We start from the raw sequence: 72,089 nt of genomic DNA on the forward strand, positions 1-72,089 counted from the left end.
TAATCTTTCTATGATTCCATGTTACTTGGTGCATTATCATGCTCTATAATGTCCTTGCACAGTGACCCCAGATGTTATGTTAAAGGAACTGTGGAAATACAAGTTGCTATTGATGAACATGTCTTCCGTTTACTATGGTAATGATTCACCATCTGTGATTAACTTTGAAAGCCTGAAGCAGAGATCTGCTTCATTCACAATGGCACAAAGCCACACACAATGAAAATCCTTCAAATGAAAGGCATGCCACTTTCTGCATGACATCACTGATCTACCAATAAACTCTACTGAAAGTAGGAAATACTCAATGTCATTTAAGAGACACCCATTCCTGTCAGTCCATTGTGAGGTCACAAGCATAGAGAGTTATTTTCATTATTAATTTCACTTTGTGTGGAATTGATATTTCATTTTGGGATTGCTTGCAGACCTTTTCTAAACAAGTTGAGTTGCTGAACAAACAATCAGCCAGGTTTTGCTGTTCAGATAATTAGCCATTCCTGCTCACAAGTAATACAAAGAGATATTGAAAACTGCTGATGCTGGAATGCTAGATAACACAGTGTGGAGCTGGAGGAACACAGCAGGCCAGGCAGCATCAGAGGAGCAGGAAAGCTGACTTTTCGGGTCTGGACCCTTCTTCAGAAATGGCTTCTGAGGAAGGGTCCAGACCCGAAACATCAGCTTTCCTGCTCCTCTGATGTTGCCTGGCCTGTCGTGCTCATTCAGCTCTGCACCTTATGGAACAGAAATGTTCTAATCTTCAGCACTGACATTCTTGACTGGAATCAACTTAAGATATGTACCTCTTGTAGATGAGCCTAATAGGAATGGTTGGGAACCCAGGAAGAATACTTGTACATGATTGCATTTCAATCCAAACGTCCCCCTTTTACTCTGCAGAAAACTTAAGGAGGTATATATTATCATGTACATTTTGAGTTGCCCAAGTTACCAAACATATGTATATGACTGCCTTCATTCATCAGCAACTGTTTGTTATTCCACTGGAACCACTTTTTCCATTTATTTCCATGCATAAAATACATGAGCTTTCAAGTGTTTGTACCTGGTGATGGTTCACAATCTGAATGTCAACTTTTTCTCCGATGTCTGGAGGTTGGAGTGATGCTTTCTTTGGTTTGCTTTCAAAAACTTCTTACCTGACTCTAGCGATTTACACTGTTGTCTTAAGTTCTTTTTACCTCTGATTGCAAAGCTGTGCTTGATCATGTTTTTTTTCAGTCCATGACGTCAGCAAGTAGACTCCTTTGTGTTCCTGCAGTTGGATTCCTTCTGCCGTGGACTGTTTGTTTGTCTGCTGACATTGTCAGCCAATGTGGCTTGTGAAGTATTGCCTGCTTCCTAGCTAATCACTTGCATGTACAAACTTTTAACTCCTTGTAGTTACAAGCATGTATTTTTCCAAATTGATTATATGGTTCTTACTTATATCTTTCTTCCACTTTGCTGCCCTTGAAAGGTGTAGGCTGTTTTTCATGCAGTGCGCAGGTCTAAGCTACTTTTCTACATTATGAACAAACTTGCCTATTCTTCCAAGTATGTGCTACAGCTGTTGATTTACAAACTCAATGCTTTTACGCATTCATCTCTTTTTCAAGAGTCAGATTCTTATCTTAGGAGTTATACTGATATGGTAGGATCTCTTATACCCGAGATGATTCTACTTTTAATGAGGTCATCTTTTAGTTGCATAATTTCACAGGTTTCTACAAACTGAGTTAATGTCATTACATTTGAACAACAGGCTCTTTTTCACTTGTTCCCTGATATCCAAGATGTACTGGCGTGGCATGGTGGCTCTGTGGTTAGCACTACTGCCTCACAGTGCCAGGAACTTAGAGTTCGATTCCACCCTTGGGTGACTATATGGAGTTTGCATGCTCTGTGTGAGTTTGCTCTGGCTCCCTTCTACAGTCCAAAGATGAGCAGACTAGGTGGATTAGCAATGTTAAATTCCCTGGAGTGTTCAGGGATAGGTGGGTTATAGGGTAATGGATGTGGGTGGGATGATGTAAGGGTCAGTGTGGACTTGTTGGGCCAAAGGACCTGTTTCCACACTGTAGGGATTCTATGAGGATAATTAACATTCACTTAAGGTTCAAAGTGTTTAAAATCTCTACCATACCTTTTTATGTCTGTTAAAAGAGATTTAGATTTAAATATGCTTTGAAATGGTCTCTTCCAAACAATTGTAAAAGTTTAGCAACTTGTAACAGTTCTGGCTTACTCAACAAGCCTGTTGCTATTTCATAATTCTGCCATTACAGAAGGAAGACATTCCAGTTTAGATTCAAATTCCCTGTCATTTGAACAAAAAGGTTTGTGGGGGAGGGGGGAATGCAGCCATTTTCTCTTGGCCAATGCTTTAAATGTTGTTGGGTTCTTTGGGTTTTTTTTTGTGGAAGTCATAGCTCTGCAGTCAGTAGCTATACTTTCTTAGAGCTCTGCAATAATCACCTCAATCTTATTTCTGACAGCAGATTTCATGTACAACATAGCAGAATGATCAATAGGACTGAACTTAAGATGGCTGCCTACAGTGTAAGCATCTCATAGTTGAGGTCACGTGACTACAACACTGTCTGTTTGAATTAAAGTGAAATAACGTGTAAGATCTAGAATGTGTTGCCTGAGAGTGTGGTAAAGGCAGTTCGAATCATGACTTTCAAAAGAGAATTGAATAAATAACTGAAGAGAAAGACACAGGGCTGTCGGAAAAGGGCAATGGAGTTCAATAGCTTGCCAAGAGAACTAGCACAGACATGATGAACCAATTGGCTTCTTTCTATGCTGAAATCGTTTTAAGAATAAAAGTTCCTGGATATTAGCAAAATACAGCAACATGTTGAGCGGTCACTTTAACAAACTTTCAACTTTTTCTTATATAAGTTTTTTTTTATAAGACGTCTGTAGCCATTCAACTCTGACTTTTCTTATCAGTTTAATATCCTTGGAATATTTTTAATTCCTAACTCCAAAAAAATGACTAACATTTTCTATTTTAAAAATATCAAAAAATATTTTTAAAAATATTTCAACGTTAAGTTTTCATAAAAGTTCATGCCTCAAAATTATTTTTTCTCTTTACAGTTGCTGATTGATCTCTGAGTATTTTGCATAGGCTGTGTCTTTAAATCAAATCATTCATCCTATTATATGTCTGATTCATGAGGGTCATGGTCCAAGAAAGTAGTTACTCTCGTAAATATGTTATAAACTGTGTAATGTTTTCAATGCTCTTATTGTAGTAGCAGATGTGCTGTGTATTTGTCAAAAGATGCCTTATGACTTTGTTGACTGGAACCCATGTAGTTCCTGCACAAAATGCTTGCAATGTATCCATAGACATTGTCCCTCATGTTTTTGCTTTCATTCCCTTTTTATTTTTAGCAGTTTTGGTACATTAATGAAAGCAAGATAAGAGGCTGACTTCACAAGGTGTAGCAATAAGTTCTGAGCACTTTAGGATATTTTTAAAATAGAAAATGTTAGTGCATCTGGAAGCTGACAGAATCTCACACACTTGGAGGCAATGCTGTCAGGACCTTTCAACTTGCCATTCTAAAGTTTACACATGCAACATTTGCGGAGTAGTGGGGGTAACTGAGGGGGAAATGGGGTAACTGAGGGGTTGTGGGTGTAACTGAGGAGGAATGGGGTAACTGAGGGAGAATGGGGTAACTGCGGGAGAATGGGGTAACTGAGGGGTTGTGGGGGTAACTGAGGAGGAATGGGGTAACTGAGGGGGAAATGGGGTAACTGAGGGGTTGTAGCGGGTAACTGAGGGGGAATGAGGTAACTGAGGGAGAATGGGGGTAACTGAGGGGTTGTGGGGGTAACTGAGGAGGAATGGGGTAACTGAGGGGTTGTGGGGGTAACTGAGGAGGAATGGGGTAACTGAGGGGGAAGTGGGGTAACTGAGGGGTTGTAGGGGGGAACTGAGGGGGAATGAGGTAACAGGGGTTATGGGGGTAACTGAGGAGGAATGGGGTAACTGAGGGGGAAATGGGGGTAACTGAGGGGCTGTGGGGGTAACTGAGGGGGAATGGGGGTAACTGAGGGGTTGTAGGGGGTAACTGAGGGGGAATGAGGTAACTGAGGGAGAATGGGGGTAACTGAGGGGTTGTGGGGTAACTGAGGGGGAATGGGGTAACTGAGGGGCTGTTTGGGTAACTGAGGGGGAGTGGGGTAACTGAGGGGGAATGGGGTAACTGAGGGGGAATGGGGTAACTGGAGGTGGAATTGGGGCAACAGATGATGCCCCATCCTCCCATCCGCTTTCCTGATTCCCCACTTGATGTTGAAGGCCAATGGATTTCAGGCAATTTCTCGATCTCACGTCCATGAAGACAACAGCAGAAGGTAGGACCCATCGGAGAATCGAACCCACGATGTAAGGGTGCGGGGGTCACTGCGCGTCTCATTATATCTGACCTCAGATATGAGAGGCATAGATAGAGTTGATAGTCAGAGACTATTTCCCAGGACAGAAATGGCTAGCACGAGGGGTCATAGTTTTAAGCTGGTTGGAGGAAAGTATAGAGGGGATGTCAGAGGCGAGTTCTTTACACAGAGAGTTGTGAGAGCATGGAATGCGTTGCCAGCAGCAGTTGTGGAAGCAAGGTCATTGGGGTCATTTAAGAGACTGCTGGACATGCATATAGTCACAGAAATTTGAGGGTGCATACATGAGGATCAATGGTCGGCACAACATTGTGGGCTGAAGGGCCTGTTCTGTGCTGTACAGTTCTATGTTCTATGTTCTATAACATCTTGGTTAATATGGTGAATAACAAGGGAGCAACAGACATAGAAGCTCAGTTCCATTCAAAAACTTCTCAGTGAATATTCCCTTCATAATAGTCTGAATTGTTCATTCCACTGTTTCAGTTTTTCAGTCACAACTGCATTTTCATCATGCCTTTAAAGTAGTATGAGGCCTAGGCAATTTCACAGAAAATGTCAGTGGGCAAAATTTATCATTCAATACATGTAATGTCTTGGTCTGTAAGTTGAGCCCTATCTTGTGAAATAACACATTACATAAGCATTTATAAAACCTCAAGTGGAAATTGGGGGAGGCAATAAATGCTTGCCTGGCCAGGACACCCATGTTCTGTGACTGAATATCAATAAGGAATTACAATCTAATCTGAAAATTTCCAGTAAAGGGTGCCAAATATGATTAGCTGAGTCATAGTTGACTTTCCAAGCATTATAATACATTCAGTCGGACAGCTGGCCATACTTTGATGATTGTTGGTGCAATTTTGAAAGGAAGATTTGCTTCATCTTTATACACATAATGATTCTATCCACTTTGGAGAAAATTATGATATTACAAAGAATTTCCATTGTGAGAATAGTGCAATATCAATTGAACTAACATTTCAATACTGAGAAACGTAATTAGATTTGATAAGAAAAGCATCAATGGTATACGGATCACATTTCAAGATTTGAAGGTTGACTAAATTCATCCCTGGGATTGTGGCAGGAGAGGGATTCTCCTCTGATGAAAGACTGAGTAATTTGAATTTCTGTTCTTTGCAGTTTAGAAGGAGGAGAGACGATCGCAGTGAAACATAAGATTCTGAAGGGGCTGATATGATAGATCAGCTGGTAGGGGTGTCTAAAACATGGAGGCAGTTTCAAAGTAACAGATTGATCATTTAGGATGGGCTAGGTGAGGGAAGTTACCTCACTAAAACGGCTGGGATTTTCTGAATCCTCCACCCCAGAGGGGTGAAGACAACTGAATACACTGAATACAATAAAGATTCAGTTTTCAGATTTTTGATTTCTCACAGAATTGAGAGATATGGGGAGCAGGCAGGAAAGAAGGGTCAAAGTCCAGGATCACCCATGATCACATTGAATGGCAGAGCAGTCCTTATTATCTACTTCTGTTTATTTTCTTGTGCTCTTGTTAAGGGAACAAGTGTAATGTATTATTAACAAGTTTGGTTACAAAATTAAGTGTGAGGAGAATGCAAGGGAGTTGCAGTGGAATATGAACAGGTTAAGTGTGTAGGCTTGGACAAATAGGAGAGCAGAATATATTTCAAATGATCAGAAACTACAAAATGATGGCATTCAGAGGCTCTAACCCTGTATATCAGTTACAGGAAGCTAACATGTCGTAAGCAATTTGTGGAAAGCAAATATGCTATGTTGATCTTTATTACAAAAGGTTTGAAATAAAAGACTGAAAAATCAAGCTACATAAAACCTTGATGAGACAACACTTGTAGTACTGTGAAATTTTGGTCACCTTATCTGAGGAAGGAAATACTTGCCTGAGAGGGAGTGCAATTGTTAGATAAAGCATGATTGAATTGATTAGACTGATATTCCCTTGGATTGAGAAGAATGAGAATTGACCTATAAGATTCTTAAGGTAGAATTTAAAGTATTAAAGGTACCTGCTTGAAAGAATTTGCCTCTAAGTTAAGAGCATAGATCTAGGGATAACGACCTCAGAGTGAGAACTTGACTATTTAAAACTGAGCTAAGATGAAATTTCTGAATTCAAAACAATGTGGATCTTTAGAATTCTTTACCCCAGAGAGCTGAGGATACTTGATTTCCGGAAATATTTGAAAGAGAGTATTCAAAAGTTTCTCTCTCTCCAAGGAAATATGTGACAATGTGGGAAGTATGGTGATCACCCTGATTGGATTAAATGGCAAGTCAGGACTACAACTGCTCCTTTTAGGTGCATTCTTCAGCAGGGGCTCAAAGAAGCAAGTAGTACTGAGCTGGAAGGGTTTGGGGAAACAATTTTAGAATTGAGGGCCAGAATAGCTGGAGGCACTACCTGTTCTATGACACAGCTAGATGCTCTGATGCTGACTGTTGATTGGGCTCAGTAACTTTAAGATAGCAACTGTAAATCCTTAAATAGTCATTAACCCATACATACCAATGTGAAACACATACAAATAAATCACCTTTATCCAGTAGTTAGCATTTAGATCCTTTGCTAAGACACATAATTTGACTGTAATTGGAATTTAGTCAAATTGAGTTAATGAAATAGATCAATCAATTTAAACTTAGAAAATAAGTTATAGTTCATTCCTTACAGGTTTAAACAGACAATTCTGGGCACCAGCTTTTGAACAATTTATTATCCATTGTATCTATTTTAATGGGCAGTCACTAAGCGTTGTTTCAAAATTCTTCTTAATAAAATGTTGAAAACAGAGGGAATTAAGATAATCAACATTCTTCATTTTTCTGCCTTTATATTCTATGTTTTGGTTTATTTTTCTGTGTTTCAAGATGGCGCCAGAGAGTGGAGACATTATACAACAATTTCACTGTGTTGTGTAACAAGGTACATGTGACAATAAATAATCAAATCAACATGTTTAGTAACAGAATAAACAGCAAATAACATACTGCCTTGCTGACCTAGTGTGCTGCATTTTCAACCAGTCGGACTGAAATCAAATACAAACTTTGATAAATATTTATTACCTGGCAACTCCTACCAGACAAGCTTTGTTTTCCATCTGGAAAACTACTCAGATTAAAGGTGAGAGAAATAATTGTCAAGACTATTTTAAAACTAGACAGGTACATCTCTACTATAATAAAGTGTGAAGCTGGATGAACACAGCAGGCCAAGCAGCATCTCAGGAGCACAAAAGCTGACGTTTCAGGCCTAGACCCTTCATCAGAGGCCCGAAACGTCAGCTTTTGTGCTCCTGAGATGCTGCTTGGCCTGCTGTGTTCATCCAGGTTCACACTTTATTATCTTGGATTCTCCAGCATCTGCAGTTCCCATTATCACAGGTACATCTCTACTGATAGGTGGAGGGACTGAGATTGCAGCATCAAAATTCTGATGATTATCCCAGCCCACTCTGAAGGCTGGACTATCAAAGATTAGTGACAATTCAGACAAAAAGATAGAGCATATTAGTGTTAAAAAGTAGCACTTTACATCAATAAAGGCTTCCTTTTCAACTACAAACTCATTTTGTCTATTGCTATCCACTCACGTGAAGCTAAATATTGCAAGCAACGAGTTTTCAAATTATGTTGCAGTAGTTTTAAATATAGTCTTTGTAACAATCAAACAGCGACGTATTGTTTGTGTCACATTTCATATTTCTGAAGATGATGTGGATCAAAGACTACTCTTTCTGTAAAGTGTATGATGTAAACCTTATAGTGTTATAGTGGTTAGCACTACTGCCTGATACTGCCAGGAATCTAGATTCAATCCCATTCCAGGGCAGCTCTATGTGTGGAGTTAACACATTCTCCCCATGTCTGCGTGGGTTCTCAGGGTGCTCCAGTTTCTTCCCATAGTCCAAAGATGTGCAGGTTAGGCAGATTTCCCATGCTAAATTGCCCAGGAATGTTTAGGTTAGGTGGATTAGACATGAGAAAATGCAGAGGTAGGGGAATGTGTCTGGGTGGTTATTCTTTGGAGGGGTGGTGTGGACTTGTTGGGCTGAATGGCCTGTTTCCACAGTGTAGGGATTCTCTGAATAATTGGCATTTGCTTTATAATTTTACCACACTCCATCGAAATCTATCATTGAATCTTTGAGATTAACAAATTCTGTGTAAATTGAAAGACTCGAGACCAATGTTAATAAATAACTGATTTATTTTAAATACTCTACCTTGACAAATTTTGAGCAAAACATCATTTTTGTTGGAGCTCAACATTGATTTTGACTATATATGTATGTATAATATACACACAGATATATGTTGTAGGAATACATAAAAGTGGACCACGTTGCTTTTTATCATATTGCAAATTGCACATCAGAAATTTTGATCAAACACATGATCTCAGTGATAGTATCAGGAAAACATTTACGATTAAATTAACAAAGGCCTATATTGAATCAAATTTGTGATACAGATAGAATTGTTTTTCCTCCGAAGGTGTTTATAATAAGCATGATGTTAACTATTTTACAACAGAGCAGCCATGTCTACGCGATTTATACAAATGCTTTAAGCAAGCCAAAACGAGAAATGTTCCAAGTTTGCAAAGGGTCATAGCAGCCCATTTCGTCTAGTGTGAAAATGATATGCTGTCTGGAAGAAGGCTGACACAATTGGAACAACTTAATATTCAACCAGTAATACATCTTGTGTGGGCCATTTTCAGCTCACAGAGCTCCCAAATAAAAATGCACATGATAATATACAAATAAAAATGACAAATTGGAGAAACTCAGCAGGTCTGGCATCATCTTTGGAGACAGAAACAGAGTTAGCGTTCGAACTGACTCTTCCTTTTTTCTGGTTGCAGTCTTCTTCAGTGGAGGGTTCCGGCCCAGTTTTTCCCAGTGGCCCAGCATGGTGTCCTTGTCATAGATTGATTGGCTTCCTCCAGAAACAGGAACCGTTAACTAGACTGTGATGAACTTGTGTCTTAAATTTACTTTTCATTGTTACTTATAAATTTACGTATGACTTGAGTCATTAATACAAGCACCATGGTAACGCCACTTATAACACTTTTCATTGTATTTTTCTTGTAAGAGTACATATGACAATAAATTCTAAACTCAAATTCAAATTCAGAACTCTGTTTTTCTCTCTCCACAGATTGTCACGCCTGCTGAATTTCTCCAGCACTTTCTATTTTTAATAGAGATTCCCAGTATCTGCGGAGCTTTGCTTTTATATGATGTTTACCTTAGCAATTAGTCAACCAATACTGTTACTGTTGTACAGTGCAGACAAGTTACAAATTTCACTCTGCATAGTGGATCTCATGAAACACTTGAGATGCAGCAGTATTTCCACATGTTCATTTTAAAATGTAGCGCTATCATTTTTGTCAGAATTTGAGAGTCTGAATATTTGTTTTCATCAAAGTAAAGGTGCAATCATTTGAACAGAGTGCAATTTGTTTGCATGAACTTATCTTAAATTAACTCTATTAGAAGTTTTGCATCAAAACAAAAATGATATTTTGATTTGTTTCAACTTAAGTAGAGAATATGGACAAAGAAATACTTCATACACCAGAACATTTTTCTTTAATTCTATTTAATGTTAATCTATATTTTAAAAAAAATTACTTGGTAGATTTTAACTAATAAAAAGTGCCTCTATAATTCAAACACAAAAGAATATTGATCACAAATATGTTCTTATTAATACAAGTTCTATCTAAATCCAATAATCTAGTTAACAAAGCCAACTAGAGCTGTTTGGAGCCTGGATTTACAGAAGGGTCTTGCACGCTGGTAACAGACATCAGTCAAAACCCATGCCTCCTTGTATAATCCTCCTCTTAATCTTGTTCAGCTAAAAAACATTTCTCACTAGCATTTCTGCAAATAATTGTTAGTAATTTGTTTATGAAGCCACTTTAAGTTGTTAAATGTATTCTATGTCAAGCGTAGCAGAAACTAATCCCTGTCAGTTTGGGTAAAAATGTGGTGGTTATATCATATACTATAACTGATACTATATGCTAACAGAATTTTCCTGACTAGAGATAGATCGTCCAGGAAAAGAACAAAACTATTTTCTTATAATGACTAATCTTAGTATAGATCAAGTGATGACCATAACATCCACTGTTTTACTGACAGTGATGGGTTACAAAATCAATCCCTTATCACCACATAAAAATAATTTCTGTTTGATTGTATCTTATAAAACATTCTCAGAAACAGTGGGGATTGAGGAGGGGGTAATGTATGCTGGCAGTTAAAAGAAAGGTGCAAATGAATCTATCCATTCCTCACCTGACAAACACTAAATCAAAAAAGTGCTTACACTTCCAATCTCAAAATGCCCACTGCTTGAAGATATAATAATACTGTGCTTTGAAGGACATCAGTAGAGTTCGGCTTACTATTAAAATCTGATCAGCAACTGGCGTACCTAAAATGATAAATGTAAATGGTATTTTCTGATGGGCTTACAGATTTAATTTGTTGCTTTCCAATTTTTTGTCCCACTTGGAATGTTGAGCTTGGTATGTCAAATTCTCCGATGCTGCTGCTAGATGACGCCTTGTTTGATGAATTTGAGCAGTTCCTTGCGGTTGTTCAAGATGGTGTCATAACTCTCCTGCAGCCGGCTTTGGTGGTCCATTACTTTCTGCTGAAGATTGCGGATCCAACGCAGCAAGGCCAACCGCCGATACATGATCACTTGGGTTTGATGCTTTTCTTTCTCTTGCTCTTTGAATCTTTGCTTCTCTTGAAGACTCTGAACCGCCTCAAGTATTGAGGGCAGTAGCGAATCTGTGGCTGAAGTTCCTGACACATTTTCGATCTTGGTCGATGCGGCTCGCTGACATAGATCGAGATTATCACTGCTCACCATTCCACTGGCCTCCCAGATGCTTCCTTCGATGCTGTCTGGACTTTCAATACTCAGGCAGCTGCTGGAGTAGCCATTGTCATCTGAAGGAGAAACAGCAAACTCTTCACAATCCTTAACTGTGCCAGATTTGGTGGCGTGGCCCATCTCAGCTCCTTCTGGTGGAACTCGGACATTCTCTACACTGATTGGTCTTCTTCCCAATTCTAAACTTGGAGATCCTTTCACAGGGAAACAACTATTCATCTCTTTCTCCACTTGTAAAATGGGTTCGCCTTTTAGGCCGAATGTGGTCCCATCAGAGTGAAGCTGGCCAAGGTTTTCATTTTTGTCATACACCTCTTCCATAATGTTACAATTCTTGTCTGGTTTGATGTCCGTAGCACCAATGGCTTGATTTCTGATTTGATCATCCAGTGTCCCATTGCAAAACAGAGAGTTTGAAGAAATTTCAAGGGCCTTCAACTGCTCGACTGCAAACATTCTGATTTATTTACAAAAGATGAAAAATAATAGCTACAGAAAAAAAGCGATAGAAACATTACATAACAAACTTATTTCAGTCTTGGCTAATACTTTGTAACATAGCAAACTATTGAAGTAAGACCATAATTCCATAAGAAATATGGACAAATGTAGGTCATTCAGACCCTCGAGCCCGCTCTGCCATTCAGTAGGATCATGGCTGATCTGGTATTCCTTACGTTCACTTACCTGTCCTTTTCCCATAACCCTTAATTCCCCTACTGATTGAGAATTGATCTCAGCCTTAAATATATACAAGGACTCTTTCCCACAGCTATGTACAGCAAGGTGTTTCAAAGACTCATATCCCACAGAGAAGAAATTCCTCCTAATCTCAGTCTTAAATTAGTGTCCCTTTTGTCTAAGTCTATACCCTCGGACCCTAGACTCTCCCATGTGAGGAAATATCCTCTCAGTGTTTATGCTGTCAAGCCCCTCAAGAATTCTCTATGTTTCAATGAGATCACCTGTCATTCTTCAAAATTCCAATAAGTAGAGTCCCAACCTGTTTAGCCTTTGCTGGTGAGATAATCCCTCCATACTGGGAATTATCCAAGCGAACCTTCACTGGGCTGCTTCTGATGAAATGATATCTTTCCTTTAAATAAGGAGACCAAAACTGCTCACAGCATTCCTGATGTGGTCCCCTTGTACAGTTGCAGTAAAACTTCCCTACACTTATACTCCAACCTACTTGAGATAAAAGTCAACGTTCCATTAGCATCTGATTATCTGCTGCACCCATGTATGCTAGCTTTCAGTGTTTCATGCACAAGTACCCTCTGTGCTTCAGCTTTCTGCAGATTTTCTTCATTTAACTATTACTCTATTCTTTTATTCTCCCTTCCAAAATGAATAACTTCACATTTGCCTACATTATACTCCACTTGCCAACTTGTTGCCCACTTACTTAACCTATCAATACCTCTCTGAATGCTGTTTGCATTCTTCTCACAACCTGCCTTTCCACCTATTTTTGCATCATCATTTTGGCTAGATTATACTCACTTCCTTCCTCCAAGTCAGTAATAGATATTGTAAACAGATGTAGTTCCAGCACTGATCTCTGTGGAATCCCTGTGGTCATGGGTAGCCAAACTGAAAAAGAACCCCCTATCCCTTCTCACTGTTTCTTGCCCATAAACTAATTCTCTATCCACACTAACGTACTACCTCTAACACTGTGGGCTCTTGGCTTATGACAACTTTTGTGAGGTACTTTGACAAATGCCTTCTGGAAGTCCAAATATAACACATCTACCAGTTACCCTCTATCCACTCTGGTTCAGAATTCCTCAAAAAACTGTAATAAACTAGTCAGAAATGACTTCCCTTTCATGAAGCCATTCTTACTCTGTTTGATTAAATTATGATTTTCCAAATGTTCTGCCACTGCCATCTTAATAATTGATTCCAATGCTTTTCCAACAATAGATGTTAGACTAATCAGCCTGCACTTATCCACTTTTTACCTCCCTCCCTTTTTGAAATTGGGGTGTCACATTAGTAGTTTGCCAATTCTCTGGTACTTCCCCAGAATTTAAGAAACTTTGGAAAATTATAACCAATTCATGCATTATCTCTGTAGCTCCCTATCTTATGATACTAGGATGCAAACCATCAGGGTTAGGGATCTTATCTGACTTCAGCCCCATTACTTGGTCCAATATGACTTCTCTAGTGAGGTACTTAATTTCTCCCTCATATTCTTTAGTGTTAATAGAATGTTCAAGATTGTAACGACTGATGCAAAATATCTACGTGACTCCTCCACCATTACCTTGCTCCCCAAAACCAGACTGATTTTCTATGTGGCCTTACGTTCACTGTGATCGCTCGCTTCCTTTCTGTATATTTAAAACAAAACTGTTACTGTCAGTTTTTATATTCTTCCCGAGTTTGCCTCATTGTTTATTTTCTCTATTTTTTGTTATCTTTTTAATCCTCCTTTGCCGGATTCTGAGTCTATCCTGGTCTTCAGGGCTATTGCTGACTTTAGCCTCCTTACATGCTTTCTCTTTCAACTTAATACTCTCCTTAACTTCCTTAGTTAGCCATAATTGGTTTATCCCTCTCTTAGAATCTTTCCTTCTAACTGGGATGTTAAAAGATTGTTGATTTAACAAAGCAGAACTAAAAGAGTAACATTTGAATGGCATATAGCGTGACCATAAAATGTTCCAAAGCACTTTGCAACCAATGAAATATCTGTATTTTGTTTACTATTACAATATAGATGACCATGATGTTCGAGTTTTATATTTTCACTTGAGAGTTGGGTCACCTTAATGGTTACCAGAAACTCATTGCTACCCATGACGCTTTCTATTTAAACCACATAGTTGTGAAGAAATAAATGTTTCAAAAGCGCAGCGGCAAAATGAACTATCCAGTTTCCAATGTAATTGAGTGTGGTATACTGAAGCAAATAATCTTTACTTTGTAATTTTGTTTAGAGAGGAACCAATGTCCAAATGATAACAACAATCTTTGGCAGACCTGGATGACCCTGTCATGATTTCTTGATCCACATACTACACCAACTGGATAAAGTAATTAAATTTTAGATGAAGATTAGCCAAGGGATAAGAAAAAGGATAGGATGCAGCAGGTAAACATTAGAGGAGGGTTGGGGAGGGGTGGTTAAGGGAGTGCAGAGTGGGATGCACCGATATTCAATGCTAAGTCCCTCAGTAGACAGACTGTGACATGGCCAAAAGTGCTATTCAGCTTAGGCCTGACTTTCTTTGACTATTTTGGCTGCTTTCACAATTTGGATTCAGATCGAAGCACAATTGGACAAATTTACAGCCAGTTTAAACTAAGAAGTGCAGCTAACCTGAGAAAGTAGCTCAGGAATTACAAAATTAAATCACACCAATGCCAATCACAATTTAAAATGAAGCATTTTAAAGTACTACATAACAGAGAAACGGGCAATTAAAAAAAAAACTTCATATAAAATGTTGAAATTGTAAAGAGGAGTTGCAGAAAGTTCTAGGCTAGACAATTAAACATTCAATCTGTCAAGCATTGTGAATCAATGAGCAACAGTGCAAAAAGAATGATAGATGAATAAAAAATGATCAAGGTAGAAAAGCCAAAAATCAGAAGAAAATCATACTGAAATTGCATAATGCTCTGATCAAATCCAATTATGGTAATTCAAACTTATTCCCTCGAGGATAGTCAGAAATGAAATATCAGGGAGTCAGGTTTTTAAGAAAAATGGCAAAATTTAGATTGTTCGGCCATTAATAATGGTAACTAAGAAGTTCTCTTACACCGCTATGAAGTGGTAAATATACTTAAAAAGAGCAATTGCAGAAGACAACGTGAAAACAAAGTCCAACAGTAAGACACAAGTTCAAACTGGTACTGTGCAAATTAAAGACTGATGTCAGAAGATTTGTTATTTACATAAATAATAGTTGACAACATGCTACAGACTTCCAGGTAGATATTTGGGTTTACCCAAGTAACCAATGCTGAGTGGGCTGTGGGAGTGAGGGGTGGGGAAGGGAAGAGGGGAGGTGTGAGAATAGAAAGAAGTACTGAAAGGTCATTTTGGACAGGTTAAACCAACAAAGCCTGGATGTTTGTGTATCCTCACTTGAAGTGCGATCACAGCACCTTTAAAATACATAAAAATCGTCTCAAGTTATAACCAACATTGAAAACACATCCTTTAAAAATGACTCTTTCTTTGCAATTTTCTTTGCTCAATGCCCTTCTGAACCAAAAAGAACTGCAGATGATGGAAATGAGAAACAAAAACAGAAATTGCTGGAAGAACTCAGCAGATTTGGCAGCATCTGTGAAGAGAAAGCAGATTTAACATTTTGGGTCCACTGGCCCTTCTTCAGAACGGACCTGCTGAGTTTTTCCAACAATTTTCTGTTTTTCTTTCAAATGTCCTTGTGAAGGTTGGCTGTCAGAAATTCACACAATATTCCAAATATGATCTTGAATTATTGTAAATTAAAACACACTTCTATTGGCCTTTTAGCATGTGTTCAAAACTCATCTCAGCTCATGATTAATCTCAACTGTGTCACAAAGACGAGTCATTTTTACTATAAATGGTCATTGATTACATTCAAATGCTCCTATATTGTTAACAACGTCCATTTACTCTGTAGATTTCAAACTTGCTGCGATCGATTTTATATACAATAAATTCCATTTAGAATTCTAAACCTGCGTATTCAATTTGTCTCAATCTCGTTGAATTCCAATCATTTTGCCAGTGATGGTCACCTGATTGCAGTTCAATGTCATCAGCAAATTTGTGTGTTATTGGAAGTGCCCTCCAACATATTATTAGCTGGGTAATCTGAAAGGAAGTGATAGCAGACTGTTCTAGCACTCCTAGATAAGTACTCCAAGTCCTTCTGCCTATCGTAAGGGCAATCATCAATTCAGCCAATTCATTTCTAATTTATTCCATGCGCATTGATAAAAATCTTCAAATTAACCTTAGAAAATCCATGTACACTCTCTTAACGGCCTCATCTTTTAATTTAATTATATCAGAGAAAGGAAGAGTCAAGCTTCAAACATTGTGTTTTAAATGAATTCTGATCCCATCCTCTTAATGTATTGGAGGTTTTCCATATTACTCCTTTTGACTAACTGGATTTTAACTTCTTGATTTTCATGGCTATCCTTTTAGAATGAGTTTGCTAGCCCCATCTGTGCCCCAGTCATGATATATCTGGACAAGATTACAAATTTCTAACTTTTATTTTATCCTGTTCTAAATAGATAGAGTCTAAAATGGAATTATTGTTAAATACAAAAAAGGAAGACAGTTATGAGAAATAGAAACATTTTTAAACAATGATACTTTAGTTCTGGGCAGTACACTTAAAACATTAGTGGGCGTGGGATTTTGTCAAGTGGATATGCAATTTCTGTAAAAGTGTCATAATAAGCAGCAAGTTCTTTTCATAATATAACGCTACCAACCATTACTTCATTGGGTAAATCTAACAGTCCACGTTTGCTTGCTATGCTATTTCAAAACGAATTGCAATACATAAATGAAGTTCCCCAAGATAAACATTCAGTTGTTTCAGTCTTCAGATTTGGTCAAGCTCCATGCCACATCTGATTCACATTTCTAGATGAAAACTCTTCTTTTGAAAGATTGTGTACCAACATCAAAAGATGTGTTTGATTTGTCCAGAAGGACCTGCTACCTTATGGGCAGCTGTAAAAGAGAAATTTTCGGAATAGGAGTATACTTAGTTCGTTGTGAGATGGTCTAATTTTCTCAGAAGAGAGAACTCAGCAAACTACTGTTGTATTGGTCACTTATTTGTAAGTATATTTAGATTTCATTTAGAATGTGTCAGTATATAGATATTCTGTTTAATGTCTCAGATGAGCACAACATCCCAAAACAAGAGACTAGGGAAAATAGATCAGTTTCTTGGTATACGGATCAACATTTAATATTAACAACTGCACAATAAACAAATTCCTAGGTCATTCATCTTGTATATTGCTTTGGGACCATGCTACGTAAAAAAGTGGATGCTGTGTTTCCTTAGATTATAAAAGATACTACATTTATTTTGTTTTATTGAAGCAGCTCAAGATATCCTGAGTTTGTGAAAGGCAGTGCATCAATACAAGCTCTTTCTTTAGGTTTTATTACTGCTTAGCCTCTGTGCAATGTAACGATGCAACCCATTCTCCCAAAGTGGTAGGTGCCAATTTGTGGTTCTCATGATTACCATTTTCAGGGTCTTTTTTTTGTTGAACTTCACTGCTTTGAATCAAAATCTGAAGGAGAACAAAGTTCAGAGTTCAGCTCCTAATGAATTCTACCCATAAAAGTAAAAACAAGTGAGTTATACAAGTCAAGGCATTGGAAAAGATTGCAGGTAATAAGACTTTCAAAAATAATAAACAGTTCATTCAGTTAGAGAATTTATTATGAAATAGAACTCCCATTATTTTTAAGTGTCATGAAATATTTTAATTGGTGTCATTTAATTCCTTGTACAAGCATTGCCAGCACACACCTGCACACAATGATGACCAAATTATTGCCTGAAGATATGACCTGTCTTTCAGGTAATTCAACCCACTGGTTTCAGCTCTCAGGGTAGTATAGAATGAGCTTTCACTCATCCATCAACTGATGTATTTTCTGCTTCTAACAGACAAAAGAAAATACAGTTAAAAAATGTTAAATAGGATCCATTGAGTACAACATGACATTAGGCTCCTTGTGGCCTGCTGGACCATGTAAGGGTGCTTGTTTTACTTAAGGCCCAGTGAGACCCCATAGTAATAGAATGTGTCTGACAACTTCAGCAGGCATCAGCACACACTGCTTTTTGGAAGCCAACTCAACCTTTAAGATAAAATTGATATATCACTTGCAGAAACCAGCAACAGTTGTGACAAGATGGCCAAGACTAAATGAAATACCACACATTTTTGAGATACTGAACAAACATCTTTTGTTGTTCACAGGATATGTGACCAGTTCAATTGTCAATTTTTTTTTCTGGCTAGGTGAGCATCTATTTGGAAGACAAGAAAATAGAAGATACAAAATAGTGGTGTCTGAATACAAAGCACAAGGCAATTACAATTCTCATGCTGATAGTTGAATATTTCCAGGACACGGACAGAATTGGGACATTTAACTTGGGGTATGTCTGTGGTTTAAAAAGAAGCAGTTTTACATAAAAGAAGAACAGATTAGGAGACAGATTTTGGAAAGGTGTAGATGTAATAGGGTCATTGTTATGGCTGACTTCAACTTCCCTAATATCGACTGGAACCTCGTAAGTGCAAATAGTTTGGAAGGAGCAGATTTTGTCAGGTACGTCCAGGAAGGATTTCTGACTCAATATGTAGATAGGCCGACTAGAGGGGTGGCCATATGGGATTTGGTGCTTGGCAACGAACCAGGCCAGGTGTCAGATCTCTCAGTGGGAGAGCATTTCGGTGATAGTGATCACAACTCCCTGACCTTTAATATAGTCATGGAGAGGGATAGGAGCAGACAGTACGGGAAAGTATTTAATTGGGGCAGGAGGAATTACGATGCTATTAGGCAGAGACTGCAGAGCGTAAATTGGGAACAGATGTTCTCAGGGAAATGCACAACAGAAATGTGAACGTTGTCTAGGGAACACTTGCTGTGAGTGCTGGATAGGTCTGTCCCACTGAGGCAAGGAAGGGATGGTAAGGTGAAGGAACGTTGGATTACAAAGACCTGTAGGACATCTAGTCAAGAGGATGTTATTCCCTTGTTCAAAAAAGGGAATAGGGATAATCCTGAGAATTACAGACAAGTCAGTTTTACTTCTGTGGTGGGCAAATTATTGGAGAGAATTCTGAGATAGTATTTATGATTATTTGGAAAAGCAGTTTGATTAGAAATAGTCAGCATAGCTTTGTGAGGAGCAGATCATGCCTCACAAGCCTTAGTGAATTCTTTGAAGATGTGACAAAACACATCGATGAAGGTAGAGCAGTGGATGTGGTATATAGGGATTTTAGCAAGGCATTTATTAAGGTTCCCCACGGTAGGCTCATTCAGAAAGTAAGGAGGCATGGGATTCAGGGAAATTTGGCTGTCTTGATACAAAATTGGTTGTCCCATAGAAGACAGAGGGTGGTAGTAAATGGAAAGTATTCAGCCTGAAGCTCGGTGACCAGTGGTGTTCCACAGGGATCTATTCTGGGACCTCTGCTCTTTGGGATCTTTATATATGACTTGGATGAGGAAGTGGAAGGGTGGGTTAGTAAGTTTGCCGATGATACGGAGGTTGGTGGAGCTGTGGACAGTGTTCAGGGCTGTTGTATGGGACATTGACAGGATGCAGAGCTGGGCAAAGAAGTGGCAGATGGAATTCAACCCAGAAAAGTATGAAGTGATTCATTTTGGAAGGTTGAATTTGAATGCAGAATACAAGGTTAATGGCAGGATTCTTGGCAATGTGCAGAAACACAGGGATCTCAGTTTCCATGTCCATAGATCCCTCAAAATTGCTACTCAAGTTGATAGGTTTGTTAAGGTGCATGGTGTGTTGGCTTTCGTTCGCAGGGGAATTGGGTTTAAGAGCTGCGAGATTATGCTGCAGCTCTATAAAACCCTGGTTAGACCATACTTGGAATACTGTGTTCAGTTCTGGTCTTATAGGAAGGATGTGGAAGCTTTAGAGAGGGTGCAGAGAAGATTTGCCAGGATGCTGCCTGGACTGGAGGGTAGGTCTTATGAGGAAAGGTTGAAGGAGCTAGGGCTTTTCTCATTTGAACAAAGATGGGTGAGAGGTGACTTGATAGAGGTGTACAAGATGATGAGAGGCATAGATAGAGTGGATAGCCAGAGACATTTTCCCAGGGCAGAAATGACTGTTATGAGGGGGCATAATTTTAAGGTGACTGGAGTAAGGCACAGGGGAGATGTCAGAGTTAGGTTCTTTACACAGAGCGGTGGGTGCATAAAATGTGCTGCCAGTGGTAGTAGTGGAGTCAGATACATTTGGGACATTTAAGCAACTCTTGAATCGGCACATGGTTGATAGTATAATGTAGGGCATGCAGGGTAGTTTGATCTTAGAGTAGGATAATAGGTCGGCACAACATCGTGGGCCGAAGGGCCTGTACTGTACCTTTCTGTTCGATGTTCTATGGTCTGAGTTAACGCAAATATCAGCTTTTTAAATCAATACACTTTATATTTTTAATAACTCTCTGAAACAGCCATTCACAGTGAAGCAGCATTACTAAATTACTTATTTCTGTGCTGTTAATCTTTAAGTAGGTCAGAACCATTCAATATTTTATTTGTCTTCACTTTTATTAATCTGTTTAATCAACGACCTACTGTAGTTTAGATTAAAACGGCTGGCAATCACTTTGAGATGACTTTTTGTCACATTTTCCTCTATACAAAAAAAAGGTTAAATGTGCATAATTCATCGATGTTTATAACCAGTAAATAACTTGGTTGATGTTTGAAAGTTTACAATGGACAATGTCATGTAAAGTTGCTTTCAATGCAGGTTGTAACAGATCTTATCACGAAGAGGTACGCTGTGATACCTTTGACCCAGAGGAAAGGTCCATAAATATGCTCAAGAGACAGCTTGTTTGGCAATATAGCACAGACAATGTGGCCTCTGTCTTAGCTACTGTGAAATCTTGGAAGGAAGTTCCTTAGTTCATGAAAGAGCAACAAGGTAAGGCAACAACATTGTAAAGCAACACTACAGGATTGATATGGAAATTAAAGAAAGTTGGAGTTGCCAAGGCAGCTGATTTTCTTGCAATTCATCACTGCCTAGGGTAGTTTGTGTTATGAATGGTGCACTCCCCATGACCCCCGAGTCCCTGCCAACCTCTATAACCCGCATTATAAGATATGGTCACTGCACCCAGGCTCTGTGCCAGAAACTCCACGCAGCTGACTAATACAAGAAATGATTTGGAGTTGAATACTGAAACTTTTCATTTCTTTTAACAGATTTAAATTGGGCAGATTTAATTTCTCTCAATGACATTTGAGAAAGCTTTACAGAGATATTAAAAAAAAGCTTCCTTTTTTGTCCCACTTGCTATTTTCAGAAATACTCCAAACTGTTTTCATAAATATTAATGCATAAACTAAACTATTGCCCCAGGACTTTTCAACTATGCCTTCGGAATTGTGACATTTTGTGCAATTCAGAGCTGAACACTATCCTTCCAGAGAAAAATACAGAGGATCACAGCATTAAAATGATTGATAGGAAATAAATTTCTCTGGTTTGATTAACCACATTTTCATTTACTATCCTTTGGCATCAAATAAGCTGTTGTAAAATGAGGAAATACTGAGATAAATGTGATTGGATGACATCACCACAAAACATCATTAAAACTACTTTTATTGTGAACATTTTATGAAATGCCTAAGCAGAGAAATGACTAACTGCTCAATAAGTTGACTGTAGTAATAACTGCCTGAAAAATCTTCCCAAATTTTTTCACCTGTGGCTCATTTGTAGTGCGCAGAACTGGAAAGGCAGACAATACAATGGGAAATAGAAACATGTCATGCTATGTACCAGCATGGTGCAGTGCATACTGCTCTGCATCCTTATCCAACTCGAGTAACATGAACATTGAGGTTTTCTAGTGTCTTTTTGTTCAGTCAAGCATTTGTTTTTAATAACTTAAGTGAGGGAATCCTTCACAGCTTTAACATAAGGTCTTTCCATGCCTGGGATCCTTTCATTCCAATGGAATAGCTGTAACTAGAAAATGGTTGGATAATTTATTTAACTGTTGAAATGCAAACATGGAACTGTATAACCATTTCAATTACTTCACATTCCATTTAAAGTTCAGGAAGAATAGAATGGCATTTCTTGAGAGCACGTTCATTTCTTCTGACACTTTGTTTCAAGAATGTAAAGGAGAGTTTAAATATTGGGTTTGGCATTGAAATCTTTGGAATGTGAAGGCAAAATGCCTCGCCATATTTGGCATTATGAATACCTCAATAAAAGACACATTTTTGTTGTTACTTGAATTAAATTTCATTAGAAATGGACGTTTAGTTAGATCTTACTACTTACTCAACACTTTTTTTTGACTTCCTACTTTGATTGCATTTTCTGTCTCTTTTTGAATCGTAGGAGAACAATATGTCATTTACAAGTTGAAAACTGCACTCAGATTGCTTCAAGTTTTACACTGGGAGTAATCGGTGTTTTATGACTGTATAGTGCAGAAACCTACCTAGGTCAATCTGGGATTTATTTCACAAAAGGAAGATAATTTGGCCTAACCAAAATCACCAAGGCAATGCCTCTACAGGTCAGAATCTGTTTCCAACTAGTCAGCATACATTTCTCATACAGTATAAGATCTTGCTTTCTGTTGGCTTTTGTAATTCTTACAATTGTCCTGATGAGTTTGACCAACAGGTAGATGAGAGTAAACAGGTTGATGTGGTGTATATGGATTTCAGCAAGGCATTTGATAAGGTTCCCCACAGTAGGCTATTGTACAAAATGCGGAGGAATGTGATTGTGGGAGATATAGCAGTTTGGATCGAAAATTGGCTTGCTGAAAGAAGACAGAGGGTGGTAGTTAAGGGGAAATGTTCATCCTGGAGACCAGTTACTAGTGGTGTACCGCAAGGGTCAGCGTTGGGTCCACTGCTGTTTGTCATTTTTATAAGTGACCTGGATGAGGGTGTAGAAGGATGAGTTAGTAAATTTGCAGACGGTCGGTGGAGTTGTGGATCGTGACGAAGGATGCTGTAGGTTGCAGAGAGACATTGATAAGCTGCAGAACTGGGCAGAGAGGTGGCAAATAGAGTTTAATGCGGACAAGTGTGAGGTGATGCTCTTTGGTAGGAGTAACCAGAATGCAAAGTACTGGGCTAATGGTAGGATTCTTGGTAGTGTAGATGAGCAGAGAGATCTCAGTGTCCATGTACACAGATCCTTGAAAGTTGCCACCCAGGTTGACAGGGCTGTTAAGAAGGCATACAGTGTTTTAGCTTTTATTAATAGAGGGATCGAGTTCTGGAACCAAGAGGTTATGCTGCAGCTGTACAAAACTCTGGTGCGTCCGCACTTGGAGTATTGCGTACAGTTCTGGTCACCATATTATAAGAAGGATGTGGAAGCTTTGGAAAGGGTGCAGAGGAGATTTACTAGGAAGTTGCCTGGTATGGAGGGAAGGTCTAACGAGGAAAGGCTGAGGGACTTGAGGCTGTTTTCGTCAGAGAGAAGAAGGTTGAGAGGTGACTTAATTGAAACATATAAGATAATCAGAGGGTTCGATAAGGTGGATAGGGAGAGCCTTTTTCCTAGGATGGTGATGGCGAGCATGAGGGGGCATAGCTTTAAATTGAGGGGTGAAAGATAGAGGACAGATGTCAGAGGTAGTGTCTTTACTCAGAGTAGTAAGAGAATGGAATGCTTTGCCTGCAGCGGTAGTAGATTCGCCAATTTTAAGTACATTTAAGTCGTCATTGGACAAGCAAATGGACGTACATGGAATAGTGTAAGTTAGATGGGCTTCAGATCGGTATGACAGGTCGGCACAACATCGAAGGCCGAAGGGCCTGTACTGTGCTGTAATGTTCTATGTTCTATGAGTGCAAGATGAAAAGCTTTGACAAAAATGTTTTGTTTTAGCAATGCTCAAGTCTGAACTCCAAGTGACTAAATGGATACACATCTTTATGTTGAATCTTGACATATATTTTCAATCTATCTTTCAAGCACCCTAGACATAATTTCATAATGGTTATAGAAAATAAAAGTGTGGCAGGTTTACTACTAATTATTGATGTCAGAATCTGTGACTGAAATCTAGTGTTGGGTTTGTGATAGAAAATAAGATACTGTCATATTAGTACAGAAGCTGCTAGCTTTGTTGTTAACTGTAAGGCCATCAGTTTGCTAGTTCTGGTCCTAAGACTACGGTATACCATCATCTATATACTATGCGGCAAACCTTAGATGTTGCCCAAACAGATCAAGCTGCTTCTTCGATCAATTATCATATACTTGTTTACTAAAAATATCTGCAAGCATATAAGATCTGTGCTTATTAAGATGAGAAATGAGGTATCTGGGAAATGGAACACACTTCCATTCTTGCGCCAATAGCAGCACTGTGCAGATCCATTATAATCATCAGTTGCAGCTTTAAAAAAACTAGATTTATTAAGTATTTGTTCTTGTCCACATTTTAATATATTACATATAAAGTATGATAATAAAAAAACTCACCCTGGTTTTAATTTATTTTTCTGAAGTTTAAGCAGTCAGCAGATTGTATTGTACCTAGAGAGAGGAAGGACTGTAAGTAAATTATGCCTCGTAAATGTCATCTCATGGGAAAACGTCTGTTTTTCCATCAAAACCACAATTGTTCTGTGGTTGTGATTATCAATACTTAGTACATGGTGTGTCATTAAATATTTTCAAGAGATTTCAATGTCGGAAAATAAATTAAAACAAAGCTCAATAGAGACTAATCCCACTGAACTCCATGAGAAAATACGATTAGCTGAAAAGAAATTAAGGTTATCTTGTTTCTTTTAAAAAAAAGTTACATTAACAAGACTTGGTGGTTATGGCTTACTTGAAAGATCATACACGATTGTATCCGATTACAACAGAATCATACAGCAGAGAAACAGACCCTTTGGTCCAACCGATCCATGCTGACCATGTTGCCAAACTAATCTCACCTGCCTGCGCTTGGCTCATTTCCCTTCAAAGCTTTCATGTACTTATCTAAATGTCTTTTAAAATGTTGTAACTATTCCTGCATCCACTATTTTCTCTGGCAGCTCATTCCACACACGAACCACTGTGAGAAAAGGTTGCCCCACTTGTCATTTCTAAATTTTTCTCTCTCACCTTAAAAATATACACCTAATTTTGAACTTTTCTCCCTCAGTAAAAAGACCCTTGTCATTCTCCCTCATGATTTTATAAATCTCAATAAAATCACCCCTTAACCTCCTGTGCTCCAGTAAAAAAAAGTCCCAGCATTTCCAGTCTGTTCTTTTTAAAATCTCAAACCTTCCATTCCTGCAACATCCTAGTAAAGCTTTTCTGAACCCTCTCCAGTTTAATAATATCCTCCCAAAACAGGGTGAGCAGAACTGCAAACAGTATTTCAGAGGGGGCTCACCAACAGCCTGCACAACCTCAATACGATGTCCCAACTCCTGTACCAAAGGTCTGAGCACCGACGGCAAACATGCCAAACGCCTTCTTAACCAACCTGTGATGCAAATTTGAAAGAATTATGTACCTGAACCACTACTGTTCTACAACACTACCCAAGACCCCACCAATTGTATAAGTCCTGTTCTTGTTTGTATTTCTAAAATGCAATATCTCACATTTATCCAAATTAAACTCTATCTGCCATTCTTCAGCCCGCTGGCCCAATTGATCAAGATCTCTTGTATTATTGGATAATCTTCTTCACAGTCCACTATATTACCAATTGTGTTGCAATTTGCAAATTTACTAGCCATAGTTCCTGAATTCTCACCCAAAACAAAACTGGATCCAGTATTGATCCCCATGGAACACCACAAGCCTTCAGTCCAAAATAAAAACACCCCTCCACCACCACCCTCTGTCTCCTGCCATAATATAACATATAATACCATATTGGCTAAGGTACCGAAGGGCAAGTAACATCCACAATCTGCTCATACAAACATTAGCATAGTTAATGGAAACTAATGCAAATAGATTTGGACCAATACTCCATTATTCTAACCTTTTCATAATTTCCTTAATTACGTGCTCAGATATTCAATATCTGTGGTAAGTGCTGAACTGTTGGACAGCGACATTCTCAAACGCTGATTAGCATCTTTACATTGTCATGAATGCTGCATTTTGAAGGGTAGGTGTGCTTTAAAATGACTCCTTAGCATAAAGTGAAATGGAGAACATTCTGAAAAGGGAGATGATAAAAGTTTTGATAAACACAAGCTTAGAAACATGCCTGTGTGATGATAAAATGTGAGGCTGGATGAACACAGCAGGCCAAGCAGCATCTCAGGAGCACAAAAGCTGACGTTTCGGGCCTAGAAGGGTCTAGGCCCGAAATGTCAGCTTTTGTGCTCCTGAGATGCTGCTTGGCCTGCTGTGTTCATCCAGCCTCACATTTTATTATCTTGGAATTCTCCAGCATTTGCAGTTCCCATTATCTCTGCCTGTGTGATGTGGTGGCCATGAGAGTAGAAACTCAGACTGAAACCCAAAGAAATATCAGTCTTAATGCATTTTGAGAGGCACACAGACAAAGAAGATGCTGTTGAAGAGCAAAAACCCAAGCAGGGTGCTTGAGCTTTTATTTTTACTGTTTTGACGGAGGAAAACAGAACAGACAAATCAATTGGAGAAGTAAGTATTGTCAATTTATAGTAAAAGCCAATCTGAATTACTGGTATCCTTTAGCAAAAGAAATCTGCCATCCTTACCTGGTCTGACCTATATGTGACTCCAGAACCACAATATATGATTGACTCTTGGTTTCCATTGGCTACACTAAAGATTGTACACAGATTGTGTACATTACGTGCCTTTCAGTACCATATCCAATAGGAAACAATCTGTGTATGACCTTTCATAGTGAGCCATAATCACCAAGTCTTGTTTATTTAATAATCACGATGACGGTGGAGTAGCAGGACTGAGCCTGGGGTTCATCCGCTTCCATCTGCTTTCTTTCTTCTTTTTACTTTTGCTCTCTTTTTCTTCATTTTCTTTTCTTTAAAGCCTGGAGGTGGTGGGTAAAAGGAGGTCTCTGGTGGCAGCAGTAGCAATGGCAGGACAAGCCAGACATGGCTACACCCCAGCCTGGGGTTTCCCAGCAAGCCCGGAGCAGGTAGTGTTCGGGCAGAACCCATCTGCCCTAAGCTGGCCGCATTCTTTTCCTCTGTCCTTTTCATCCTTCTTTTCTTCACATTGCCGACATCACAGGAGGGTCAGAGTGGAGTCAGCAGTGACTCCAGGCTTCATAGCCTCAATGTATGGACTCCTGGAATGGTGGCCCACATCGATTGCAGCAATGACAGAGCAGAGACTTCTGGCTGCAGTAGGCCCAGAGCATGGATTCTTGGCAGCGGTGGCAGGTCAGCAACATGTTGGTGTCGGTGCCCAGAGTGGAGACTCCTGGCTGTGTAGGCCTGGAGCGGTGAGCTTACAAGGGTCCTAGAGCTATGTTTGGGACCGGGCCAATGAAAATGAATGTTATTTTAGTGCTTCTTTTATAGTCCTCATTCGCATGGTGCCAATTGTGGCAACAGAACACTTCACTATATCTCCCCAGATACATATGGCAATAAATAAATAATTCTTCACCACCCTCCAAAATGGCCCAACACCTCATTCCGTTCAAGGAAGATAAGAGATGGACAACAAATGCTAGCATTGCCATTGACTCACAAAATCACATGAAAGGAGAAAAGGTAAAAGAAAACCTTACACACAATTCTGCCCAACTATCATTTCTACTTTTGTCTAAATTAATTTCACTCAAGCTCTCCAAATAATACAATAATCTCATTCCAATTATCAATCTAATGAACTTCAGTTGCATTAACTCTAAAATATGCATATCCTTCCTTAGGGGAGGAGAACATAACTTCACATGGTGGTTCGAGGGGCATCAAGTAAAGAGGTATGGCTGGACTTATTGTGAAGAATGAGGTACAGAAACTGGTGTTACTCTCCTTAAAGGAGAGTGGTTGAGAGCAGGTTTACAGAGACATCCAAAATCATGACAGAACTAAAGAAAGCAGATAGACAGAAACTATTCCGATTGGTGAAAGAGTCAACAGCTGAAGGACTGCAGTACAATGTGAATGGTATAAACATCAATGGTGACGAGGAATAGTTTCTCACACAGCTGGCGATTTGGATCTACAATGCACTGCCCAAGAATGTGACAGCACCAGATTCACCAGGGGTTTTCTAAAGTGAATTGGATAAGCACCTGAAGAGAAAGACTCTGAAGGGCTAAGAGGAAAGGGTGAGGGACTGGGACTGGGACTGGGACTGGCTGAATTGCTCTCAGAGATTGCAAATGGTCAAAATGGGCCAAATACCTCCATATGTGCTACAATCTTACTAGGTTTTATTTTTCTCTGATTGGTGCTATGTGCAGCAAGACCTTTTGACAGTTATACTGCAATTTCATTGCAGTAAAGACTAAAATATCAAGTGTTTTCCTAATTGTTTGTTGTAACTGCATGTTAATTTGCTTTGATTGATGCCCAAAGACCCAAACCTCCTCCCCCTCCAAATGTAAATAATTTAGAAAGTCTTTAATCTTCTAAAAAAAGTACTTGGCCAGATTATGTGACCAGTGGTAACCCAAAGATTCCCGGCAATGACTTTGAAAGGATTCTTGTTGATAGACTTATGTGATTTCTCTGACAAGAGTTTGACTTCTATTGTTGTATAGTGATACAGCAATAGATTGTAAAATTCTGCACTGAAATTTCCCAATATGAGAGTGGAATAATGTTCTACAAGCTGTCCAAGCAGCTAATCACAAAGAATTTCCATAGGCATCCAATACGGAAACAAAAAAATGCGAAAGAAAATGACGTGACTTTTTTTTCACAACCAGCCCAAACTAAAGATTGGTGAAGCTATAAAACAAAACATTCTGAAAACTTTCACTAATAATTAAACAGTAATCAAAATTCCTTAATTATAAAACTATATTTTCATGGCTAATTTGTCACATTCTTTTTTTAAAATAAAGTTTCTAATGGTAGTAAAGGAACATTGAAATTTTCACCAATTTCAGTGGTTTGATCTAAAGAAGACCATACTGTAGTTGGTGACGGAGAAGTGATAGTATTAATCCTGAAGGTATGCACTGTCACAATATGATGGCTTTAAGAGGTGTATTTTGTTGTTTTTTTTTAAATGAAGAAAAATTGAGACAGAGATACCTAGTGGTCTGCTCAAAGTCACTAGAGTAAACAGCTTGAGAGGCTTGTCTTTTTTTAAAAAAAAGATTGGAACAGTAGAAGCAGCCTGAATGGGTGGGCTCAAGGTCCCACAGAACCAGGAGTTTTAGTTTTAGCTTTCTGCTGGAATCTTTAAGTTGGATGTGGAAGGTCTTCTTTCTCTCTCTGTTACAGCCAAAAGCTGGGGTTCTCTTCCTGCTGATAGGATTGCATGCAATCCTATCTATTTTACTGAATTTGTCTTTGCCAATGATGTATTTACGAGATGTTACTACATTAGAACATTAGTAATAGTTAATATATATATTATTTTGTTGAATATTTTGATAGAACTACAGTTAAGCCGATTCATTTTATTGTATCTGTATTTTACCTGTAGTGCAAAAATAAAGTGTATTTTGCTTAAGGTCGAGTAGTTTCACCAACTGAATTGCATCTGCAATGCAACACCTTACAGTTACCTTTAAAATAAGAAAATGTTAGAGTATAGGCTGTCTGCTTGATATGTTTTGAGGGGGTTTGGTCTGGTCCATAACACTATGCAACCCTGTGCAAGTGATATAACCTGAAATTGCTCTTGGTTCAGGCAGGAAAGCGACTTGTGAACACTGACAGCTTACCATTTAACCTTCGACAAAATCCAACCCAAACCTCTTTTGCATTCTTCTAACTAAATTGGATACCTCCACACTTCCCCTCATTAAACTCCAACATTTTGATCCAATCATCTAACCAGTCTTCACCCCATTGTAGCCTTCTTGTCCCCTCCTCACAGCTTTGTTTCATTAGCTAACTTTCATATGTTGCTCTTGAGTCCTCTCATCAAACCATGGATATAGATTGCAAATAACTGAGGTCCAAATACTGATCACTGCAGCACTCCACTCCCTGCTGTCCCAATAATGATCTTTTCATCCTTACTGTCAAGTTGTTGTCTATTAATCAATATTATTAAAATTATTGTCAATGCCCAAATCCTCAATTTTTATTTATTGAATGTGTTCTTAAAATCTAAATATACTACATTCATTGATACTCTATATCTACCTTACTAGTTACATTTAAAAAAAACATTTTACTTGGTTTATGAAACATGATTTTCCATTCATTAAACCACACAGATCCAATCTAATCATACTGATTTTCAAGGCTGTCCGTGAACACAACCTTGGACTCCCTATTACTGACATTAGGGTTGCTGGCCTTTAGTTCTCTGCTTTCTCAAACAGGAGTATAGCATTCAATAACCTAGTAATTCAGGGACAATTCTAGAGTCTAAGCCATTCTATAAGATCAAAATCAATGCAAACATTATTTCTCAGCACCTTTTTTAGAGCACTTGGCAGTCACATCCTCGGGGCTTTTGTGTTTTCCATTTCTTTCCTTTTCCAAATAACAATCATTGAAGTACTTCACTCTTATTTAACCCGGTTCCTAAAAAAATTGACCTTTGCTGTCAAGACAGATCAAATGTCATATGTCAATGCCATTTTCTTATTCCCCATTATAATTTCTCCAGTTTCAGCCTCTAAGGGAACCATGTTCACTTTTAGTAGCCCCCTTCTCTTGTAAAAGCTCTTACAATGTGTTTGCAGTTTGTTCGCATCATTCTCCCCCATTTATTAATTGCTTGGGCATCGATGATTTTTAAAATGCTGTCAATTTCCTGGCTTATTGACAACATTGAGAGTTTATTATTTTAATCTAATGTGGTCCTTGATGTCACTTGTTAGCCATGGTAGTATTGATGAGGTTTTTATTTCCTCAAGGAAAGGCTCATTTATTAGACACTCTGGATTATATCTTAAATGTTTGTCAAAACTGTATATGCCATCAATATCTGCTTATCTCAACCAGCATACCAGTAACTCTCTGTAATTTTCCTAAATCTAGTGATACTAATTTCAGAATGAACCACATCACTTACCCAACTTAACATGGAATGCAATGAATATCATTTCATTACACAATACTTGACCTGCCTGAGAGTTTGCATGGACTGTGTTCCAATGAGAGATTGCAAACCTCAAACGTGAAATGTTTCTCTCTCCATAGATGCTGAGCATTTACAGCATCCTCTGCTTTTACAGCGCAGGTATTTACTGCATTCCCTTAAATTTAGCAAGTTGAGGTGCTGAACTAATCAAGTGTTTAAGATCATGAATTGATTTGTTTGGGCAGATCGAGAAAAACTACTTTCTGCAAAGTAGGAAGCCAAAGGAGCATAATATTACTCTTTGAGCCAGGCTGCCAGGGTTAAAGTCAGAAATCAGTACCTGAAGTGTGATGAAAATTTGGAATTCTGCTCCTCCCTTCTCTCTGGAAACCACTTGAGGCTAGGCCAATTGAAAACTTTCAAAGTAAATCAATTTTTGTTAGGTAAATTTATTAAATAATACAAAAATCAAGGCAAGTACAGATAAAATGTCATGATCAAACGAAAGGGTGGCATGGTGGCTCAGTTGTTAGCACGGTGGCCTCACAGGGCCAGGGACCCAGGTTCAATTCCACCCTCGGGCAACTGTGTGGAGTTTGCACATTCTCCCTGTGTCTACGTGGGATTCCTCCAGGTGGTCTGGTTTCCTTCCACTGTCCAAAGATGTGCAGGTTAGGTGGATTGGTCATGCTAAATTGCCTGTAGAGTTCAGGGATGTGTAGATTAGGTGGGTTGTGGGGGATGGCTCTGGGTGGGAAGCTCCAAAGGGTCAGTGTGGACTTGTTGGGCCTATTTCTCACACTATAGGGATTCTATAATTATAATTAAGACAAGCAACTTCCACTGAATTTATAGTTACACTAAGGTGTGTCCAAATTTGCCTCAAAGAAATATATGCAGAGAGAAAGACAGATGTATGGAGATAACTGCCCATACATACAATGGCAGATGTTATATACAGCCCTCTAACTGCACAAACAGCTCATAAATAGAGCTTTTGCGGTTCTGTATCTTTTTAGCCATTCTAATGATTCCTATGAATGGTGTAGAAGGTTCAAGAGGCTAGATGAACTACTCTAATCCTTTATCTAGTTGTCATCACAAAGAAATTGTGATGATTCAAATTCAGGTCATAGAAGAATCACAGAAACCCTACAGTAGGGAAGCAGGCCATTCAGCCCATCAAGCCCACAACAACCCTTTGAAGAACATCCCATCCAGTCCCACACCACTATCCTATCCCTGTAACCCTGCATTTTCCACAACTAATCCACCTAGCTTGCATAATTCTGGACACTATGAGCAACTTAGCACAGCCAATCCACCTAACCTGCACATCTTTGGACTGTGGGTGGTAACCAAAGCACCCAAGGGAGCCCACGCAGACACAGGGAGAATGTGAAAACTCCACACAGTTGCCTGAGGGTGGATTGAACCGAGGTCCCTGGTGCTCTGAGGCAGCAGGACTAACCACTGAGCCACTGTGCCACCCATGGTGTGAAATTCTGGTTACTGAAACTTTTCAGTCACTCCAAACAATAGAATAAGAACTCCAATAATAGGATGCCGGTGACAAGCCAGCATTCAAGCTGGTAACTCCAGAGATGAATTTATACACCTTTGTCATATAGCACACCAACCAGAGTGGAGTGAGGCTATTTTAGAGCAGGTAAGCCTGCAGTGACAGCTGCAACATCCTAATGTTGTGCGCACCAACTGAGATGTTTAACATAGGTGAAATTTATTTTTCCTTCATTCATTCAAGAGATGAGGATGTCATTTTTTAGGCAGCATTTATTGCCCATCCCTAATTGCCTAGAGGGCAGTTGAGAGTCAACCACATTATTGTGGGTCTGGAGTCATATGTAGGCCTGACCAGGGAAGGATGGCAGTTTCCTTCCCTAAAGGACATTAGTGCACCAGATGGGTTGCTCCCAACAATCAATAATGGTTATCATTAGATTCTTAATTCCAGATATTTTTCATTGAATTGAAATTCCACCATCTGCTGTGGTGGGATTCTAACCCAACATGTTATCTTAGTCTCTGGATTAATGGTTCAGCAATAATACCACAAGGCCATTGCCTCCTGTTTTATTTTCTTTTATCAGATCACATTTTTACTGTTTAAAGTTAAAATGTCTAATGGTGGAAAGTGAAGCAAGGAACACATCATTCTGTACCAATTTGGAGGTCAAGGCACTACCAATGCTGTATGAGGCTAACAAAACTGTCACGGTGGCTTCTAGTGTTTTGGGGTATGGATCAAGAAGGTGGATAAAATGATCCGATGAGAGTTAAAGGAAGATTTTCCCTCAGTGGAGCCACAAAGGCCATGGAGATGCTCTGGGATTACCCACTGTGGATGAAAAACAAGGGAAAAAGTGGTTGACTGCAATAACAACATGGCAGGCTCCCCTGAAGTCAGCACACTATGCAGAAAAAGATCACTGATTTTTTTCCACAGCTGACTCCCAATGTTTTTTGGAACCTCTGACTGTACAAGGTATCGCCAGTGTAAGGTGTGATCAAATTGAAAAATAAAGGCATTATGGTTTTTTCATTTTTAATTGTGCAGAGCACATTTATAGGCAAATTAGGGCACCCTCAGCTACCTTGAAGTTTTGAATAACATGAATTTGGGGACAGAGCCCCTACATTTTGATTTATTGATTTTACCCTACATCCTACAACTCCCTGAGTGTGGCCCGTGTTGCAGGCTACCAAACATATACATTGGTGTGATCTAATGAAAATTACCACCGTCATGATTGGCAATGCAGAGCCATACAACTGGAGGTGGGAGTGGGGGCTAAAGTGGTATAAATACATTGTTTTTCAGTCCTGTCATATCAAGGCTCCCACAGACAGGAAAAGGATGTCTGCTTGGACCATGTGTCAAAATGGAAAATGGTCAATGGTCAGATGGCTAAAGAGACAGGCCACTGTCTTTGCACAAAACTAGATGTTTGAGCACCCAAAACTGCACCCTCTATCATAGCCACCAAGCCACTTTCCACTCCTTCCACGACCCCTCCCCCAAATAAATGCCCCTTTCTCTATCACAATGCCATTTCTTCACTTTATTATTTGTTTGCAACATACTTTACACTCTCCTTATCTGACCTGGACTTCTGCTCCTCTGCAATCCGATGAAGTCCACCAATACCTTCTCCCAACCTCAACCCCTCCTCTAATACCTTTTGCCTTTAAACGTAATCACTGTGATAGCTCTCCCTTCCCTCGCGGTAACATTTACCCACTGAGGATAACAGTGTAACCCCGTCCCCCGCCTGGAACACTTTCTGTCATTCCCCTCCTTGCTCCCAGAGTCCCCAGTCCATCTGCCAAATCCGTTCTCCCACAAATCGCCCAGCCACTGTATTCGATTTTGTCAACTCCATTAGTAAATGTCCGCACGGAGCTGAGGACCCCCTCAGTCTTTCCAGAAGGAACTGTGTTTTCCATCATTTAAGCGCTAAAGATGTGTTTATTTTTCGAAAATCATAGAGACAGGAATTTAAAATCCCCAAATCCGGCCTTCCAGTCCCGGAATCATATCCGCTCGGGTGTAGACACTTTCTATCTGTGATATTAAATCAAGAGACCTGGATTTTTACCGCAATAATAAATGGTTTCTCCCTGCAGACTGAACTCTCCCCATCAGCATAACCCCAGCAGCCTCTTTCTAAACCCACGTTACTATTAGAGGATTGATATTCCTGCGGTTTTTACAAATAACATGACTGACTTACCATACCAGGAAAGATGTGTTGCTGTTTATTACTCAGGTCGGTCCCTACCTTTGATCAATTCCAAGGCAGCGGAAATACATCACATCCTAACCTCACCCAGTGCCGGAGCAAAATGCATTAGGTGCTCCACAGCGCCAGCATCCGCTAAGTAGCAGCACCACTTATCTGTCTATCACCCCTGTCCAGAGGATCTGGAGGTGGGGAGGATGGTGGGAGTAGGAAGAATGTCACCAACCTCGTTAGGATTGTCCTAGAATTAAAACATTATCTCCAGACCCGGTTGCAAGTTAACCCAGGATGAAAAAAATTATATAGCGACATTTTCTTCAACATGTTTTAGAGATTTATTGGTTGCAAACCTGTAAGAGTCTGTAATATACCCGAATTAATAAGACGTATTGGTCAGTTCAGCAAATGGGCAGAGACGTGGCCGATTGATTTCAGCACAGCCAGGTGAGATCACCAAATTTGGATCAAAACGGATAGGTCGCAGTAAATTTAAAACAGTGACCTAGCTGCCCTTTGAAATGGCCTAGCAAACTGCTCAGTTTAAGGGCAAATATAATTAGGCAATCAACGGGAGCAGCACACGTGCGACAAAAACAAAGTAAGGTCCAATGAAGGAATCATATATACACATTGCTGAAATGGTTTGGTCAAGTGTGGGAAGACAGTGGGCTGGTGGTACCGCCACTGGATTAGTAATCCTGAACCCCACACGAACATTTTGAGGACATGTGAACAAATCCATCATGGCAGATGATAAAATTTGAACAAAGAGCAATACAGCACAGGAACAGCCCCCCCCCCCCCCCCGCAACCATCCCTCAGCCTGTGCCAACACGTGATGCCTTTCTAAACTAAAAACCTTTTGTCTCGATGTGGCTCATATACCTCTCTTCCCTGCCTATTCAAGTATCTGTGAAGATACCTCTCAAATGTTTCTCTTGTGTTTGCATTCACCACATCTGGCAGTCCATTCCAGACACTTATCACCCACTGGGTAAAAACAAACCTGCCTCTCACATTGGCTTTAAACATACCCCTTTTACCTAAACCTAAGACCCCTAGTAATTGACATTTCTACCCTGGGAGAAAGACTGACTATCCATTCTCTCTTCTCACAATTTTATAAACTTCTATCAGGTTGCTCCCCCATCCTTGATGTTCAAGTGAAAACAAAGCAAGTTTGTCTGATCTCTCCACATAGCTAATACCCTCCAAATCAGGGAACATCCTGGTAGACCATACCTATACCCTCTCCAAAGCTCCAACATTCTTCTGATAATGTGGTGACCATAACTGTACATAATATTCCAAATGTGGTTTGAATTGTGTTGTATACGACTGCAACAGGATTTGCCAATCTTTATACTGTATGCCGTGAACTGTGAAGGCAAGCATGCCATATGCCTTCTTAAACACTTTATCCACTTGTGTTGCCACTTTCAGTAAACTGTGGACATGTGTGACTAGATCTCTCTGTATGTTAATCCTGCTAATGGTTCTGCCATTTTCTGTATAATTTCTTCCTGTATTAAATCTTCCAAAATGGATTACATCGATTTGTCTGGATTAAACTCCATCTACCATTTTTCAGCCTACATCTCCATCCTATCAATATCCTGTAATAGTCCCTGGCAATCTTCCTGACTATCCACAGGCCCTGCCATCTTTGTGTTGTCCACAAACTTACTAATCAGGTCAAAGAAATACCCCTCCCCTGCTAATCTCTGTCATTTATGACTAAGCCAATTCTGTATCCATCTGAACGGCTCACTGTGGATCCCACGCAATTTTAACTTTTGTATCTGCCTGCCGTAATGGACCTTGTCAAAGGTCTTGGTAGAATCCATGTAGACAACATCCACCACCGTGCCCTATCAATCACCTTTGTCACTTCCTCAATAAATTCAATTAAGTTTGTGAGGCACGACATTCCACACAAAGCTACGCTGCCTTTCATTAATAAGTCTGTACATTGCCAAATGTGAGTAAATCCTATCCCTAAGAATCTTCTCCAATAACTTCCCTACCACTGAAGGAAGGCTCACTTGTAATTCCCTGTATTATCCCTGTTGCCTTCTTATATAAAATATCAACGTTGGCTGTACTCCAGTCTTTGGGACCTCTCGTGATTAAAGAGGATACGGAGATTTCGTACAAGGCCAGCAATTTTCTCAGCTGCCACCCTCAGTATTCAGGGATAGATCCCATTAAGTCCATTAATGCTTTTCAAAATACCCAACACCTTTCTTATATCAACATGCCCTGGAACATCAACATACCCCTCCCTGAGACGACCGACCATGTCCTTTTCCTTTGTGAATAACAATACAAAATACTCATTAGATACCTCAGCCACTTTCTCTGGCTCCACGTATAAATTCCTTTCTTTGTCCTTGAGTGGACCTACCCTTTCCCTAGCTACTCTCTTGCTCCTTATAAATGTATAAACGCCTTGGGATTTTCCTTACTCCTGTTTGCCAAAGACTTCTCATGGTCCCTTTTAGCCCTCCTAAGTCATCATTAGAGTTCTATCCTGCTTTCTTTATATTCTTCACACATTGCACAGTTCCCTAAACCTTACATATGCCTTTTTTAAAAATTTTGACTAATGGTCAACTTTTCATGTTATCAAAGTTTCAGGAATCTTGCCACCCTTATCCTTCATTTCACAGGAACATACTGTTCCTAAATTCTAATCAACTGGCCTTTAAAAGATTCCCATATGCCAAATGTGGATTTACCTACAAACAGTTGCCCCAATCTACATTCCCTAGTTCCTGCCTAATATTGTCAAAGTTAACCTTCACCCAATTTAATACTTTCATTCGATGGGTACTCTTGTTGTTATCTTTAAGTAAATTAAAACTTAGAATTATGGTCACTGTTCTCAAAATGCTCCTCCATTGACACTTTGATCGCCTGGCCACGGTCATTCCCCAATCTCAGTCGAGTATAACCCCTCCCCTAGTTTTATTATTTACATATTGTTTCAAAAAACCATCCTGGACACACCTAACAAATTCCAACCACCCCCCCCACCACCCCCAGCCAATCTAAGCCCCTGGCACTAAGCAAGTCCTAGTCAATATAGGGGAAGTTAAAATTATCCACCACAACAACACTGCTGTTTTTACATTTCTTCGCAATTTGCCCACATATCCATTTTGCTGTTACCTGCTGACAGTTGGGAGGCCTGCAGTACAATCCCATCAAAGTGATTGCACCCTTCCTATTACTGAGCTCCATATGGCCTCACGAGATGATCCCTCCAAGATTGCCTCCTTTAGTACAAGTCTGTTGTTCTCCCTTCTCAGTAATGTGACTCCCTCACTTTTATGTACCTCTCTTTTACATCTGAAACAGCTAATCCCAGAATATTAAGCTGCCGGTCTTGTCCTTCTCTCAACCAAGTCTCTATAATAAGTACAACATCATATTTCTATGTATTAATCCAAGCTCTAAGTTCATTTGCCTTACCTGTTGTACCCCTTGCAATAAAACAATATGAATTCAATAAAATGGTGACCATGTAACCATGAGGTAACACAGTACTCCATTGTTCTGAGTCATTGATGCCCTTACGTGCTGTACTGCCTGGCCATATCTACCTGCTTCAAGTATACCTATTGTCTATTAACGGGCTGGGCAGGCTAGTCGACATGCAATATGAGAGGCAGTGGCCAATTCATGCTTCTTCATCCATGTACTTCATGCTAGATGTTCTCTTAGTGTGCATACTGATCTTTGTTTGGAAACCAAGCTTCTGGGCAAAAGTAAAGGCAATGCAGTTCTCCACCATGTTCAAGCAAATGAATCAGTCAACTAGAGTTTTGAGTCAATGATCTTGTAAGATTATATAAAATTCTGAGAAGTCTTAACAGGGAGAGGATGACTCTTCTCATGGGGAATCTAGAGCTGGGAAAAAGAGTTTAAAAAATGGAGTCTCCCATTTAAATTAGAGACAAGATAGAAATCCTCGTGCAAAAGTATTGTTAGTGTTTGGAATTTTCCTCATTCAAGGTTAGTGGAAGATGGATAATTTTATTCAATTAAGTTAATCAAACTCTTGATTGACAAGACAGTCAAGCGTTATGGAACACAGACAGGAAGGTGGACTCAGCCCTGATCATATTGCATCTGAAACATGCTGAATTGGCTGGATGACCAATTCCTGTTAACAATCTTATGATTCGATCATAGAATCCCTACAGTGCGGAAACAGGCCATTCAGCTCAACAGGTCCACACTGACTCTCCGAACAGCATCCCACCCAGACTCACCCTCACCCCTACCCTCTCCCTGTAACCTTGCATTTCCCATGGCTAATCCATATAACCTACACATCTTCAGACACTACAGGCAATTTAGCATGGCAAACCCACCTAACCTGAACATCATTGGACTGTGGGAGGAAACCAGAACACCTGGACAAAGCCCTCGCAGACACAGGGAGAATGTGCAAACTCCACACAGACAGTCACCCGAGGCTGGAATTGACTCCAGTTCCCTGGTGTTGTGAGGTAGCAGTGCTAACCACTGAGCCACCATGCTGCCCTGTGATTCAATGGGATCTATAGCAGCAGTCTATGTATTCCTAATGAATACATGCACTGGGTTTGCAATCCTACTCATTCAGAGCTATTCTGAAGCTGGACCCTGGAATGATCATATTTCCACTGTAGATTGCAGTTTTCTTTTGCAGTCACAGACAATTGCACATAAATGAGGAATGGACTCGGACAAAGTCACTGCCAGAACTCAAACAGTTTTGTTTTACAGGCAGTAATGACATCTAACAGTGCAAGTACTCAAGTTCAGTATTCAAATTCCTCTTTAAATGCAGATCTGGTAAGACCCTTATTTCAGCAGTATGAAATCAAAGAAGGGTGTTAGATGGCCCTCTTATCAGCAGCTTCCTATCCCCATTCAAGTATTTGCAGCTTTTCCAATTCCACTTCCTTGTACCCACCTGAACCCCTCCTGAAACTAGTCACAGATATGCTGCTTCTTACAGTGAAATGGTTGGTCTTATTGGCTAGCTTTTAGAGGTTAATTAGAGAAAAAGTTGAAAAGTATATTTTGGAATATTAGCAGTAAAACACTCTCCAAATAGCACTGACATGACTAGAAGTGAATCATACATATGTGCTGAAATGTATTTGATGTAGCAAATGGATCAACAACAAAAATAAATTCCCAAATCTCTAACCTCCGGGCCATTAAATCAGGTCCATTACCAATAGGTTACCTTACCTCTACCGAAGTAAAGTATTCTTCAAATATATCAATAAAAAAGAATCATGAAAGGAATCTTGTTGAGAGGAGAAATTAAGTGCAACATGGCCAGGGATACTTAACAAATATCCTAAGGGAATTGAGGAAGGAAGAGGTAATGAGGTTTTTTGAATGTATTCTCCAGATTCTACTGAGATTGGATGTATGCCAGAGGACTGGAGTGTGGCCAATGTAGTATCAATTTTCAAAAGGCAGTGTTAATCTCCATCAGATCAAATTAGTGTTATCTACCATAGGGTGCTGTTCCAAACCAATCAGTAAAGGACAAAAACAGATTGCTTCTTAGACATTCATAACACAATTCTCCAAAATTTCAATAGAATTTTAAGGATATGTAGAACAGTGATTTTTCTTCCATATGTAATGATATATTAAATAAGAACATCTAGAAAAAGAACTGAAAAATAATTTCAGCTAGTCATTAATGTACAAGTGCTACAGATCAGTCATTTTCAAATTAATCCATTTTGAAGCTGATCTGAAACAAAATATTCCTACTTCTTTCCTATGAAAATCAACTGAACAGAAACTGGAGAAGAAAGAAATTGGCAGACTATAAAAACTTACTTGTGGACCAACATTTTCTAAGCTGATTTACAGTTATGAATTATGATTTATCTTGACCATGGCAACTTACACCAAAGTTTCCTGAGAATCTTGTTACTGGATGTGAGTTTGCTCGCTGAGCTGGAAGGTTAGTTTTCAGACGTTTCGTCACCATACTAGGTAACATCATCAGTGAGCCTCCGACGAAGCGCTGGTGTTATGTCCCGCTTTCTATTTATCTGGTTAGGTTTCCTTGGGTTGGTGATGTCATTTCCAAATTTGGAGCCAATCTACCATCCCCTGAGAAAAAGAGCAGGAAATGACATCACCAACGCAGGAAATGACATCACCAACCCAAGGAAACCTAACCAGATAAATAGAAAGCGGGACATAACACCAGCGCTTCGTTGGAGGCTCACTGTTGATGTTACCTAGAATGGTGACGAAACGTCTGAAAACTAACCTTCCAGCTCAGCGAGCAAACTCACATCCAGAACCTCAACCTGAGCTACAAATCTTCTCAAAACTCACTAATCTTGTTACTACATTCTGAAATGTGGAAAACACGATAAAACACGTGCACATATATAAATAGTTGAGGCTTTGAGGTGAGTGGGGAATATATTTTAGCTCCTCTCTTCAATTTTCTACCTGATGGATTTTATGAATGTCAAGGGGTGACAGTTAGATTGTCTCTATTGGTGATAGTCATAGCCTGGCATTTGTGTGGCATGAATGTCACTTGCCCCTTGTCAGCCCAAGCCTGGATATTCTCCAGATCTTGTTGCATTTGAACATGGACTGCTTCAGTATCTGAGGAGTCACGAATGGTGCTGAACATTATGCGATCATTGGCGGACATCACTTCTGACCTTATGATGGAGGGAAGATCATTGATGAAGATGGTTGGGCCGAGGACGCTACCCTGAGGAACTCCCATAGAGATGTCCTGGAACTGAGATGATTAACCTCCAACAACTGTGACCATCTTCCTACATGTCAGGTATGACTTCAACCATAAGAGAGTTTGCCCCGGTTACCCGTTGATTCCAGTTTTGCTAGGGCTCCGCTATGCCACACTCGTTCGAATGCAGCTTTGATATCAAGGGCTGTCACTCTCACCTCTGGAATTCAATTCTTTAGTCCGTGTTTAAAGCAAGGCAGTAATGAAATCAGGAGCTGTGTGGCCCTGGCAGAATCAAAACTATGTGTCACTGAGCAGGTTATTTCTGAGCAGGTGCTGCTTGATAGCACTGTTAATGTTCAGCCCATTGTACTTCTACCTGTATTGGTTCAGTGGAAGGGCAAACAGACATAGTGCCATAACCCTGCTCTTTACTTATGATTCTGAAGTTTCTCATTCTCAAGTGTGCAACTTAATTTTAAAAATATGTATGGATTTAGATTCCACCACATTTTCAAGGGACTTTCCAGATCCTGACAATTCTTTGTAGAACAATTTCTCCTTTTTAGCCTTCGAGATGTTTTGCCAAAGATTTGGCTACACTTGCCAAAGAGAATAGATTATTTATTCAATCGAGTTTTCTCATCATCGTGTAAACCTTTGACAGGTCATCTCTTAATCTTCCATATTCCAAGGAAGATGTCTGAACTTTTGTCAATTTCTCTTCATAACCAAGTCCCTCATTCCTGGTGATATATTCAATTGTAACCTTGCTAATTTTTGCAATTACTTAAAAAATTGTGGCTTTGTTTCTTGCTGCACTGATAGTTTTGGCTGTACATTTATAACCATTCAGCATTGATGTAACTGCACAAAGTTACAGTTTACAATATTTTCTTTGCATTGGGTGGAGCTTTGTAAATTTGCAGCCAAAGGTTTTGCTGGACAGATATGGGTAGCAGCATATAAGTTTGACACAAGTCAAACACAGCAGTGTTTTGGTGTGATCTCAAATTAGTCAACTATGCATAAATCTCCTTAAATAAACAATTCTATGACAAAAAGTTATGCCAAAAATGATCTGGGAGATTCTGGGCTATTTATCACGAATGCATAAACACATGTACATCAAAATCTCTGTAATGGGTAGCATTGTGCTAAAACAAAAGGATAGCAGAAATCTGTAGCTATTTACCAATCAATATAAAATTTCTTCACATCTGTTAAAGCTTGGGTTGACCTTGCATGATCTATTAGCCAACGGCAACACCTAAAGTGGACATCAAAGTTAAAGGAAGCAAAACAATGTTAAAGGAAGAAAACAAAGTTAAAGGAAGAACAAGATAATAAAATGTGAGGCTGGATGAACACAGCAGGCCCAGCAGCATCTCAGGAGCACAAAAGCTGACGTTTCGGGCCTAGACCCTTCATCAGAGAGGGGGATGGGGTGAGGGTTCTGGAATAAATAGGGAGAGAGGGGGAAGCAGACCGAAGATGGAGAGAAAAGAAGATAGGTGGAGAGAGTATAGGTGGGGAGGTAGGGAGGGGATAGGTCAGTCCAGGGAAGACGGACAGGTCAAGGAGGTGGGATGAGGTTAGTAGGTAGGAGATGGAGGTGCAGCTTGGGGTGGGAGGAAGGGATGGGTGAGAGGAAGAATAGGTTAGGGAGGCAGAGACAGGTTGGACTGGTTTTGGGATGCAGTGGGTGGAGGGGAAGAGCTGGGCTGGTTGTGTGGTGCAGTGGGGGGAGGGGACGAACTGGGCTGGTTTAGGGATGCGGTGGGGGAAGGGGAGATTTTGAAGCTGGTGAAGCCCACATTGTTACCATTAGGCTGCAGTGTTCCCAATCGAAATATGAGTTGCTGTTCCTGCAACCTTTGGGTGACATCATTGTGGCACTGCAGGAGGCCCATGATGGACATGTCATCTAAAGAATGGCAACCTGTCTCTTCCTCCCTAACCTGTTCTTCCTCTCACCCATCCCTTCCTCCCACCCCAAGCCGCACCTCCATCTCCTACCTACTAACCTCATCCCACCTCCTTGACCTGTTCGTCTTCCCTGGACTGACCGATCCCCTCCCTACCTCCCCACCTATACTTGCTCCACCTATCTTCTTTTCTCTCCATCTTCAGTCCGCCTCCCCCTCTCTCCCTATTTATTCCAGAACTCTCACCCCATCCCCCTCTCTGATGAAGGGTCTAGGCCCGAAACGTCAGCTTTTGTGCTCCTGAGATGCTGCTGGGCCTGCTGTGTTCATCCAGCCTCACATTTCATTATCTTGGATTCTCCAGCATCTGCAGTTCCCATTATCACTAAAGGAAGAACAACACAGCAGTTAATTTTAACACCTCCTTCCCCCAAAATGGTTAGGCTTAGGTTAAGTTTCTTTGCATCTGACACTTTTTTCCTCTTCTCATTTCTCTCATCCTACACAATCTTCTTGACAAAGTGCAGCTGCTTTGAACAGCCAGCCACCTCCCTTAGTCTACCTGAAATGTGAAAAGTCATTGCTCATCTCTCTTTCATGTTAGATGTAGAAATGATAAAGGTCGCTATGTGGAATTGGAGAAAGAAAAGGGAAGCTTCCACTCATTTTGGACCTAGCCAACATTAACTCAGAGTGGAACCCCACAAAAAATGAACTTTGGGATCCGATGTCCTTGGAGTCCTGCACTGACATAAGTTTTTCACCATATCTTCTCATTCCTGTTCACGAACAGTGCTGAAGCACAGTCACAGAAGAATGACAATGGCTCCATGGGAGATGCACTTCGTGTCTTTTCTCAGTGAGACAACGAGCATGCTTATCCATCACCACCCACTTTGCCAATGATCTTGCCCGTGCTGTACAGCCCATTAGGCAGAGAAGACTAGCATTAGGTATAACTGTGATACGTAACTCTGAAAGTAGACTTATTGTCCAATTATGAAGTGAACTCCTACAGTAAATAGTTTTTTTTCTAGATTTGATGTTGATTTTTACAGTGTAGTCAAGTGAGGAGAAGATCCATCAATCTGGTCTGCAGGAAAACAACCAAATGTTATGAGGACTCTCGGTTGGTCCTTGGAGCCTGCCTCCTCTCAGCCAGCTCACAGTACAGCTAATGAATGGCTGTCACGCAGTTATTAGCTCAAGGTATATTTTCTCTCCAATCTAGAGACAAATCCTCATCTCCTAGGGCTGGCAATTAGTCAAATGATTGACAGCACTCTGATCCCTTCAGTGCCACAGGGAGCAATAATGGCTGCAACTGCATCCAGTCCTGGAAAAAGCGTACTGCAATGGAGCCTGGACTCTAAGCTAAACCTCAGGTCACTGGGCAGCACGGTGGCTCAGTGGTCAGCACTGCTGCCTCACAGTGCCAGGGACCCGGGTTCGATTCCAACATTGGGTCACTGTATGTGTGGAGTTTGCACATTCTCCCCGTGACTGTGTGGGTTTACTTTGAGTGCTCCAGTTTCCTCCCACAGTCCAAAGATGCGCAGGTTAGGTGGATTGGCCATGTTAGATTGCCTCGTAGTATTCAGGGATATGCAGGCTAGATAAGTTAGCCATGGCAAATGTGGAGCTATGGGGATAGGGTTTGGGATGGGTGCTCTTTGGAGGGTCAGTACAGACCCGATGCACTGAATGGTCTCTTTCTGCGCTGGGATTCTATGACTCTTGATGGGAAGGAAACACCAGGTGGGGAGATTTTGAGGATGTGTTAGTGGACATTATGATCCTGGCATGATGGAACCTTCACCCCATTTTCACCAATGAGATCTGTCAGGCTGGACACTTGGCAGTGGTCTCCCTTCACCAATGTCCCCATTGGTGAAGCTGCAATGGTGAGCAGGGTGAGTCTGACCAATACTTCTTCCTCTTCTCTGTGCTTTCCATCCCATCCCTAAGGTTCTATAGAATCTAGGCCATGTTTCTAAGGACAATTGGATTGTTGACCTATCGACAAAGGTAGGAATAGTTCAGGTGAAGCACTCTACAATGAGCTGTTTTCTAAAATGCCATCCCTAATCATTCTCTTACTAGTAATCTTCCACTTGCTGCTGCCCAGGTGGGGTGCAGGACTAATACCTTTGTACTACAATATACGCTGCATGATACACATCAGAAAGCAAAATACAATGGACCCTTAACTTGAGTTGAGAATGAAGTGAATGAATTCTTTCAGTCCAGACCTGGCTTTCCAAGCGTATAACCAATATGGTGGGTGACTCACATCTGACACAGGACTGTTAACTTTAAGACTTGCCCTTATGACTGGTGAGACATAATCCAACTTCTGTGAGGGTTTGTTTACAACCAGCATCAACGCTCCCAAAGCTGTACTTTACTGCATGGAAAAGGATATCATGCCAATCTCTGAGTTGTGGTTAGAAAGGTGATCAATAGCTGATGAAGCATACCAATAATTAATCAAAATTGTCAAAGACGCCTTTGGAATTCATAGATTACACTTTCTTTCATTGGGCCTTACATCGTTTCATTATTGAAAAATATTCTTAATGGTACCTTTAATTATTAGTTGCCAAATGGAAACTGAAACAATTCCACACATGTCAGTATCATGTTACCGTTGACACTGATCCAGCTTACTCAGAGCCAGCTCTCAGAGTGAACAAGATGTCTGACAGCCCTGCTTTTATCTGTCAGCCAGGGCTCCCCGATTGGGACTGTTAATCTGTCCGATCAGGAAACTCAAATTCTATTTCGTCCAGCTGGCTGACCTTGTTACAGTCACTACATCCCTCCCTTTCTGAGCCTGAGGACATAGGCCAGGTATTTTGTTTCTGTAACTCCTCCTGAGGCATCTTAGCAGTGGGTTAGGTTCCTCCAAGGTTGCCTCTGATACGGGTGGTTTGTAATGCACAGCAGCTTGCTTCTTGTGTCGACAGCACCTCGGAAGAAATTAATACTCTTCTTCAGGCTGCAAATGCGTTGAGGCAGCAACATCTGCCACGTCCATCCCTGATTCTGAGATAGCTTCAATGCTTCTCAGAGAGGGAGAACCCATCAATTCTGAAACAGTCAGAAAGGCTGCCCAGGAGACGGGAACATTTTGCTCCCTGACTATTTGCGAGGTTGCAACCTTCATATGGTTGACATGCTTCTTCAGAGCTGTCACACTTAAGTTTATACATTATGGGACCTGACCTTACATTGAACATGCCTCATACCCATGCAAGGCCATTTCCCTGGCTTCATCGCCAAACTTGGTCCCCTGTAGTAAACTGTGTCTTTCGCTTAGTGGAGTCTTGTGTCTGGCATTGGCATTCCTGCTGCCGTTTCACCCTCCACTCTCAGGTCCAGGATGATCAGGTTCAACCTGGTCCAGAGTCTTCCCCCCCATTAGCAACTCTGCTGGAGCTATCCCTGTAATTGCATGAGAGGTGGTCCGGAAATCAAATAGCAACTGGGACAGTTGGGTATCGAGTGAAGCTGTAGGTTATTTCCTTAAGCCTTCCTTCAAAGTTTGGACTGCTCTTTCTGCCAGACCAATGGATGATTAGTGGTATGGAGCTGTCCTTACATGCAGAGAATTATTTGACTTGAGGAAATACTGAAATTTCCCTCTGATAAACGATGGCCCATTATCTGTGACCAATATATCTAGGAGCCCATGCATTGCAAAAGATGTGGGCGGTTTTTCTTTCATTGTCCCCTTGTTTGATGAATAAATTCTCTGCATGTCCAGCCACTTTGAGTGGGTGCCCACAATGACTAAGAACATTAAGCCACGAAAGCACCGACATAGTCGACGTGTAACTGAGTCCACGGTTTACCCAGTCATTCCTACGAATGTCGGGAAGCTGCTGGAGGTAATTTTTGTCCCTGTTGACACTCTGAGCACTTCCCCACCTCCACAGCTATGCCTGCATCCAATCTTGGCCACCAGGCATAACTTCTCGACAATATCTTTGTTTTGGAAATCCCTGGATGACACTGGTGGAGTTTAGATAATATGTGGCAGTGAACTTTGCTCCGAACATTAGCTCTTGTTCCCCATAATAATATGCCATTCTCTCCTGTGATCTGGTCTCTCCAAGTCCAAAAGCATTTCAATTCTGGTTGTGCCAGTCCTTTAGTTTCCCGCAATACCACCAGCTCTTTCAGTTTTGCCAGGACTATATCTTTCTGCGTTCAAGGTCTGATATTTCAGCTGTGACTGGAAGAGTGTCAAGAAAATTTAAAACCATTACAGACACTTCCAATTGAAGTACGACTGGCGGTGTATCTTCCAGCAGGAGGCAGATCTACACATCTGCCAATGTTACTTGGCCTCCCTGATGATGTTCCAACTTGTAATGACATGCACTTAGTATTAGAGCCCACCACTGAATTCAACCTGAAGCTAGGGGCAGCATTGCCTTGTCTTCTCTAAGTAGACCTGGTAGGGATATGTGGTCCGTTACTACAAATTTATGTCCGTAAAGGTTTTGGTGTAACTTCCTGACTCCAGGTATGACCACCAAACCTTCCTGCTCTATCTGGCGTATTTATGCCATACATTAACCAAAATCCTAGATGTATACAGTATTGGGCATTCCTTTCAATTGGGCCACCTGTAAGCTAATACTACCTCATGGCATATGGAGAGGCATTGCATGTCAATACCAGACCTCGCTTAGGATCATAGTGTGCCAACACCTTCGAAGATGATAGCTGTTTCTTTACTTCCTTGAAAGCTATGGCTTGTCTATGCAACCATTTCCAAAGCTGACTCTTTTTTAAGCATTGACGCAAAGGTGCCAGGATGGAGCCCAAGTTATGCACAAACTTTCCACGATAATTCACCGGCCCAATGAAAGACCTAAGCTCTAGTACAGACGTGGGAGCCGGGCATGTTTGTGCGCCCTCACTTTATTTTCTAACTCATGTAACCGGGTCTTGATGACTTTATAGCCCATTTGGGGTGCCTTGAATGCACATTTTTCCCTTCTAAAGCATTTGCCCATCTGTGATAAATGTCTTAGGACTATGTCCTAGTTCTCTAGTTGTTCTTTATTGGTTTTCCCTATTATTAGCACATCATCTAGGTAAATGTTGACATGGGTAAACATTGTAAAATGTTCCTCATCATCCACTGAAAACTTGCAGAGGCTGACGATATCCCAGATGGCAGTCTCATATATTATTACAAACCGACATGGGTACTAATTATAGCATACTCTAGGAATCCTCATCTAACCACAATTGCAAGCACGCATGGCTCATGTCCAGCTTTGTGAGGGACGGCCCTCCTGTAAGCTTTGTGTCTAAATCCTGTATGTGAGGGATTGGGCATATATCCAGCTTCAGTTGTAATGCCTGTCTGAAGTCCAGTTGGGCTTGAGTTAGTAGGCTACATCACCACTGAAATAACTCTACAGAAGCTGATACTTCGTCACTAATTCACCCCTTATTTACACACGGAGTGTCTTTGATACTGATCCAGCTCCGTCAGAGTCAGCTCTGAGAATGAATAGGATGTCTGACACTCATATTCTTACGTGTCAGCCAGGGTTCCCCGAATGGACTAGATTAACAGCTCTAATCAGGGAACTCATATTCTATGAGGTCCACCTGGCTGATCTTGTTACAATCACTACAGAAACCTCTTATAAGTTGTACCATTTGAGAAAGATGTGGTTCAGGTCAGCCATTTCGCAACTCAGTCAAACACAGTGTACAAAGGGAAGATTATTCCTCAATGAATTGAGAACATTTGAAAGATAAGGCATTATAGTTGAATTATCCCAGTTTATTTCTCTCTTATGATGAGTGCGTTCTCAAAAAACAAACTGAAATTGATGTTTATCTTTAATTGTCTTTTCAACAAACATCAATGGGTCTTTTTAAAATATATGTCTAAAAAGGCCCTATTTCTTAAACATCAAAAGGCAACAAGCATGCCATAATTTCTTTTAAATTCTGAATAGCTCATCACATGAATTATCAGTTCTGTCTGGCAACCCATTGGAATTTCAGATAATCTGTACTGGCTTTCATGGAAGTATGTCTCTATATGACCACGCTGAAGTCACTGGCTTGTGTTTAAATTGACCTTGTGCTTGTTTATTTCCAACCACGAATTCGCGCACACAATAACTCCTTCTGTAGAGGAATGGTGCTTGCAATTCAAAGTGGGCACACACTGTATATGATACAGTTGGGTTTAAGACTTGTTGCTTATTTTGCAACTGGGTTATTTAAACCGCACTGCTTTTGAACAGCAGCATGCTCCAGGGTAAATTACATTACTCCATAAACTCCTAAATTATGCATGTAATAACCTGTGAACAAATATAGTGACTCTTTAAGACAGAGAAGTTAAAACTAATAGAATGCAGTTGTCTGTGGGATGCAACATCATTGCTGTTTACTAATCAAGTTAATGCAAAAAAGTTGAATGCCTTAATGTCTCACAAGTAAACAATATGACTCTGCATGAACACGGTCTGTTCCTTTCCAATGTACTACCTGACAAGGATTGTTCCATTCAATAACTTTTGTTCTATTTAAATTTACAATTTAAAGTTTATGACATCACAGACTTAATTCAGGGAGATTGCAATCTTGACTTAGTTTGTTACAAAATATCATATAATCCAAGCATATTGCAAGGATAAATGGTATACCTTGCATTCTAGATCCTGAAGGGTACAGTCGCCTCCTAAAATAAGCATTTCATTCCTACAAGCTTTCTTTCTGTGTTGTTTGCAACAACTGACACAGGTTTCGAATTTTGAACCATTCTGCGATGCTTGTTCAGGAGGTGGACATCAACAGAAAATAGTTTAGGGTAAGGCCTTGAAAAATTAATCGAGGTCCATGTTAAAAGGGTGAGAGAGATTAGCAAGGTAAAGAAATGTTGCAGAAGATTTATATGGTGCAGGCATATGGAAACTTTGTGCCATCAATAATGAGTATAGGCATGGAATTAAACAATGTAACAAGAGGCTTTGTGAATTGTAATCACATTCTTCCCCTTCTTTACTCAATGTGATAATACAGATAATGTAACTGCAGTCTTCATTCCAAGAGAGCACAGATGTACTATCTGCACTGTGCAGCAATCAAGGTGGACTTACCTTTCTTTTCCCATAAAATGAAGCTACTCTCCTCTTCCTAGTTTGAACAGAAAGCTGCTCCTTTTCTTTCCCTTTACTTGGTTTTCAGCAACATTCCTTGCAACTTTCATACTGTGTGGCATTCTTTCTTCCATCAGAACACTCCAGTTTGTGTCTTGATAGTTCTGGATCATTGACAGCTTTTTGTGCCATAACAAAGCTTGGCAATAAACAGCTCACTATTTTCCTGTTTGGATTTGCAAGTTGCTTAATTGCCTGGTGGGCCTTCTGTATCTGTTTCCGTTACTGTTTCAATTTCAGCCAAATTTTGAAAGACTGCTTTAAAAAATAATCTGCACATACCTCCATTCACAATGTCACATTGTAACTTGCATGCACTCTGCGATGACACAATCAGGGTATCCACTAACCTTTCATGCGACTGATATTCCTTGACACTATTTTTAATGCATCGGTTAATGTGTTTGTGTCAAAATCCTAGGCACACGATTCACAATGCTGTCATTAGCCTGTTTACTGCAACCAGCGTTGAAAAAGTGCCACCGAATTTGTCACTAGCTTTTAGACACAGCTTCTATATTCCACACAGAGCAGCAGGAATGAAAAACAAAGAATGGAAAAATGAATAAATAAATGCATCAATAGAAGCCATTTGAGAATCCTACTGATACATCTAAAAGCCTTTCATTCCATCCCTATTTCTTTCTTCAGAAGCAATATATTTGATTCCATTTGTACGTTACAAATTGGTAGGTGTAAGAGAGCAAAACGAAACATGGATTAGCAAATACTATTTAAATATAAAAGATGTTTAGGTTAAAATAGAATTGGTTCTAGGACACAGGGTGCAGAATGTTTTTACATAACTGCAAAAGAAGGTAGAAAATGGTTAAGAAATTTCACTAGATGTTCAAACCTTGGAATTCAGCCTGAGAGCAAAAGTCCCAGAGGTCTTTGGGAAGTGTCAACTTCCTGTGCAAGCAGCACTAATGATGGAGAGATTAAAGTAAAAGCTTGATTCCAGAACTCTCAGGAGACAAAGCAGACACTTTGAGAGCTGCAATCAAAAGGAACTCATTCTGAGATCAAAGCTGCCCAGACCTTGATCTTGGTGAGGTTTCTGCCAGGACTCTTAATTCTACCCTGCAGAACTGCATAGAATTCAATTCTCTCACCACTCTAAAGAGAAATCATTGACTGTACTATGATTTTTCTGGTGTTTAGGAATGGCAACATCCAGTGATTGTTTTATATTATTGCACATACAAAGTTAGGAAATTATATTTCAACCAGTGTTTGGGGAAAGTACACCAGTGAAACCCTGAAATAATGCCCACTCCTTGTGAAAATGTCACAGTACTGAATTAGGAAATGGATTAAAACAAGCAACTCAGCTGGTGGTGATGACACCATAAACTGTTAAAAGAATTAATTTTATTTATATAGCACCATTTACAATCTTAGAAATTTCCAGGCTGCATAACAGTCGATGAAGTGTTTTTAAATATAGTGACTGTTATATTATAGGGAAATGCGGCCATTCATTTACATGCAGCAAGCTCTCACAAACATCGAGGTACTAACAAGATCTGTTTCAGTAATGTGGGTAGAGGGATAACAATTGGCCAGAAAGCCAGTAAGAATATCCCCACTGCTCTGTGAAATAGTGCCATGAAATTTTTGTCAAGCAGGTAAGTGGCAAACAGAGCCTCAATTTAACACCACTAGTCAGTATGTCAGACTGTTCAGTGCTCCCTCTGTATACATTTCAGTGTCAGCTTTAATTATTTGTTCATTCCTCTGGTGAGATTTGAACTTACAACCTCCTGAGACTAAATTGTTCCTGACCCAAGGTTGGCACTTCGAGCTAGACCTAAAATTTTGAATTATAGCATGCTTAACTGCCTATTTACTAAACCATATAAAGTATTGATTCTTTTACTTTAAAAAGATGTGAATACTGTTTTGATCAAATTTATGGGTAAATTGCATTGACAATGGAATTTATCATGACCAGATAAAACGGGGTTCATTAGCTCCACACTTTTCAAGTCCCTTGCAACAAATATTTTTTATTCCATTCAACATGCATCACACTTCAATTAAAACATGGGTAATCATCAAAATTAACAACATTTCCTTTAGTGGAAGAAAGAAGGGTTTTATTACTTACTAGCCCGAAGTAAAATAATATATAACGTCACTACACAACATAAATATAAGCATAAAGTTGTAAAAAGAGAAAGGGCCTGGTAGGATAAAAGAACATGCAACTTACAGAGCTGTTTAGCTGATGCCTTGTATCTACAGCAATATTGAAATGTGCAGATGAATTCCTGATGAATGAGTGTTTCTGTGCTTCTGTGCATACTCTGTCACTGGTGTTAGCTTTTGAGATTTGGGCAGAATCATCCTAGCCCCTAATCAATGTGGGCCATGAAAAGAAGGCTAGGAAATTCAGGTGAGATGGCCAACCAAGAGCTTAGCCCCATTGCCAACCAGGTGTTGAAGGGCGAGACAAGATTCTCACTATTGAGCAGCGAGAGACCGATTTGTATGCATTAACATCCTCATTAAGATGTCATCTCACCTTACTGACACGAAACTTCCCCATTCTCCCACCCTCCATACTGCCACTAGACAGCGACAATTCCTGTCATGAAAGTCAGCGTGGTAACCCAGCAACTCTAGCTCACCACATTCTCCTCTAGACCTGCATCAGTCACCAACATCTCAGGCATGCTCCAGGACACACCTCCCCCAATGTTTAACGGGACCTCCAGGCCCTCATTAGCAAAGCAGGGTACCATAAGCCCTCACACCATAGAGTTTGTTCACATAGCAGCAAAGACGACACTTAGAAATTAGCCGACTGTGAAATATTTTAGCAGTGGTCGAGAATCTGAATGGCATTATAAATGCAAGATCTTTCCTCTGTCTATGCTAATGGATCTAAACTTGTTCTGATTACTGCCAAAAGCTGCATTCATGGAGTAGCTGTACAGTGTAATGATGTTGTATATATTCTGTTTGGTAGACCAAAAGTCTCTCAAGTTTTGACAAATATTCAGGTATAGTTTAATTTTGACTTTTTATTTGTCAGTATGTGACTTTGATGACCATTTGACTAGTCTCTAGTCTGTTTCACACCATATTCATGCAAGAACACCTGGTACATTTGTACTTTTTGTAAGTGGCATGTTGGTAAGCTAATAAATACAAACTTGTATACTTTACAGGATTAGCATTTTGAAAATGTAATTTATTTATTTCAGTTACTGAATGGCTTTCTTTGGAATGTGGAGCAACGGTTCCCAAATTAATTTAATTTGGTTTAGTTTATACTATGACTGGTTTAGTTTATATTATGAGTGAGATATCTGTTACTGACCCACCCCAAGAAAATATTGTTAATGGTCAGTTTACACTGTTGTAACAGCTTTTTGAAGATGCATTGAAATTGTGTAATCAGCATAGGACTTGGAGTGCATCCCTTGTTTAAATTCAACCCGATCAATGCTGAAAGCCTCGTTTCTCTAATAACTCTAAGCGTGCTTTATTAAATGATTTGTGAAATTGCAACCAAGTCTCGATGGCCGTCCGTCAATGGAATAAAGCCTTCCATAAATTGATGGATGCCATTCAGGATTGCTGCATGAAATTAAATGAGTGAAGTAGAAGGTGTTCATTTGACATTAAAGTGCATCCTTGCAGCAAAGCCAAAGGTCTGAATCTGTCTGTATCTTTGATGCCCATTTGTCTTTGTCTATTCAATATGAAATGGCTCGTTTGGTGATTGTAAATCTTCACTCGACAATCTTAAACTAAAATAGGAACTGATAGGCTTGCTAATGCTCAGAAAAAAATTTTAAAAAGGGATAACATTTTGGGCAGTGTCGCAAAAAATGAAAGAGAGTATTGTGATACAATCAATCAAAAGGAGAATAGGGGAGTGGGGAAGGAAGAAAGCTTGAATAAAGCACCCAGAGAGATTGTTAATAGGTGAGCTGTGGGAAATGTGCAAGAAATAACAAATATTATTTAGGAGTCTTTTTCAAATACAAGGAAAGATGATCAGAAAAAAATTATGGGTATGAAGAGTTAATCTAATAATAGACACCATTGAGAAAAGGTAAGAGGTGATGGAAAATTAAAGAGTGTGAACGTTTCCAAATGGAACTTAGAATCATTCCTTTCAGTCAGGCTGGCCTCCCATCTATCTGCTTCTTTCCAGTTGATCTTCCTTTTCATCCTCAACCAGTGTTACACTGCCCCCAGTTTAGGGCAGTAATTGTGGTGACAATTTGCTGTTGATCCTGCTGGTGAGATTCATGCATCTCTGGATGAGACGTTGTAAAATATCCTCACAACTGGAGGGAAGAAAAAATTCCAGCAGTACTATTTCATTCTTGGACACTTGCTCAGCTCTTCAGAAATAATGACTGGTGTATGAAAATGTGTAGCCACCTTGAAAGAGCCCAAACGCTAGCCTTGACATCACTGCTGCAAAACCCTGCTGAATCCGGGAAGGTGACAGCCTAGTGGTGTTATCACAGGACTGTTAATCCAGAGACCCAGGCAACGTCCTGGGGACCTGTGCTCAAATCTTGCCATAAGAATCTAAGAAGTAGGAGTGGAGGGAAGCCATCTGGCCCATTGAGCCTGCTCCACCATTCAGTAAGATCATGGCTGATCTTTTTGTGAACTCAACTCTACTTCCCTGTCACCATAGCCTTTAATTTCATAACTGTTCAAAAATCTATCCGATCTTGCCTTAAAAACATTCAACAAGTTAGCCCCAAATGCCATGACACATAATTTGAGTTCACTTTAAAAAAATTGAGAATTAAAAGTCTAATGATGACCATGAGTCCATTATCAATAGTCAGAAAAACCCATCTGGTTCACGAATGTCTCCTAAGGATGTCCCATCCTTCCTTGATCTGACTGACATGTGATTCCAGACTCTGAAGGAGATAGCTGGAGGCGTTAGTGTGACCTTTCAGGAATCGCTGGAGTCAAGGAGGATCCCAGTTTAAGAACGGAGTAAGGCAAAAGACGGTAAGCCAGTTAGCCTGGCCTCAGTCATTGGTAAGATTTTAGAGTCCTTCGTAAAGGATGAGATTTCAGAATACTTGGAAGTGCTTGCCAAAATAGGGCAAAGTCAGCAATGGTTTCATCAAGGGGAGGTCATGCCTGATAAATCTGGTAGAATTCTTTGAGGCGATAATGAACAGGTTGGACCAAGCAAAGCTGATGGATGTTATCTACTTGGGCTTCAAGAACGCCTTTGACAAGATGCTGCACAGAAGGCTGCTGAGTGAGATAAGGGCCCATGGTGTTAGAGGCAAGGTACTAGCATGGATAGAAGATTGGCTATCTGGTAGAAAGCAGAGAGTGGGGATAAAAAGGTCGTTCTCAGATGGCAGCTGGTGACTAGTGATGCTCCACAAGGGTCAGTGTTGAGACCACAACTTTTCACTTTATACATTAATGATCTAGCTGAATGAACTGAGGGCATCTGGCTAAGTTTGTAGATGATAGAAATATAGGTCATATTGAAGAGGTGCGGAGGCTGCAGAAAGATTTGGACAGTTAGGAAAGTGGACAAAAAGAAAGTGGCAGATGGAATATAACATGGGAAAACATGGGAAAATGTGAGGTCTCACAGCTTGGTAGGAAGAATAAAGGCATACACTATTTTCTAAATGGCAACAAATTCAGAAATCTGAAGTGCAAACGGACTCAGGAGTCGTATTCCAAGGTTCCGTTAAGGTTAACTTGCAGGCTGGATCAGTAGTTAGGAAGGTAAATACAAAGTTGGCGTTTATTTCAAGAGGAATAGAATATAAAAACAGGGATTGTACTTTAGAGGCTTTATAAAGCTCTGTTCAGACCATGTTTAGAATATTGTGTGCACTTTTGTGCCCCATATCCTAGGAAGGATTTAATGGCCGTGGATCAGGTCCAGAGGAGGTTCATGAGAACACAGCACGATGTCTCAGTGGTTAGCACTGCTGCCTCACAGCGCCAGGGACCTGGGTTCTATTCCACCCTCAAGCGTCTATCTGTGTGGAGTTTGCACATTCTCCTCGTGTTTGCATGGGTTTTCTCCGGGTGCTCGAAAGATGTGCAGGCTAATTGGCCATACTAAATTGTCCATAGAGTTCAGGAATGTGTAGGTTAGGTGTGTTAGCCATGGTAATGAAGAGTTACAGGGAAAGGATAGCAGGATCGGTCTGGTGGGAAGGTCTTTGGAGAGTTGGTGTAGATGCGTTGGGCTGACGGGCCTGTTTCCACACTGTAGAGATTCTATAATTCCATGATGATGAATGAAGGTCTTAACGTATGACGTAAGTTTGAGAACTCTGGGTTTAAATTCAATGGAGTTTGGAAGGATGATGGCAGGATCTAATTCAAACTTACAGAATACTGAAAGGCCTGGATAGAGTGGACGTTGGGAAGATATTTCCATTAGCAGTACAGACTGGAACCCAAAGGTTCTTAAATTAAAGGGAAGACCTTTAGAATGGAGATGAGGAGAAACCTCTTCAGCCAGAGAATGGCGAATCTATGAAATTCACTGCCACAGAAGGCCATGGAGGCCATGCCATTAAGTATATTTAAGAGATACATATTTAAGAGATAGATAGATTGCCAAGGAGATCAAAGGCTACAGGGAGAAAGTGGGAGAATGGGGTTGAGAAACTTACCAGCCATGATTGCATGGTGGACCAGACTCGTTGGGATGAATGACCTAATTTCTGCTCCTATGTTTTATTGCCCTGCAGCAATATGGTTGACTCTTAACTGCCCTCTGTGCAGTTAGGGATGGGCAATGACTGCTAGCCCAGCCAGTGACACCCTCAGCCTGTAAATGGATAAAAAAAACTGCATGAAAATTGTATTTAGGGAAATACTTGTTGGCATTGCTCTTTCAACACAACCTGACAATCAGTTCAATCTAATAATTTAATTGAGTGCCCAACTTCCCAATGGTACCATTTACAATGTTTGTGAAAGAACATTGTTCTGTGCATTTTCCCCTCACTGCTTTGGAGTTCCCTTGCAGAGAGCGTTGAAGGTATTGTTCTTACCATGATTCAATATCTTCTGTTAATGACCAATTGAATTCAATGATTTTGGAGTTGAACTGTTGCCCATTCTCTGCCAGCTGCTGCATGCCACTCCAGCTAGCCTCAATGAAATGAAAACACTTTCTGCTCCTGAAATGATGATAGGTTATGAGCCCACAAGATCTTTATTCTTTCTCTTTGGGCATCTCCATTTGTTCAGGAGTGTTTAAACAGGATGTTAGAGTAAACATGGCAATCATGTTAAAATCAAATAGTGAGAGTTCAAAATATTCCTGTTTTCACTCCTGAGGTTGGTGTCACAGAATTTGAATTTTAATCAATGTGGTTTATTTTCAATTCAATGTGTGCTTCAGGAATTCAGAGGATTTTTCTGTAGAATTCTCTGACTGCATGCAGGATGTAGACACAGTTCACAACTCAGCAGATAGGCCTCTAAGCCATTGGACAGAGGGGAGAGACAGAGTGGGTGAGGGGTGGTAGGATCAAGGAGAGAAGGTTCTCTTTCTGGAACTGCCGATGCTGGAGTCTGAGATAACAAGGTGTAGAGCTGGATGAACACAGCAGGCCAAGCAGCATCAGAAGAGCAGAAAAGCTGACGTTTTGGGCCTGGACCCTTCTTCAGAAATGGGGGGAGGGGAAGAAGGCTCTGAAATAAATAGAGAGAGAGGGAGGCGGTGATGGAAGGTGGATAGAGGAGCAGATAGGTGGAGAGAAGATGGAGAGGTCAAGGAGGCGGGATGAAGCCAGTAGAGGTATGTGTAGGCAGGGAGTTGGGAAGGAGGTTGGTCAGTGAGGAGGCAGGGATGGGTAAGTGGGAGGGAAGATGGACAGGTCAAGGAGCCTGGGCAGCACGGTGGCTCAGTGGTTAGCACTGCAGCCTCACAGCACCAGGGACCCGGGTTCGATTCCGGCCTCGGGTAACTGTCTGTGTGGAGTTTGCACATTCCCCCCGTGTCTGCGTGGGTTTCCTCCGGGTGCTCCAGTTTCCTCCCACAGCTCAAAGATGTGCAGGCTGGGTGGATCGGCCATGCTAAATTGCTCGTAGTGTTCAGGGGTGCGTGGGTTATAGGGGGATGGGATGCTCCAAGGGGCATTGTGGACTTGTTGGGCTGAAGGGCCTGTTTCCACACTGTAGGTAATCTAATCTAATCAAGGAGGCAGGGAAGGTGGGGGGCAGGAGGAATTGGTCTTGGGATGAGGTTGGGGGATGGGGAGATTTTGAAACTTGTAAAGTCCATATTGAGACCATTTGCTTATAGGGTTCTCAGGTAGAATATGAGGTGCTGTTCCTCCAGTTTCCAGGTGGCATCATTGTGGCAATGGAGGAGGCCCAGGATGGACATGACGTCCAAGGAGTGGGAGGAGGAGTTGAAGTGGTTCATGACTGGGAGGTGTTGTCGTTTGTCACAAACTGAGCATAGGTGCTCCACAAAGTCGTCTCCAAGCCTCCATTTGGTTTCCCCAATGTAGAGGAGGCCACATCTGGAACAGCGGATACAATATACCACATTAGCAGATGTGCAGGCGAATATCTGTTTACTGTGGAAGGTTTTCTTGGGGCCTGGGTAGTGAACGGGGAGGTGTAGCACTCCTTTGGTTGCAGGATAAGGTGCCGGGGGTGGTGGAGCTAGCGGGGAGTGTAGAGCGGACACGGGAGTCATGGAGAGAGCGGTCACTCTGGAAGGCAGATACGGGTAGAGAGGGAAAATGTTCTTGGTAGTGGGCTCAAATTGCAGGTGGTGGAAGTGGCAGAGAATCCAAAGGTTGAGGACAAGGGGAATTCTGTCTTTGTTGTTTTTGCAGGGAGGATAACGCCTGTCATCCTCATCCCAAATATACAACTGAAAGCTGAGTGATTTCACAAACAACGGATCAGAACTAAGCCCAATAGTTTTGCTACATCCAATCGTGATTGATAGTGGACAATTCAACAACTCACTGGAGAAGGGGGCTCCACAAATATCCCCATCCTCAATGATGGAAGAGCCAAGCACATCAGTGTAAAAGATAAAGCTGAAACATTCACAGCGATCTTCAGCCAGAAGTGCCAAGTGGATGATATATCTCAGCTTCTTCCAGTGGCTTCGGCATAATAGACACCAGTCTTCAGTCAATTAGATGTACTCCATGTGATATGAAGAAACAGTTGGAGCCACTGGTTACTGAAAGGACTATGGGCCCTGACAATATTCCGTCATTAGCACTGAAGACTTGTGCTCCAGAACTTGTTGCTCCCCTAGCCAACATGTCCCAGTACAATTACAATACGGGCATCTACCCAGCTGTGTGTAAAATTGCCCAGGTTTTTTCTGTACACAATAGGAAGCACAAATCCAACCTGGCCAATTACTGCCCCATTAACCTATACTCAGTCATCAGTAAAGTGATAGAAAGTATCATCAACATCAACATCAAGAAGCACTTGCGAAGCAATAACCTGCTCAGTGACACTCCTTTTGAGTTCTGCCAAAACCACTCAGCCCTGACCTCATTATAGCCTTGTTCAAACATGGGCAAAAGAGCTGAATACTGGAGGTGAGGTGAGAGTGACAGCCATTAACATCATGGCCACATTTGACTGAGTGTGGCATCAAGGAATCCTAGCAAAACTGGAATCAATGGGTATTGAGGGACAAAACGTCCATTGGTTGGAGTTATGCCTGGCACATTGGAAGGTGGTTTTGGTTGTTGGACGTCAGTTATTTCAGCTCATGACATCTCTGCAGGAATTCCTCAGGGTAGTGTCCAAGGTCCAAACATCTTCAGCTGCTTCATCAATAGCCTTCGCTCCATCATAAGGTCAGAACTGGGATGTTCACCAATGATTGTACATTTTTTAGTACTATTCACTACTGCTCAGATACAAGCAGTCCACATTCAGGTGCAACAAGATCTGGACTGTATCCAGTTTTGGGCTGATAAGTGGCAAGTAACATTTGCATCACACAAATGCCAGTCAATGACCATCTCCAATAAGAGACAAACTAATTTGACATTCAATGATATAACCAACACTATCCAACTATCAGCATCCGGGAGTTACCATTGACCAAAAACTCAACTGGACTCAAACACCGTTTGTTACAAGAGTAGGTCAAAGGCTAGAAGTACTGCAGTGAGTAACTCACTGCCTGATTCCCCAAAGTCTTTCCACCATCTGCAAGGCACAAGTCAGGAGTGTAATGGAATACTCCACACTTGCCTCGATCAGTGCAGCTCCAAAACAATAAAGAAGCTTGACACCATCCAGGACGAAGCAGCCCCCTCATTTGGCATCATATCCACAAGCACCCACTCCCTCCCCCACAGGCTCTCAGTAGCAGCAGCAGCAGCAGCAGCAGCATTGTATATTATCTACAAGATGCACTGCAGAAATTCATGAAAGATCCTCAGACAGCACCTTCCAATTCCATGAATACTTCCGTCTAGAAGGAAAAGGGCAGCAGATACATAGGAACACCATCACCTGCAAGTTGTCTTCCAAGCCACTCATCATCCCAAGTCAGAAATAGATGGCTATTCCTTCACTGTCTCTGGGTCAAAATCCTGAAATTCCCTCCCTAAGTGCATTATGGGTCTACCTACAGCACATAGACTCTAGTGCTTCAAGAAGACAGCTCAGCACCGCCTTCTCAAGGGCAACTAGAGATGGGCAATTAATGCTTAGAGCCAGCAATGTCCACTTCCCATGAGTGAGAAAAATAAAAGCTGGTATTCTACCTACCACTAAAAGATTCAAAACTTCAAAACACAACTTAGACTAGCTCACATCTGCAATTATTTTAGCCCTGGTTTCATGACTCCAGTTTTAATGTCTGTGACATACTTTGATTCTCCATTTTTGGTAAGGTAGGAAGGACACTGTTCATGCATATCTAGGGGTTTATTGTGTCTGCTGGTGTTCACTAACTTGGCAATTATTTCAATATGAGACAGTGTCCCTCTGCTTTATTGAAATGCCTTTTTTAGTTGAAACTTCCTTTTTCTAAAACGAGGATCCATCCGATGAGGATCAAAGCTGGGACCACAACTGCCCACGTTTAACATTAATGATTTAAGCATTAGGATTCAAAACACAATTTCTAAATATGCAGACGACACCACATTGAGGCAGATAGTCAATACAGAGGAGCACAAATTACTGCAAGACATTAATAAACTTTCAAAAGTCATATAATTGATAAATGATCAAGATAAACATGAGCTATTACAATTTGGCAAGAAATGTAAGGAGGCCACATATTACTTGGAAAATAAGAATCTAAATGAGTAGAGGAGGAAAGGAATTGGGGAGTACGAATACACAAATCATTAAAAGTAATAATCAACCCACTAACACTGTCAAAAACTCAAAACGCTACAGTTTATTTCTCAATGTGTAAAAATTAAAATAGAGAAGTGTTGCGAAATCCGTATTGAATCTTGTTTATAGAAACAATGTAGGGGCACTGGAGTAGGTGTAAAAATGATTTACAATGATGATATGAAAATTGTGAGGTGAGACCCATCAGGAAAAATGAACAGGTTGGGGATTTTCTCTCCTGAAGGGGAAACGTTAACAGATGACCATAAAAAGGTTTGAAAGTTTATGAAAATTTTTGATAAATTGGGTACAAAACCAACTTCAAGGGATGAGTAAAAGTAGAAGTCATAATACAATATCGTCAAGAAGTAATCAAAGAGAAATTTCAAAATAATCTTGTTTACCTACAGGCTGGTAGGAATATGGGACTTGCTTTTACAGAACAAGGTGGAGATGACTAGATGGATGCTTTTAAGGGGAATTTAGACAAACACAGAAGTGAACAGAGAATTGTACTGATAGAATTAAATGGGGAAGAAAAAGATGAGCTTTAAGTGGAGCGTGAAGACTAGCATAGGTTGGTTGGGCAGAATAGCCTATTTCTATGCTGGATATTCTGAGTAATCCCTTGTAATCAATGGAAAAGTGATAAAATTATACAGTAGTTTTCTTTCAAGGAATTTTTGTCTATATTACATTATATTGTTAAAAACAACGGCATGTTTACAGCACGAAAGTGGTAGCAGGTGTAGAACTCATGATTGCTGTCAAAGACTATGGATCCACTGCAACAGGGTCAGCTGCTTGAGCACAGAGTACAGCAAACAGAGGCTCCACATCACCACAGGGACTGTGACTGAGAGGTGCCACCATTGCAGATGGTCTCCTACAGGTTATCAGAATTAGGACCCTAGCCTGAACAATATGGTTTGCTCACATTATCTGTATCATTCTCAAAAAATCTTCACAACTGGATTAATGACAATTTAAAACATTTGTACAAGTTAAAGAGTCTTGTGTTAGCTGCTTCCTTCGAATTATATCACTTTCTTAGGGAATGCACATTTCGAAATGATGTCTTGTTGCAATTGCCCATTTACATTTTTTCTGTTTATTTCAGGAATTAACACAGGTTGAAAATCATTAATAATGATTTTTAGAAACCCTAGGAATTTATTCCTGCATTTTATTAAAAATTGTAATCAATGTCCATACTCAAGAAGCAGGGATGACTGATCCAATTCTCCCACTGTGCAAATCCAATTCTTGACAGTATTCAGGATCACTCATTCATAACCTGAATAACCACATTATGAAAGTGGTTACACTTCATTGGCAGGAAAATGCTTTGAGGGGTCTTGCAGTCACGTAAAGCATGATACAAATGCAAGTCTTTCTTTTTCTAACTAGTCAGTAGTTACTTTCAAACTGATTTGCATAGCTTTTCAAGTTTTGCCAGGCTGTCCTAGTAGACCTATAAAGCAAACCTTCCTCAAATAGATTTTTGTACGGTGTGAACAATTAGGTGCAGTCCTGATAGGTAGAAAGCTACAAAGCTGTGGTGAATTAGTTCTATGCTTAACAGAATTCTGTCGTTCCAGTTGATACTGCCATTCTCATCAGTTCGGTGACTGGAACATATTTCAGTACCTTCTCCTGTTTGGACTCTGTGTCTTCCTCTTTCTTTCTACTTGTGGGAGTCAAAGGCCATGCTCTTAAATGTTTCATAATTTTTCAACATTACTAATGACGCCCAAATTCAAATCAGTACAAGGTATCAGAATAAAAAGTCAGTGTCTTTTACTCATAGGTCAATGGGCGCCAGGAGGCTCCAAGAGAATGTAGCCTCGTGCCTCTCCCTACATTTCTCACGAGCCTGCCCTTTAAGACTGAAGCCTTATTAATGTCGGATCATATCAGTTGCCCTCATTTTCAGTGAATTATTGTAATTGTGGGTGTTAGAAATGTGCTGTAATCATTATACATCACACAAAATCACAGACTGATGCTAATTGATCTAACTAGAGCAGTGTCTTGAAAGAATGTGCCTTGCTCAGAGTCCTCTACCAGATGAGACAAAAAATAGATTCTACGGTGCATTTCCATGGTAACGAGAGTCATCTGATGTCTTGTTAGAGAAAAAGGAAGTTCTGTCACTATCCCCATAGGGCTCATTAATAAAAGGCCTAAAGTGACCAAACATCATTGAAAACCACTTACAGTGAGAGAGAGGGATTGCATCTCCCTGTCAGGACCCTCCAATGTGTCCTTTTACCAGCTTTTTACCTGATTTGTGAGCAGTCATTTATTCAAAGCCTCAGGCTCACAAATCTAGTAGATAGCAGCTTTGAAAAATGTAACATTTCAAGTGTAAGAAAAGGAGTTCATCCTTCTATACTGAACCATGCAACAGCTAATAAAATAAAAGTCACTACTCAGTAACTGAAGCATTCAGATATCTGAATATTTTATTAAAACAGTACTGAAGGCATTTGCGTTTTCAATGTTTGCACCCAACTTTACATTTTGAGAAAGAGTTTAGAAATTTACTTTGGCAAAATAAATAAATGCATTTTCCCAGATGCAGTTATATTGCTCCTGCCATTTCATAACTCCATGTGGAGTGTGTAGTATTTGTTGATATTATTCTAGACAGGCATTTGGTGTAATATGTGCAGTCCCAAAGTGACAACTGATTTCCACTATTTTTTCTACTTACCCAGGGTGTATTCCTAAGAGACTGACACAAATTCCCCTACAAATATATACCTTGACTGTCGCCAGTTTTGATGCAATGATAAGGAGGGAGACAGTGTGAACTAAACAATTACAAACATAAAGCTTGACTTGGCCTGTTCCCAACATCTAAATTATCCAGAATTTAAAACTGATTTTCAGTATTTATTGAGATAGTGTTTCGCCAAGACATTTGTGTACGTGAAATGTGTTGTCAATCTCAGTTACACTATGAGCTGTTGTCACGGTGGCCCACTAAATTTAATGTTAATTTTTAACTTGAGGATTTTCCAATTGATGGAACCAATTCAGTGTGGTAAAAGCAATTTGGAAATATATAGGAGGGAGATCTGACAGAATGAATGATATTCCTTTAAGGCTTGTTTATCAGATAGGAGGGTGGTGGTTAAGGAGCCAGTCACCCTCCCCACTCCAACTTGATTAAGGCTGTAGCAAGAGGCCCACCTGCCCAGTGTCAACTGAGACTCTAGTTTATTGCAGATTGAACGCCCTCATCCTGCCATCGCTAGTTGTGATGGGAGGGGTATTTGCCAAGTGGGAGAATGGTTAGCAAAACCATATGTGATTGGTTGCGGATTCAGAGGGAAATCTCTCAAAGCCACTCAGTGCCTGATTGAGGGACCTGATGTGTGTGTATGCGTATGTGTGTGTGTGTATGTCACCATTATCTTACTAGATCATAGGGCTGCATTGTCAGAGAGAGATGACTGGTGGTGATTTAACCCAAGGGGCCACCATACTTCAGGCAAGGGGAAATGTTGAGAGGAAGAGTCCTTCACGGAAACTTCAGCCAGTGATGGGAATTGAACCCATGCTGTTGGCGTCACACTGCTTCACGTGCCAACCACCCAGACAACAGATCTAAACTGACCCCTTGAAGGGCCTGATATATCATAGGGTTAGGGTGTAGGGGGGCCCTCTAATGGTGCTGCTGCTAAATAGAGCTGCCAGCCTCCAATGAGCTAACTTTGCTCACTGAGCAGGAGTTCTGCCTCCAGGGCCCTCGATTGTTGGAGAGGCTTGACACTGTCAAGTTACACCGAAGTAGCTCTCATTTCAGTGCAGCTTCCACATAAGAGGGTGACATGGGACTCTCACTGACTCTTCAGCTGACTGGTGAGACCTTACATTGCAGGCAGTAAATACTACACAGACAGATAGAAATAGTGAGGGAAGAACCAGCATCCAAACTGAACTCAACTGAGTATAACCCAGGATGCAAGAAACAACAGACATACAATTTAATAAAAATTCACCATGTGGTATATTTATCTCAGTTCATGATTAGCAAAACAGTTGAAGTGAGTCCAAAGTGCAAGGCATTACTCAAGTCTCAAATTTTTATCAAAAACAACACAAGGAATGTCTATATTACCCAAGTTATTTTTACAAACAATTTCAGATTTTAGTCTTTCCCTCTGATGTGGTAAGAAACCTTTGGAACATAAATTTACAGCATCATTACACCATGGAAACATCACAAAGTTGTGCTGCAAAATGACTGCCTCAACAATGGCACATAGCTTTGTCCCTTCACAATACAGTGCAAATCCTCAGTTAACAAAATCTTATTATCCATTGGAGATGTCCTCACCGTTACAGCTTAGTCAGCCTCTGGTTCCTTAGTTACAAGACCTAGCACTATGATTATTACCTACCTTTATGCTTCACTGGTAACATGCAACAGGAACTTAACCTGGTTTTTGAACACTAGCAATCCTAATAGTACTTAAGGAGGGAAAATAATATTAATTCAGGTAGTCCCTGAATGCAGACACTGGAGTTAGTTTGTATATAGCATAAACAACAGTGATTAGTGAGTTACCTAAAAATAAACTGCCAGTGGCCTAAGGAGTTTATTTACTTTAATGATTCAAAGTACCTTATAATTCAGGAATCATTTGTTTTTCAGAGATTTTATAGATCCTAACATGCATATTTCAAAATATTTAATTTACAAACAACTAAACAATAATATTACAGCAACACATTGCTGCTAAATTATGCAGAAAATACTGCCTGCAAAATTCATCTCCGCCTGTTTACCCATGTAGCCACACAATACAATTTATCCTCTATTTCTTAGTTTGCACACCCTTATTGAATGAAATTTTACCAGCATCCGAGAGTGGGAATGGAAGCAGTTGGAACACGTATAATACAAGGGAATCATATTGGGTGGCGCACTGACCCAATCCACGCTTCAGAAGGATTGGCAAATGCTGGAATGCAACTACAGACAGGCATCTAGTTTGAAAGATTAATGCACCAATTAAAGGTGATTTTCTTTGCCTGCTGGCATTTAGCCAGTCACCTTTGCCAGCTGGCGAGGCTGCCTATGGCATGGAGGCAGCCTTCTAGTGTCTCCTCAGGGTGGCTATCAGTGCCAAAGGCACCAAACTGCCAGGAGGGGTCTGCTGACAGCAAATATTGCTCTCTTAGCCCCGATGTTATTGCTGGAGGGTGTTCTGATCCATTTTGCAGGCCCTAGCCTATGGAAAAATCCATTCAATTCTCACTGATCCCATCAAAACATCAATATACAAATGTTCTCTTGGTTTTCTTGATCAGCAGGGGCCATCTTAATGCAGCTGTAATCAAGGATCTAAGAGCTCTAATAAGACCTTCTTTCACCCACCAGCTCAATCAGTTCTTAATTACCTTTTGTTGTCAATCTCGTGGGGATGTTGCAGGAAGATTTAAGGAAATTGTTAAGATTGTAGGATCTTATGCACTTCAATCAAATTGCCCCTCAATCTTCTCAACTCTAATGGAAACAAATGCTTCTGTCCAACCTTCCCCATAAGACAACCACTCGTTCCAAGTATCAATCTAATAAGCTTCGACTGAATTGTCATCAACCTTTCTAAATGGGGAGACTAAACTGCACACAATATTGAGATTTGATTTTAACATTGTCAGTTTAGCTGAAGCATACCATCATTACTTTTATGTTCAATTTCTCAAATAATAAATTATATTGACATGTAATGACTCATCAGGTTGTAGTCTGATGTTTTTCCTGTTGTACAGAAATCAAACACACTCCCATGAAATCCTAATGCTTGCTGAGTCATATCCAGTTATTTTAAACCATTTAACACCTGCAACTCATATTATAGAACACTGCACTCATATACATATAGAAAGAGAAGGAGAGATCAACAGATCAAAGCTTGGCAGTGTATTGAAAAGAATTGAAGATAATAAAGTTTCCAGAAAATGTTGGTGATGTTTCCACCCAAAATCAATGAAAATTGCACAAAAGATCTAGATATTTCAATTACAAGTTACTTTTGTTACAAACCAAACATCTTGGGTGGCCCAGTGGCTCAGTGGCTAGCACTGCTGACTCATGCACCAGGGACCCAGGTCCAATTCCACTCTTGGGTGACTGTCTGTATGGGTTTCTGCCAGGTGCTCTGGTTTCCTCGCACAGCCCAAAGATGTGCAAATTAGTTGATTTGGCAATGCTAAATTACCCATCAAGTTCAGGAATTTGTTGGTTGGGTATGTTAGCTGTGGAAAATGCAGGGTGAAATGGATGGGGTTGGGTTTGGCTGGGATGTTCTTTGGAGGGTCTGTGCGCACTTGTTGGGCCAAATGGCCTGTTTCCATGCCCTAGGAATTCTATCTTTTGCATTGATTTACTGGAAAATGGTACTGCAATGGCCCAAGCAGCTTCAACCTAATTACCTTAACCAATTTCTGGAAAATGGTTTAATTTGATTTGATTTATTCATTGTCATATGTATCTTGTTACAAAATAAAGCAAAAAAGTGTCATACAGTGTTGCCACCCTCTGGCGTCATCTTAAAACACAGAAAAAATAAACCAAAACATGAATATAAAGGCAGAAAAATGAAGAAATAGAGCAAGTGTCCAACTTTACCATATTTCTTGTTAAGTGCGGTATCATGGGTCTTGATCCTGGTGGCAAGGCACGGGTCGTCTTCACATCCTGGCCACCCAAATCACCGATCACTGCACCTCCACTACGTCAGTAAAATTTCATGTGTCACACATTTCAGCTTCCTGAAGGACTATGGTCAAGTCATTACATTCACCTTTCCATAAAATGGACTGCAGTAACCTTGCCGTTTGCAAATTCTTTGGGAACTTTTAAGGGTTAAAATTTGACCACCTTTTAAACAAACATGTTCGTGGTATTCCACAATCAGGAGGCCTGAAGCTACTAAACCAGAGACTTAGGTCTTCTTTAAATCATGTGCATTAAGCTGTTACCTAGCAACTTACCAATTTTTAATTGATCAATTTTAAGGCGTTTATCTCACTGGTGAAGAGAAAAATCAAAATTAATTTACATTTTTCGGTGATAGCCACTTGATGCAGCCAATTTTTTCTCCTCTCAAGACAGCCAAATTTCTTAGGAGAATATTAAAAGACCCTCATTTGCTCACAAAAGGGGCCTATTTGAGGTGCGTACCTTGGATATCAATCCAATAGATTGTTGTCTGCTTGATTTGTAATCCTTGTTTTAGGCCTGAATTTTGTCTGGAAAATTGGCACACCAAGGATCGATTCCTAGCTCACTTTACCTATGTCTTTAAGATGTCCAACTCAGCAGCAACCATCTTTTACTTTTGCTGATTCAACTTTGAGAAGCTAAGATAATTTGTAGCCTTACTATATTCTCTATTGACAACTAGAACCTCCATATTTTCTCCGTAACTAAGACGTACTATATTCTCTATCATCCTAAATCTTGCCCAGAGTGAGCAACCAGTGCTGCCTTCAGAAGGCTAGTGAAAATCTTAGAATCCACAACCTAGAAGTATTTTACAATTCGATATCCACAGGTAAGCTAAAATAAATGAATTGCAATGAATTAAAAATCTTGCAAAGATTGTGTTAGGATAATTATCAGCAATAACAAAATTACAAGTTTCAGATGATATTTTCAAGCCTTGAAATATTTGATCTTTATAGCGATCTTAACATATTGACAATGTTAACATGCATTTACTAAGTGACTATTTTGAAACCAAATAAAATGATGAAGTCACCATTGTCCCACTCTCTCATTAGAGAGAGATGACTGATGGCGAGTTTAAACTGAGGATTACCACAACTCAGTCAAGGACCAAGGTTGATAAAGCAGGACTTTAGAACATAGAATCCCTACAGTGTGGAAAAAGGCCCTTCGCTCCAACAAGTCCACACCAGCTCTCACAGCATTCCACCCAGATCCATCCCTCTCACCCATCTAATCTGCACATCCATGAACACTATGGGCAATTTACCATGACCAAACCACCTGGACTGCACATCTTTGGACTGTGTGAGGAAACTGGAGCACCCAGACAAAACCCAAGCAGACACGGGGAGAATGTGCAAACTCCTCACAGACAGTTGCCTGAGGGTGGAATCAATCCTAGGTCCCTGGCATTATGAGGCAGCAGTGCTAACCGCTGTGGTGACCTCAGCTGGCGATGGGAATTAAACCCACACTATTGGCATCACGCTGCATTAGCAAACCTGCCCTCCAGCCAACTGAACTAGTCAGCAAGCAACAATTATAAAAACATGTCCTTTGGTTTGGCCTCTATTCAGTTCTTCACAAACATACCACTCTATCAGTCTCATTTCTCTTTTCTTCCTTCGACTTTTCTTCCCATTTTACCCACCACTCACTTTCTCTTTTCTTCTTCTCATCTCTTTCCACATTTGTTTTTCATTTGTTTTCTTTCTTTGCTTATTTTCTTTCATAAAGATTGTTATTCTGTTTAGACTCTGCATTATCAATGTCATTGTGGAATTAACAGCAAGTGTTCAGGAAACTGCAGGAACTTAGTCTACAGCAGGGAGTGGGATTTTAAAATGAGAGAAAAATATTGTGGTTTTCAAAGACTTTCAAAGATAAATGGGACTGATAGGGTGGAAGAGAAACAATGTCGTGAGAAATGGAAAAGTAGATTTGAAACAGGAGAGTGAGACATTAGGATGAATATTGCTGCTCACCTGGGATGTCCCACCATTGGGATCCAAAGCAGACTTCACATTGTTTGTTAGTGGGACCCAGGCATCTCACTGATCATGACAGGAAAGGCCAATAAAATTTGTAAATAACACATACCAGTCTGACCCCTCTTATTTTCTTCAAAATGGTGCTGTGATATGACCAGTATTTTTATTTCCACGTGTTGTTGCCTTTTTACTAATATGTTTTCTTTTGCAGAGATCGCCCCACCCACATAACCCACCACCTCTCTCCAACCCTACTTTATTGGCCCAGTCAAGCCCTCGAAGCACCCATTGCTGAGGCTGCAATGTCAGGCAGATGGTGCCTCCATCATCAGTAAGCGTTGGAGGTAGTTAGGTTAGGCTGGGGAAGTTGAGGATCAAGTTGCCAATACTATCTGTCAGCAACTGCTGCAAGGAGAGGCAGTATGCTGTTGGGAGTGGGAGGTGCCCATTAATCAACAACTGTATGGACTCAATTGAATAGCGCCCACCCCTCCCTATTTTGCCAGGTCTCCCATATCCAAAGCAACCATGTACATGGCAGGGACATTCAGTCCTTTGGTTTTAAATAGACATTAATCAGCAGACTTATCTAGAGGCAGAAGAGGGGCTGACAACTTCTTGGTAGACTCCAGACCAAAACATTTTGTGAATCACAGAATCAGGCATTTTCATCCCAACATCTCATTAAAATTGAAATTGATTAAGTCTTGTGTAGCAAGAAGTAGTGGAGCTGAGCCATGTGTTTGGGTGGTCTGTATGTGCTCTTAGCAAGGTTTTGTTGGAAATAGCTTTCATGACTCAGTTGTTTTTTTTAAGTGCTGGGATACTGAATATTTTGTTTGGGAGTTTAATGATGCAAAGCATCCCAGCTGAGGGTATTACTGCACTTTGAGATGCATGGATGAAATATGAGGTATGGTACAATGAGAAAGAAAGAAAAAGAGAGAAGGTGAAAGAAAGAAAGCAAACAAGAAAGAGAATGGGAAGAGAATGTTAAGAGAAACAAAAAAAGGAAAGAACTTCTTCCATGAAATAGGGATAACCATTTGTCT

At 40.3% G+C, this 72,089-nt stretch overlaps 1 protein-coding gene across 10 annotated transcripts; it reads right to left on the reverse strand.

The window, feature by feature from the left end:
• Positions 1 to 8,635: 8,635 nt before the first annotated feature.
• Positions 8,636 to 51,381, reverse strand: LOC125465146 (UPF0500 protein C1orf216 homolog). Of its 10 annotated transcripts, none has more exons than XM_048558332.2 (4): positions 50,893 to 51,381; positions 24,645 to 24,698; positions 17,910 to 18,043; positions 8,636 to 11,865 (listed from the first exon to the last, which is right to left on the reverse strand). In XM_048558332.2, exon 4 carries the CDS (start codon positions 11,830 to 11,832, stop codon positions 11,026 to 11,028), a length of 807 nt encoding a protein of 268 aa, XP_048414289.1. In that variant the 5' UTR covers positions 11,833 to 11,865; positions 17,910 to 18,043; positions 24,645 to 24,698; positions 50,893 to 51,381; the 3' UTR covers positions 8,636 to 11,025. The 10 variants fall into 10 exon arrangements, with proteins under 10 accessions (XP_048414289.1, XP_048414286.1, XP_048414285.1 ...); XM_048558329.2 differs by lacking the exon at positions 50,893 to 51,381 and adding an exon at positions 35,066 to 35,217 and having other exon boundaries at positions 8,636 to 11,833; XM_048558328.2 differs by lacking the exon at positions 50,893 to 51,381 and adding an exon at positions 35,066 to 35,215.
• Positions 51,382 to 72,089: the final 20,708 nt, after the last annotated feature.

The sequence above is a fragment of the Stegostoma tigrinum genome, chromosome 24, assembly GCF_030684315.1.
Source record: "Stegostoma tigrinum isolate sSteTig4 chromosome 24, sSteTig4.hap1, whole genome shotgun sequence".
Lineage (NCBI taxonomy): Eukaryota > Metazoa > Chordata > Chondrichthyes > Orectolobiformes > Stegostomatidae > Stegostoma > Stegostoma tigrinum.

Bases quoted from the DNA above. Each gene is read 5' to 3' on its own strand.
- LOC125465146 (XM_048558335.2), bottom strand. From the start codon at position 11,832: ATGTTTGCAGTCGAGCAGTTGAAGGCCCTTGAAATTTCTTCAAACTCT.